Below are 72,089 nucleotides of genomic sequence, written 5' to 3'. Positions count from 1 at the left end.
TCCAAGTTTCCAAGGTAACTTTCAGTAGAGAAATCTTGAGTACTGTTGACACAGTAGGCTGGTTAGTTACTTTAAAAGCACTGCCCCCTGCTGTCCAGCAACTCTAATTACTGTAACGCACTTCAGGTTGAAAACTCTACAACTCCACATGCACATATCCACACAGATATTTTATATGAAGCCATTACTGTTAATTTTTAAAAACATTAGTGACTTTGTGAATATGTTTAAAAAGGTTTCATCTTTCAGAAATATACCATCTTGAAAAATTTGTGGATAAAATGTTAGCATGTCTGAGATTTGCTTCAAAATAATCCAGTTTTGGGAAGAAGGATTAGAAGAAACAAGCAGAGCCATGAGTTGATGATTGTAATAGCTACACGATAGGCACGTGGAAGGTCTTTGTTCTATTTTCTCTACCTCGAGGTATATATGTTTGAAATTTTCCAAAATTAAATTTCCAAAATCAGAAATTAAAAAAACCAAACTCTAATTTTAAGTTTGTTACTTTAAGCTTGAAATAAAGTTCACATCAATATTAACTTAATAAGTATTTAATCATAAGCTATTCTTCCATTCATCCCTTTCCCATTGGTTGACACATTAAATTTAAGTGTGATGGGAAGTCATGCTGAATTTTCTGATATGACTGCCTGGTCTAAGATGGCATTTACAAAGCTGAAATCATAACTGTTCAGCTAAATCTAAAGAGTATAGAAATATCACGGTCCCTAGTACGTAAGTTAGCATCATGATGATCTTTTATGAAACACTGATTCTTAAAGAAAGAACATAATAAACTAATTTTACTCTACAAAATTATTGGGATTTGTTTTATCTAAGTTACCTACAAAATATTAAAATGTATAACAGACTTCCTTAGTGGAATGAATGTCAGAATATTCAGAATATTCTTTCTCCACAGCCTGATAAAAGGTAGTAATTCTGATTAAAACATATTAAGTCTATACTGATTCTTGTTTTCAATCAAACAAATATGTACTTAAGGCCATTTAAATCTAATCAATAATATTCTACAATTCCTCAAGTATAAAATGAATCTCTGACATATGCTAATTTCAAAAGTTAATGTGTAAGGATTTCACTTTGAAGGAGCAATGCAGGCTAGTTCTTTTCCTAACCTTAATAAATATGATTGAAAATTCTCATAAGGTTTTTTTAAAGTTCTGATGGTCTAGTAACATAATAATGCTGGTTAATGATTACACTGTTACCAAATTTACCTTGTCTGCAATTTTACAGCAGCAGTCCATCCACAAGAAATCTTGAATTAAATCGTCATCTACAACAAAAGATAGCTATGACTTGTCTTGTAAGAACAGAATGTTTCCTTTTGAAGAATTAGCTTCTAGATAGAGGATTATAAATGATGCTTAGAAAGCAAACAAAAATGGCTGGACCAGTGTTGCTAAAATGTAGTTTGCATTTCTTTGGTTTTATCATTACAAGCACTGTAAAAAAGCTACTAAAAAAAAAAAAAAGTCAAATGAATGAATAAAATCTTTAAAAACAAAACAAAAAACAAAAACAGAAACAAACCAAAAAGCTACTGCTTTACTTTTGGGTTTTCCATCTGATTTGCTCAGACTGGAGGAGAAGTGTTAGAAATGTTTGGTTTCTTGACTATCCCAATAGCTCTTTGAGAAAGATGTCTTGGGTAACTCTAGATTAGCTCTTTATTCCTTTCCAAAATCAATCTTTACTGGTGGAAATGGAATCTGATAAAAGATAACTCAGTCTTTTGTAAATAACGACGTAATGAATATTACTTGTTTTCTAAATATGTTTTACTCTTTCTACTACTTTCTCCTGTTAGATCCCAGGGTATTTTTAGTTTTGAATTCTTCTTTTCATCTCCTATTTATCTCTGTCCAATTATCTATTATCCAAATGTCAATGAAAATGCCTATATAAAGAAGACTCATAATTTATTAGTTACTTATAATTAACATTTAACTTTGGAAAAACAGTACTGACACAAGATCAACAAAAATACTTTTAAAAATATGCAAAAAGTAGGTCAAAAACACTTATTCAATTTTAAAAGGCTAAAATATATAACCCCCAAATATATGAGTAGTCAGAATATAATCTGAGAAAATCTGCTTTTCCCCATTCCCCCCCTTCAAGTTAAACAACAAAACATAGTTCTTTATACTAATTTTTACATCCTAGAAATATCAATATAGTCGAATACACAGAAAGTTCCAAGAATAAGTACTAATTTTTTGTTGCTAATTAATTTCTGCCTTAATTCCATTTTTAAAAAATAAACTCTACACCCAGTATGGGCTCTAACTCATGACCCCAAGATCAAGAGTCCGTCGCATGTTCTACTGACTAAGGCAGCCAGGCAACCATTTCTTAAATTACATATGGTAGAGCCAGGTATTTTCTCTTAATTCTCATGATCAGTTATGAATAATAAAAATTTTGTGGGTAATAGTTTTGCACTTTAAAGAGAAAGGGAAACTTATATTAACAGCATTCTAGATCCTGACGGGGAACATCCTGGTAGTTCAATATTTTTCTACTTATACTACTTACATATTTCTTCTTTATCTCATCTTCTTTTTTGCTTTTCTTTAAATCTTAACCAGCTTGCCCTCTTTCCCTTCCCCTTCCTTTCTTTCTTTCTTTTCTACAGATTTTTGTCTTCTGAGTAAGGCAAACACTCTTGTCCCCAACTCTCTTATACACTTCTGCCTGTCACCTGGATCTAACAGACTATGGTATCTACTTGACTTGATTCATTCTTACAGATATTTATTAGATTCATCTATCCTACTCTTTAGTCTAATCTGTCTACCTTACTACCTTACCTTAAAAAAAAAAATCTTCCCTTTCTTGGCTAATAGAAGTAATATAAAGAAGTTTCTTTTTAAATAAATTTGTCAGCAAAGTAGCATCCTCTCATGATCTGAACAAATAAATTTAAACTCAATTTCATTATATGAGCATGATGACAAAGCATAATTAACAATATCCTCCCTATGTGGAATGCCTGCTGGCTCAGTCAGAAGAGCATGCAACTTTTTTTTTTTTTAAAGACTTTATTTATTTATTTGACAGAGAGAGACAGCCAGCGAGAGAGGGAACACAAGCAGGGGGAGTGGGAGAGGAAGAAGCAGGCTCATAGCGGAGGAGCCTGACGTGGGGCTCAATGCCATAATGCCGGGATCACGCCCTGAGCCAAAGGCAGACGCTTAACAACTGCGCCACCCAGGCGCCCCAGCATGCAACTCTTGATCTCAGGGTATGAGTTCGAGCCCCACACTGGGTGTACAGATTACTTAAATAAAAATAAAATATTAAAAACATTTATTCCCAATATGTAATACTGAAACTTCTCAAGGTTGACCAATCTTCCCACGTCGCTCAGTTTTAGCACTGAAAATCCTGGGAAACACCTCAGGCCTAGTCAAACTGGGTCAGTTGGCTCATCTGGGACTTTATGTAGTTATTTTACTTAGATCACACAAAACTCATGCTATGAACTTGAACTGCCCAGAATTCACATTTGACATTTGTATTTAAGTAGTCTAGAAGCTAGATGAGTCTGAATTTCTAAACCAAAAGCAATCCAAAATAACAAAAACCCAACATTAAAACAAAAACAACCTAAGTAAAGCAAAAACAAATTGGTTGGAGACAGAAAATCTGACATAGAAAATAACAACATCCTTTTTGATTATTATGAAAACAATAAAGTAGATCTTTAGATTCTCTCATTTTTTAAGTACTTTACAATTACCACTATTAAAATATTTTAAACCTACCAAATAATTTAAAGAAAGCAGTCATTTCCTGACGCTGTATAACTAGACAGGGTCCTTTGGGGCGTTTAGACTTGTTGCTATTATGCGCATTTTTTTCAGATGCTGGCCAACTATCTTTAAAAATAGGACGCTTCAGATTAATGTTTTTTTTAGGCTGATGTGATCTATTTGACCCCGATTTTACATGAACAGTGACAGTAGGTGGTGTCTCACAACACAGCTGATTATGTCTCATTTTGGTTTCCAAAAATTCCTGTAAAAATAAAACATATAATTATTTACCATGCTCTTGTTCATTTCTATATAAAAACAACTAATCAGATGACATTACCAGATGCATTCATATAAAGTGTTACTGAACTTGCTACTAAAATGTTATTTGTGATAGTGACCCACATAAGAAATTGCTTTTAGAATTCAGTGCTAAGAAATGCTATGCTTTCTTTGGGTAACTGATATATCTTCTCTTCCCAATAAGAAGATCCTGCATACCATTCTGCTTTGACGACTAGGTACCCCAAAACCAAATTTGAAAGTTAATTATAGGAACTATGCTGAGTCTATAATCCATTTGTGGTATTCTTTTTACCTAATATTTTAAAATTCTGTTTCTATTGACATAATTTTGTCACATGGTTATTATATACCACTTCAATTTTTTTTATAGAACAAGGCAAACTATTTCCGGAACTAAATTATTATCATATCAAGTCTTATATTGAAAGCTGTTCTGCACACATACAAAATATTTTCTGACTGGTTAATTCCTTGATATGTTACACAATTCATTTATTCAACAAGCATTTACTGGTATTTACTGAAAAGTTAAAAACATTTCTAGCAAAGAAATGTAGGGTATATGTGCTTTGAGGGAGTCTTATAAATTGACACACTAATTTTTAAAGTTGTGAGTGTATGACCGTATTATTTGAATGATTGATTATAAGTGTATATGAATGTACACTGTTATAATCCAATAAAATTAGAAACAGGGTTAATTCATCAATATTTAACAATATGCATAATCACTACCATATTTGGTGGTAATCAGTTCACATAATTACTGCAGTTAGTATTACTTTTGTGGTCAAAGTATTTATAGGATAGGAAATGGAGGTAAGCATAGGCAAAGCAGGAAACTACTCTAAGACCCTAATGAGAACCTCTGAATCCGTAACTCACAGTGACCCAGGCAGCCATGCCTCCCTTGGTGTTCAAGGAGTTAGGTACAGATTCTCCTTTCTGACCCTCAGAAACTTCCCTGCTGAAGGAAGGAATGGAAAGTAAGATTGGATATAGTAGGGCTAGATCAGCAATGTCCAATATAATATGAGCCACATATGTAATTTTATATTTTTAAAGCTGCATTACAGAAATACAAATAAGCAAATGACCTGAATTTTAGTAATATATTTTATATAATCTAGTCTATCTAAAATATCATTTTAAGGTGTAATCAATATAAAAATTAATGAGATATATTTCATACTTTATTTTTCATACTAAGTGTTTGAAACCTGGTGTGTATTTACACTTACAGGATATCTCAATTCAACTGCTAAATTTCCAACAGTTAGAGTGAAATGTAGTCCTACCAAAACAACAGTTAAGTAAAATTTATTCTATACTCCTTCAGTACTTAAAGTAAATAAAAGTAAAAATTCTTCAGTTGCACCATCCACATTTCAACTGCTCAACAGCCACATGTAGCTAGTAGCTACATAGTAGACAGCAGAGGGCTAGATAATGAAGAACTAGGCAGAGGAAATTACATTCAATTGATTCTAGAATTGCTTCTCCTCCCTGAGTTTCACCTTCCTTCCCTCACCTCATCTTTCTTCTTAGATCCTAAGGTCTAACCAAATTGAAGGCAATTATGGAGTTGGGGTTGGGGGTGCTACAAACTCCATAGAAAAAGGAGAACTTTATGCTCTTTCCTACCCACCTCATCTGGGAGACAGCTGGAGGTCTCATCTGCATCTTTTTTGAAGTAAGAGCAGCCTTACAACTAGATGGAAAAAATTAAAGTCAGGCTTCTCAAACTGGGGTGAAGGGGCTAGGCTTGGGGGTGGGATGTACCAGAATACAGAATAACTATGGCATATCTCCCAAGAGGTAAGTTTTACTCAATGTTAAGTAAATAACTTAAAATAGTGTTGTTGTATTAGGACAACCATGGATATATTGTGAAATAGAATGCAAATACTGCCTATCAAATAAATATGTTCACAGTATAGCTTTACACTATTCCACTAAACCCTTATGTATGTGTTGGGATACTGCATATAAAATTTGAGGAAAGAGAAAGAACTGTGCGAAATTCCCCAAATAGAGATTCATTGAAGTTAATCAGCAAACACTGACAGGAAAGTTATGAAGGAGCTTAAAGAGAGAAGCTATCAATGGACATTCTTGGTCAAATTCCACCTTGAGATAGTTTTAAATTTTGCTCTTTACTTAGCTATACTGAGAAAATAGAGTTCTCATGGCAAGCAAGAGGAAAAGAATGCAAGGCAAATAAAAATATGAGCCATTTCAGGGGGCACCTGGGTGGCTCAGTCAGTTAAGTGTCTGCCTTTGGCTCAGGTCATGATCCCGGTGTCCTGGGACCAGGGTGTATCAGGCTCCCTGCTCAGCGGGGAGCCTGCTTCTCCCTCTCCCTCTGCCACTCCCTCTGCTTGTGCTCTCTGTCATGTGCTCTCATAAATAAATAAATAAATAAATAAGATCTTAAAAAAAAATATGAGCCATTTCTGGAAAAGGTAAGAGACAGGGAAGAAGGGGTAACTAGGAGAAACTATGCTCATATGGCAAAATCCTTTAATGAGTTTTTATATAGACTCCACCAACATGAAAAAAATCATACCAGAATTCACACTTGAATAGGATGTCTGGGATTTTTTTAAAAAAATAGACCATAGCTAATCTATAAGCAACTGAAATAATTTCTTTTCTCTGGGGGTAATATAAAGTGTTAGGGGTGGTGGTTCACAGAATCATACAATAGAAGTAGTATTTGGGGACTTATGTGCCTATATGAAAAATCTAATAGCAATAACCAGTGGTAATTCAGGGCAGGCAGGGAAACCTTAACTTCCTTGTAATTAGTCTCAAACTAAGCACTTAATATGTGCCGGACAATGTGCTGAAAGTTTTACATGCATTTTCTCACTTAATCCTCAGAATGTTTCTATAAAATGGGCATTATTTTATCCTTATATTCTAGATGAGAAATTTGAGGCTTAGGGAAGAAGAAATTTGCCCATGGACACATAATTAGTGAGTGATAAAGCTAGGACTTGAATCTGGGACTGTTTGACACATAAGTCCCATATACTTTAACCATTAAAAAACTGTTTTAAAAATTAAATGAAATTATGTGTAAAACACTTGACACATGGTAAGCAGTCCAATATTACTCGCTGTCATTTTGCCAGGAAAACAAAGCTAGCTTATGAGCTTTCGCTTTATAAAAATTTAAGTCTAGCGTTTGCATTGTAAATGTGCACATTACATTGTGACTTAGTGGTTAAATAAGCCATTGCTTTAGGAAAGAAAGATGGGCTTATCACCTTCTTGCTAAAATAAAATAATTCTTTTTTCAAAAAGATTTTATTTATTTATTTGACAGAGAGAGAAACAGCCAGCGAGAGAGGGAACACAAGCAGGGGGAGTGGGAGAGGAAGAAGCAGGCTCCCAGCAGAGGAGCCCAATGCGGGGCTCGATCCCAGGACTCTGGGATCATGCCCTAAGCCACCCAGGCGCCCTTAAAATAAAATAATTCTTAAAAAAGAATCCTTATTGAAATGACTATAGCATTTTTCTCTACCATAACCACAAAATTTTTTAAATTGTTAAGAAACAATATAGCAAATTGAAGAAAAATATTCTGGCAAAATTGCTGGAAGCTTTGCTGGGGCTATTATCAAATCTCCACTATTTTGATGTTTTAAATATTTTTTCTAATTTAATTTATCATCTAATGGTTATAGAATACTTTTAGACTCGGCCAAGCGCTAGGTGCTATGGTACTAGTAAAATTATACAGCACAGCTGTTTCAATAAGAAGTTCTTATCTGATTAGAAATTCAGCCCATTAGTGAATGAACCAAGAAACTTCGATGAAGTGGTGGGAATAAATGGAAACTAGACTGAATAGGATTTTAGGAGGGATGTGTTACAAAAGGATGTGCAGGAGGTGGGAACACATGCCCCTCCCCTTTTCTAAATGTGGCAATCATTAGAAGGAAGAAAATGAACAGCAGCTAGAAGGGACAATAGTCAAAGGAGAATTTGTTTTTCTTTTAAAGACAGAATTCTTAAGTGGGCCTGCAGGCGTAAAGGAAGGAGGAGCCAGTTGAGAGTATATGTTAAAATACTGGAGAATAGACCTTTATTAAGACCTGAAGCTTAGGCTATTCAACTCCTGGGAACATCCATTTTCTCACTTATGATATAAAGATAATAGAAACCTGTTTTCTTAGAACCTGGTACATATTAGTATTCAATAAAAATGATTAGATATTGTTAATAATACATATTTAGTAGGGTTAATGAGCAAAGGAACTATATGGATTATGCCTAGCACAGTGCTGAATCCTTAGCAAAAACTCAAAATGCAGCAGCACTACTACTGTATCTTTTTTTACAGGTAAGGGTATCTTTCAAGGCAAGAAGAGTCAGAATATGACAGGCAGCCACATTTCATCTCCACTAACAAATATAATTTAAATGTTAAAATTTTATTGATAACAGAGATCATAGGTATTTTAAAATGTGCTTTTGTTAGAGAATAAAATTTGGTAACAGGCAGGATCTCAATTTTAACATAGCATGGGTTTTTTGGTCGTTAAGTGTTCAATTGCTTCACAAGTTCCTTTTCTAAAAATCGAAGCTAGCTGGCCTGCATGTAAGGACCGCTGGACGCGTAAGGAAAGGGCACAGGGAAATTGTGGGAGAAGGGCTCCGGGCAAAGCACTGAGATGCAGCAGCTCAGATCCCGCAACTCCGGTGCCGTCGCGCCTGGGGAAGAAGACGTGTTGAAGGGGACCCAAGTAGAACGGGCGGACTCACTCAAAATACCACTGGCCCACGCAGCGGATAACGGCGGGCCGCCCTGGCCCGTTCCCCCTACCCCCGTCCCCGGGGCCTCTCCTCCCGGCCCGCGCGCGAGGGGAGCCAGCCAGCGACAAGCCGTCCAGGCCCGCGGCAGGAGGCCACCGTCCGGCACGTGGGAGCGCGTCGTCCCTCCACGGTCCCCGGTCCGCAGCCGGCCCCGCGGGCTAAGGCGCGAGGGCACCGCGCCTTCGACGTCCCCACAGAGCGACGGAGTGGGCCGCGCCGGCTCGCCACCACCACCGCGCGTCGCCGCCTCCCCCGGCCGCCCGACTCCGACCTCGACGCCCCCCCGCCCCTCTCCCGAGCCCAGGCCCCGGACGCTAGGAGGGCGTGCTCTCGTCGCGGCGAGGGAGCCTGAGGGGACTCTGGGGCGGAAGCATGTGGGGAAAGGGCCGCCACGCCGCCCCATCCTCACACACGGTGGGCGGCGGGGCCGGCTCCGAGAGGGATGGAGGGCCCAGGCGCAGCAGCAACTGGAGGGTAGCCGGCGAGGCCCGAAGCCGGGGGACGCGAGCGGAAGATACCTGCGAAAACCTGGAGCCAGACAGCCTTCCCCGGACGCTTCGAGGTCTCAGGCGGTTGCTCGCCACTCGCTCCACAGCGGCACTACCGGCTCAGAGACCTCCCGCCAACCGGGAGCGAGGCCCGCGCGGGCCAATCAGCGCACAAAGCCGCCACCGGGGGGCGGGGCCCGCTCCAGGTTGCGCGCGCCGCGCCCTCTGCTCCCGCTCCCGCTCCAGCGCGCCGGCTGCGTGCGGAGACCCTGCTGCCAGCCGACCTACCTGGCCTTGCGGACCCTCCCGGCCGGGTCCTGGCAGAACGCCACCACCCTCCCAGATCCCTTCTGGCCTACTAATTTAGCCCCTTTTCCTTGGACGCTTATCAAAGCCAGGCTTGTATTCGAGCCATTTAGCTTCCCTCTAGTTAGTTGGAGAGGCCCTGCGGGGCTGGGACTTCAGGTCTTCCCTAACTCACTTCTACCTCACAGCACCAAGCAGGACGCCTTGCACACACATACTAGCAGATACTTGATCAAGAGAGACGTCAATAGTAGGATGACAAAGAATCAGAAGTGAACTTTGCAGCAGCAATTGTAATGCCCACGATTTCTGCTATGTTAAATAACTATACAGAGGAAGAGACCACTTAAACTAAAAAAGGAGTGAATACCATGGCAGAGGTGATGTTACACTATTCCGTTAAATCTGTTCTAAGCTGTAAATTCTTCTACAGGAACCTTTTCATTTTGGTCTCATCGTAGCCCTTGGCCAGGTGCCTGGGATGTAGTTGATGCTAAGTAAACGCTTGTTCTCATTCTATTTTGTTATCTCCCCGCTATTACCCACTGATTCTTTACTCCAGACTTACACACTTGCTTTTCTCAGAGCATGTCTTAAACTTTCGTCTTGGAGCTGGCATATAATGTGGTCTCTCTTTTTCACCTGCATTTAAATTTTCTGACATCCATTCTTGAAGACCCAACTTAAGTCATCAGCCCATCATCTGAGTACGACTCTGTGCCATTCTTGAATTCCTGCAGCACTTTCTAAAGTTCTGATTTTTTCACTTATTAACCAGCTTTTTAAATAAAAAATTATTTTATTATGTGTACATATACAATTTTACATTAATGGCGTTGCATACATACTTTAGAAAATGGAAATGTTTGATATGTACAAAAGAATATATATAGTAACATATATGCAGGCAGCAGAGCATAATAAACAAAAACGCAAGAAGCCACTACCCACCGAAAAAGGATGAACCGAACACCCAAGAAATAGAACATAAATAATACTGATGAAATCCTGTATGTTCCTCCTTCTCCCCTTACTTTCCTTGAAGAGATGACTTGTTTTTCCCATTCCCTTAAGATTTACTGTATATTTAGACACAGATTTTGTTTGTAAATTTCTTTGTATTCTACAGTTTTTTTAACATGCTAATGCAGAACATTGAAAATAATTTTTATTGTTGTATAGAATTCTATTCAATGAATATACTGTAATTATCGCCATGCTCCTGTCAATGTCAATGGTCATTTGGGTTGTTTTTTGCTACTGTGAACGCTATGAGCATTCTTGTACACAAACATGGTTTTCAGTGGCTGTGCTTCTGTAAGATCATATTAGTTAAGTTATAGCTGGCACAGTTTCTGACTAGTTGGGTGGTCTGATGGGTTGGTGCCCATGTATCAAATATTCAAATACTACTGCTTGTATATGCCCCATGGTGCATGCATGTAGTTTTCCTATGAATGCTTTAAAGTGAAAATGATGGGTTTTAGGGCATGCAATTTACAAGATTACGAATGCTAAATTCATTTCCCAGGTAGTTGTACAAATTTTATTATTTTACTTACAAGTAATCTATATGCCCAATGTAGGGCTCAAACTCACGACCCTGAGATCAAGAGTCACATGCTCTACCAACTGAGCCAGCCAGGAGCCCCTCGTTGTACCAATTTTAAGAGTTCCCATCAGTCTGCATCTTGCCAACTTTATATTTTCTGACTTTTTGTGCCTAGATTATCTTTTAAAGTATGTCATTGAGAACACCTTTGGATTTTCTTTTCAGCACCCCTTTTCTGGGAAATATTCTGCTCAACCTCCCAAACCACTTGGGTGCAAGAATAGCAGCTATATTCATACAATATCATCTCTCTTCTTCACTTGTTGGGAGTCATAAGGGCCTTTCATCCAAGCTGGGCCAAATTCTCTTCCTGGAATTTTGCATAGGACCCAGAATTCAGTGTGGCTGACTACTCTTTTATATTGAAAGCAACAGAAACTCTTGAGAAGTATCAGGATGGAACAATAATAAATCTAACAAGATAAAAGGACTGCATTAAATTTCTCTCTAGAATACTTTTCTCCACTGTACCTCATTTTTTGGTTCCTTACTGAAAATATTATATCTTTTCCCATACTTGCTTCTGCCTATGACATAATCCTTATTTGTTAAATTGAGGCAACAACTTCTCTACTTTCAAGTTTAGATTCCTAATTTTAAGTGTTCATAAATACTAGGTGACTTTTGAAAGACAAAATATTACACTAAACTACTTTTCTAAAAATGTTTGAAGTGGCTCACAACAAAGGTGACTTTGAGGTCAATTAAACAGGGAACCTAGACTACAGAAAGGGGGAAGGGCAAGAAAGAAACCATAAAGATCTTGGAAAGTTTGATTCTGAACAAGAGGCAACTTCCCCAATATGCCTGTCAGATGCTAGCTGGGAAATGTTTCTTCAAGTAACTGGACACAACTTCTCATACTTTTAAAATTAATTATTTTTTTTGAGAGAGAGAACACGTGAGTTGTGAGGAGGGGAAGGTGGAGAGGGAGAGAGAGAATCTTAAGTACGCTCCACGCTCAGTTTTGCCAAAGCCCCACATGGGGCTCCATCTCACAACCCTGAGATCATGACCTGAGCTGAAATCAAGTTGGACACCCAACCAACTGAACCACCCAGGTGCCCCACAACTTCTCATATTTACCAATATTTTACCAAACGAAGATTATAGTTTTGACAATAAGCTATTTGGGCCACATAGAGCCAGATCAATTTTCCCCCGACTCCAGCATTCTTGTAAGAGACATAAAGCAGTTAGATGAGGATGAATGAAATTGGAACTGTATTTTTTTTTTTGGCTATTTTCTCCAAAAGGTCAAGGTGTCAAAAGAGTAAGTTTTGAAACTCACTTGCATTCATTAAAAAAAACATGGGCATGCCTACTATGTGCCATGCACCACTGGAGAAGCTAGAGATACACCAGCAGGGAAAAAAAAAAAAAAAAGACAAAAATCTTTGCCTATACAAGCTTACATTCTAGTCACAAACAATTAAACTGATAGAGAAGCCCAAAGGTTTCTAAGGGTCAAATACAACAAAGTCTTAAAGAAATGCCCAACACATTAATCAATCTGTACAATGAATAACTGATTTTCTTTAAAAAATGGAATAGACCATAGTTTGTATTAATCTGTCAATAAGCACACCCAAAGAGTTTAGGGAACTCAGCTGATGAAAGATTAAGGTACCTCATTCAAAACAGGTGTTACAGTACAGTAATAGAAAGCTTTTAACTTAGATCTATGATATTATCAAATTAACCTCAATGGAGTTACCAGGCCCCAACTAGACACGGGCTACAAAACCTGAGGCAATTATTCTGGGAGATAGGGACTTGGATTTTTTTTTTTAATATTTTATTTACTTATTTGACAGAGAGATAGGAGAGCACAAGTAGCAGAGCGGCAGGCAGAGGGAGAGGGAGAAGCAAGCTCTCTGCTGAGCAGCAAGAGCCTGACCTGGGGCTCGATCCCCAGACCCTGGGATCATGACGTGAGCCAAAGGCAGACGCATAACCGACTGAGCCACCCAGGCGCCCCAGAACTTGTTTTTAAAACTTCTTTCTTTAGTTAGGTACTACACAACAGTTACATGTTGAAAGCTGGGTTCTGGGCTTCACACATTTTTCTGAGATAATGAAGTAGGTTATTAATTTTAATTTGGTAAGTTGAATAGTTTCATGAGTTCTACCAAAAAAGGATTTCTCAAGTGACTCCACCCCTCACACATGCCTGAGAGAGCTAGAGAGACCTGAATGAGAAAGTAAATTACAGTGACAAAGTTTATAAGTCAACCAATATAGGAGGTGGTGGCTGAGGAAGTTAAGTTTTGACTTTCATAATTTTCTAATTAGGGAACTTGTTTAGAAATTCTGGAATTCAAATGTATAGGTAAAATCCAATTTTAACAGATTAATATTATTCCACTGAATCTAAATTTCACTTTCATTGAAGAAACATTTTAAGCAGAATAAAGATAATAAAACTCTATGTGTATACTTATACAGAATGTTTATGTCTTATTTAACCCCTGTTCGTTTTGCAAGGTATGCTGTCACTTTAAAATCCCTCTAACCACTTCTTAGCTGTTTAAGGAAATTACAGAGCACTGAAAACTATTAGCAAAAAGGGACATAGTATTTCTAAGTGGATGCCACTGGTACAGTCAGGTTATTTAGGGTCTTCTCAGGCACAGCTTTGATTCAGGGACGGACTCATAAGGAAAACAGGAGGTGGATTAGGTCAATGCAGATAGAGCAGAGCAAACCTGACCACCTTTCTTCTCTAAACACATTTTTAGTATAAAGATGTGAAAGAAAATAATTGTTCTTTTCGTTCAAGAGTTACGGTTGCCAAGGAGACAAAGGAATGAACATATCTGAACTTACAAATGAAGATACTATTTCAGTTCCTTAGCTCAATGAATACACTTTTATACAATTCTTAAGGGACACATCTCAAGATGTTCCTGGCTTTCCCTCAGGTGAATATTTTTTTGAAAAGCATATGTATCTTCTAAACACTCTTAACACTTCCAATTAACTGACCACCATTTAAAGCTTTAAATTCTTCTTGCTTGTATTCTGACTTAACATTTTGCACAAACCAGTTTTGACGATTATGATTAAATTTGTTCCCAGGCAAAATTAAAACAATGAATGTTAAAGTTTCAAACACAAGGGGTAGCACACTGTAGTTGATTTTTTCCATTCACGAACTAACAAAATGTAACCTAATAATCTGTGATCCATCGCATTAGTATGTTTAATTTTATTTATTTATTTATTTATTTTAAAAAAGATTTTATTTATTCGACAGAGATAGAGACAGCCAGCGAGAGAGGGAACACAAGCAGGGGGAGTGGGAAAGGAAGAAGCAGGCTCATAGCGGAGGAGCCTGATGTGGGGCTCGATCCCATAATGCCGGGATCACGCCCTGAGCGGAAGGCAGACGCTTAACCGCTGTGCCACCCAGGCGCCCCAGCATGTTTAATTTTAAACGTCATGACATTTGGATTTAAAGACAAATCTGAATATAGAAATTAAAAATCAGAGAGGAAGAATGATATAAATTAGTGACACTAGAATCACAGGATATTTTTCTCCTAAGAAATGGAAGTTTTATTTATTTGAAGTAGCAGTGTTACCAACTAAGTAATATTTGTAACACATTATATAATAGAAACTTTTAAGGTGGTTTTAAGACTGCCTGAATAATTTTTACTTAATTTATTATTATTTTTTTAGTAATCTCTACACCCAACACAGGGCTCAAACTCAAGACCTCGAGGATCAAGAGTCATATGCTCCTTCCACTGAACCAGCCAGGAGCCCCACCACTTGAATAATTTTTAAACATATATTTCTATCCTTTAAATTTAGTGACCAATATTAATTTGCTTAGTGACTATTTTTTCATATTCAATACTGACCTGGATGAATTATTATAAAAACACAGTAAGTCAAATCCAAATTAATATGTTTTGACTAACACTGAGATTAATAAAAGATTGCCCTGTCTCCTGTCAAAGATTTATTTTTCTAGACCTGCTTCACTATGGCTACTAAAAGTATATCTAAAATTCTGTTAGAAATTGCTCAACTTACACTCCAATTAGGAAAATATTTAAATCACATTACATAAAAGCCTGTGTAACCTAACCTAATACATCACATGTAGTACATGAACACTTCCAGAAAAGAATCAACTCAATATATGTCAAAGACATTAAAATCTGTTTGAAAAGAATGTGCATTTAAATGTCTCACTCTAAAGGGAAAGGAAGAAAAAAGGAATAAAATGACCAGTCAGGCTTCATATCAATTAGACAACTTTTACTAAATGAGAAAACTACATTTAAAATGTGCTTTAAAACAAAATGGAATTAGAAAAAAAGACATAGGCATTTGAAAGAACTTTGCACTGTGCTGAAAATCAAATCTCTTGCAGTAATACAATACGCCAATTCATAAAATGTAAGTTAACAGAATTCTCAATTGAACATTTTCAAAGACAATATTAAGGTCAAGAATTTCACATCAATGGTAGCACATATAGAAGAAGGGCATTATAAATATGATGTCCATCCCTATGAAGCTTACAAATTTGACAATACTCAATAAAAGCTTTTAGAATCACATCCAAAAGGGTCACATCCAAAGAATCACAAATCTGTGTCCTGTAAGTTCTCCTTCTAAAATCTTTATGTTGACTTTTCTACTCCTTGTCATTTGTTAATACTAACCCTTTAAAAAAAGAGAAGAGGAAAAGAAATGCTGCAATAAACCCTTGATCATGTACAGAAATTATTGCTACTATAGTTCACTACAAAGCATGTCTATACAATATTGTATGAACTTTGATCATGAAAAATAATAAAAATCTTTAGTGACATAAGCCTTACAATCGTATACAACATTCACATGGCAATATTAGACAGTTAAGCACCCAATAACCATAGTTGACAAAATGTCCCACTGACCAGCATTCATTTAAATACATCCTTCGTACAGAGGGAGGAAAAAAGAGATAGTGTCACCTCTCCAAGGCTTGTCAAAAAAGGATTCTCATGTTCTGTGGATCTAAAAACAAATAGCAACAACAACAACAAAAAAACCCCAAAAAAAACCAAAACCAATGCAGGTGAGGGTGTTACCAGAAAGTTAAGCATGCCAAAAGGTGTTTCGTGCGAATTAAAACCTAAAGCCAAGGTACCACATAATCACATTACCAACTAGTTGGGTAATACTATATGAGCCTTATCTTAAAGTTAAATGAAATGCTACTGCACAATAGAGCATCAATAAGTTAAAAATTAGAGTGCACAAATCCAAATCAGTGGCAATTTCTGTATAAAGCAAAATATTCACTATCAGCTGTAAAGTTTGCCCAGTCAAACTGTTTGATTCAGTCACTGGATTGGATAGTTTGCCTATTTTTTAAAAATATCAATCTCTAAAATTCCTTTTTACTGTAATGAGGCATAAGTTTTCTTAGTAAAATCAAACAGGTACATAAGTAAATAAGCAAGGGAAAATAATAGTTGGTGAATGTCTTTAAAGCTCTTCCCACATTTCACTTGTAAAAATGTTCAGGGAAAAAAATTTAAAGTATTTGCCATTATTCTAGCAAAAACAAAACAAAACAAAACAAAACAAGCCCAAAATAATTAAACAACCAAGCAACACTAAAACCACATTACACAGATGGATCATCATGCTTTCATCTGGTTTAACTATCACATCTAGTTTAACTGGGATGCTTTTCAACTTTAAAAACTGTGATACGTGAAGATGTAACTTATTTAATGGGTAATTTTGAATTTGGATTTAATCTGCTGAATATTTTAACAGAGTATACTTATTACAATACAGTGTAGCACATCTTTCTATTAGAAAAAAATTTAAGATCCTTTACCCGTCTCCTTAAGTTAAAGGTGTGACATCATAAAGGGTGTCAAATGGCTGGATGGTTTTACAGTGCACACTTATATATATTATGAAGTATGTCCTTAACAAATCTGATGGTTTCTTTACAGAGTTCCTTTCTTCACCTTTTCTTCGGTGGATTAGCTGTTCGAGGTGGAGTGACAGGACGTCCTGAATTCAGTCCACCATACTGGTACTTAGCTTTCTTTTCAGATGGTTTCAATATCTTAAAGTAAATAATTTATTAACAGTGTTATTCTTTCAAGTGCAAGAAGTTTAAGAAAATTGTTATAAAAATGGACTTTTCAAGAAATAACAAATTGTAAATACAGTATTTACATAATTACACAAATTGTCATAAAAATATAGAAAAAAAAACAGAAAAGTTTCATGAACATTTCTCACATTTAAAGTATTCACAGATAACTAAATATCTGAATATTGCTATTACCTGTCATTCTGTTAATAATTTAATAACAAAACCTTAAGCAAACAAATCCTACCAACTACCCAAACCTTTAATTAAAAAAATTTTTTTAAATTAATTAATTTCTTTATTTTGAGAGAGAGAAACAGAAGGTGTGCACACAGAGCGGTCAGGGGTGGGTAAAGGGAGAGCGAGGATCTTAAGGAGGCTCCACTCCCACAGCTAATGCAGGGCTCAATCTCATGACCCTGAGATCATGACCTGAGCCAAAATCAAGAGCCAGACACTTAAACAATTGAGCAACCTAGGCGCCCCAAGTGGGAAAAAAAAAGAAAAAAAGAAAAGAAAAAAAGAATTTAATTACTGTATCTCTGTGGTGAGCGTATAACACTTAGTTTATGAGTCAAAAGATCAAGATGGCTACACATGTGAAAAGATGCTCAAAATCACTCATCATCAGGGAAACAAATCAAAACTATGCTATCACCTCACACGTGTAAGAACAATTAAATTTAACATAGGAAACAACATGTTGGCAAGGACATGGGGAATGGGGATCCCTCTTATACTGCTGGTGGGAATGCAAACTGGTGCAGTCACTCTGGAGACTCCTCAAAAAGTTAAAAATAGAACTACCCTACAACTCAGCAACTGCACTGTGAAGTATTTACCCAAAGGATACAAAATACTGATTCAAAGGGATACATGCACCCTGATATCTGCAGCAGCATTATCAATAAAAGCCAAATTATGGAAAGAGCCCAAATGTCCATCGACTGATGAATGGATAAAGATGTGATATAGATATACAATGGAGTATTACTCAGCCACAGAAAAGAATGAAATCTTGCTGTTTGCAACGACGTGGATGGAACTACAGTGTATTATTCTAAGCAAAATCAGTCGGTCTGAGAAGGACCAATACCATATGACGGAACAGAGGAACATAGGGGCAAGAAAAAAAAAAGGAGACAAGAAAACCATAAACCATAAAACAGACTCTTAACTATAGAGAACAAACTGAGGGTTGATTGGAGAAGGTGGGCAGGGGAATCAATTAAATGGGTGATGGGTATAAGGAGGGCACTTATTACGATGAGCACTGGGTGTTATATTTAAGTGATGAATCACTAAATTCTACTCCTGAAACTAATATTACACTATATGTTAATGGACCCTAGCACTATTTATTTAGAGGGTAGTCACAAACTCTTTAATCTTACTTTATGTGTAGATCTTAAAAAATATATATTTATATATTTTACATATCATAAAGTCCAACTGTTTAAAATGTACAAGTCGATGATTTTTAAAATACTTAAAATTGTACAACCACTGCTATAATCTAATTTTAGAGTTTTTGTTACCCCAAAAGAAATCTTGCTCCCATAAGCAACCACTCTGCATTTCCATTCTCTACTACTCTAACTCCCTTCAACTCCAAGGAAACACTAATCTTTCTCTATTGACTTGTCTTTTCTGGCTTTTCACATAAATGAAATCATACAATATGTGGTCTTTTGTGACTGGCTCCTCTCACTGAGATAATGTTTTTGAGGTTCATTCATGTTGTAGCATGTATCAGTATTTTATAACTTTTAATTGTCAAACAATATGTCATTTAACGGATATTCCACATTTTGTTTTCATTCTTTAGTTGATTGATATCTGGGTGGTTTCCATGTTTTTGCAATTATAATAATGCTCCTATGAATATGCATATACCTGTATCTGAGTACTTCCCCCCTTCAATTCTTTTGAATATACCTATGAGAGGAATTGCTGGGCCATACAGAAACTCTATGTTTAAATTTTGAGGATGTGTCACACAGTTTCCAAAAGCAGGTGCACCATTTTACATTTCCACCATCAATGTCTGAAGGTTCCAACTTTTCCACATCCTCACCAATACTTTTACTGTCTTGCTTTTTTTTTTTTTTTTTTTTTAAAGATTTTATTTATTTATTTGACAGAGATAGAGACAGCCAGCGAGAGAGGTAACACAAGCAGGGGGAGTGGGAGAGGAAGAAGCAGGCTCATAGCGGAGGAGCCTGATGTGGGGCTCGATCCCAGATCGCCGGGATCACGCCCTGAGCCGAAGGCAGACGCTTAACCGCTGTGCCACCCAGGCGCCCCTACTGTCTTGCTTTTTTATTGTATTTATTCTGGTGGGTGTAAATAGAGCTTTAACCTACAGTACAGACAGAAAATTTCAGTATTTATACAAAAATGTGTAGAAAAGATTTATAAAGCATATCTTAGAACTATTCAGAGCATCATAATGTCTCAGTGAAAAAGAAATTAATCCAATTCCACTATGCTAAATGTTGAAGGATAAAGTCTACTTCCTATGCTTAAATTATAAATGAGAAGTCACATATTTACCATTCAGTTGTACTAGCTGATACAAACAATACGATAAAGGGGAAAAAGGATAGGAAAGCCCCTCTGCATTTAGAGGAAAAGAAATATAGTACCATGCATGAGAGGGACATAAAGCCTTTTGCAAAAACAAAGCACTGAAGTTGTTTTAGTCTGTGAACAAGAATGACTTTAGCACACTAGAAAGCCAGAGTTGGTCTACTTCTTGCAAAAGGAAACAAAATCTAAGTTATGAATTGAATTCACATTCTTTTAGTAGGTTAAGCCCCTAGTCCAAGAAGTCATACAGGAATTTAACAATTTAAATATCTGCATCAAGAATGACTAACTTAGGTTCTCCAAAACTCTTAATATTTGATATATACCAAAAAGTCTGGAGCCTTTGTGAATGAAAACAGAAATCTCTAACAAATCTGTAAGTGATAATCACTTAAAAAAAACTTTATTTCTTTGATAGAGAAAGTAAGAGACAGAGCATGAGTGTGGCGGGGGGTAGAGGAAGAGGGAGAAGCAGACTCCCTACCAAGTAGGGAGCCCCACTCGAGGCTCAATCCTAGGACCCCAGAACCACGACCTGAGCTGAAGGCAGACGCCCAAGTGACTGAGCCACCCAGGCGCCCCAGATAATCACTTTCGAATAAAACTGATTTACATGTATTTATATCATACCTGAAATGAACACATCAAAGTTTCATCCACACTCATCATTCCACCAGCATTATCAAACTCGCCACAGTAATTTGGGGCTGAAAATAGGGTTACCAATTGTCGTTTAGCAAAAAATTCATATCCATCTTCTACCACCTGTCAAAGGAAAGATCAAAAGAAAAAACACTTATTTTTAGATAATTCTCAACTGTCTATATTATTAATTGAGATTAATGTGACAAAGACATAAAAATAAACACTATTTTGTTTTGGGAGCTTAATTTTTATTTTTAAACTTGTCTTAGAATATTAAAATTGGTATGCCTTTTCTATAATGGCAAGGATTTATTTAGCTTAAATGAAATAATAATACATTTGTGGTAACTAAAATGTTTAAAAACTATACCATTTCTAAGGCTCTCCATATGCTAATAAATATAGTATTTACAGGAACTTTGGACACCAAGTACTTCTTAGATGATGGCATTATATTGCAACTATGGAATCCTTAATTCCTTAATGATTTTAACATGATTTCTAGAATCTGTTGCCAATTTCTGAATGATTTAAACAGCTTATGTTTCTCAGCTCTACAAATCCGAGAGGTAGAGGCAATGACACATAAATATTTTGTATTTATTTATGGTAGGCAAGAATAATTTCTGAAGTCTTTTAGGCATCCTCTGATTAAGCATAATTACCCTACAATACTTACTATTAAGAAAGCACCTCCAATTTAATTTACATTTATTTTTTATTTATTTAAAGATTTTATTTACGGTGGGGGGAAGAGATATCAAGCGTGCGTGCACAGAGGGGAAGAAGCAGAGGGAAAGGAACATGCAGACTCTGAGCGCAGAGCCCAATATGGGGCTTGATCTCAGGACCCTGAGACCATGACCTGAGCTGAAACCAAGAGCCGGACATTTAACTGACTGAGCCACCCAGGCTCCCCCAAAATAATTTACATTTTAAAATAGTTCCTACCTTAGTATTAGGTACATGCTCCTACTATAATTACATCATGGTAGAACTTAGATATTAACTTTTTCTGTTAAGATCTTGGTCACCTTATCTACTCCAGCTCAGCCATACAGTGTTTGGCACTCAGTATATCCTTTTAGTTCTTAGTCTGCTTGTTCACTTATTCATTCACACATTTACTAAATGAACAGGTTTATTGTAAAACGATGTATTTGTAGTTTGTGGTGTTCCCCAGCACAGGTCTCTTAATTTTAGAGGTAGTATGTTTGAAAATATGCAGAACAGGATTTTGGAAGGGTCTGGAAAAAGACTGTTCAAACCAAAGTAGTTCAATAACATGACTTTAAAAAAAATCATTGTCCATTTTTGAAAAGATCAGTAAATGGAACTCTATTGCTGAAAAATTTGATTATCAGTGGGTATCTTATTAGGAAACTTAGCAACTCCGCACTGTTCCCTAGTGTCAATTTATACTAACTAGTTAAATCATAAACACAGTATTTACCAAAAGAAAACCGCCACAAGCAAAGGATTTGGGGATGTGACTTCATTTCAACGGAACTAGGAAATTTTGCTAGGAGAAAGGCATGTGACGTACAACATGCACAGAAAATGAAAAACCAGTCATCTTTGTTTATCCACAGGATCACACAAACAATAGTCAAGTGTCATGGGGAGTAAAGCCCCCCCACAAAAAGGGAAGCATTGTGGAATAGCATACACTTAATAAACTCTGCTTTAACAAAGAAAAAACAAGGAATCTTTGAAAGTATTATACTTAAAATTTCAAAAGTACTTTCAAAAGTAGCAAGAAAAAATTTATAAAAATACCTGTCAGTGAATGTATTTCATGCCAGTTGCATTATTAGAGAGCATGAAGACTTGATATATTAAATCATTAAAATAAGCTTTCGTTAATTCATTTATTCAAACACTAAATGTGCAGTATCTAAGTTTACAAGGCAATGGATTTTTAAAAGTCAACAAGTCACAGTTTCCTCTCTGAAGAATATACAATACAGAAGTGGGGGTAGACATTAAAAAAACCAACCAAACAAGTAAACCTAAACTGTATATATAAAGTAGTTCAATAAACTCTCATTTACTCACCACCCTCATTCAATAATTACCAGGATTCTGCTACCTTTGTTTCATTTATCCCCCTTTTCTTTCTGCTGATGTATTATTATTTTTTTTAAAGTAATCGCTACACCGAACACGGGGCTCGAGCTCACCAGGCTGATATCAAGAGTCACATGCTCTACTGACTGAGCCACCCAGGTGCCCCTCTGCTGATATGTTTTAAAGCAAATCCTAGACCTGTCATCTTACCTCTATATACTTGAGTATGCATTTCTAAAAGAATGGACATCCTTCTTATGTAATAATGCTATTATCACAAGGCTAAAACAATGACTCCTTAATATCTAAGACCCAGTCTATAACTGAATTTTCCCAACTTTCTCAAAAGTGTCCTTTAACACTACTATCACTGGATTCTTACCTAAAATACATAAACATCATATTAAAATGGGATCAAATGTTTCTAGAAAGCTTCAGACAAACACCACAAAAAAATTTGTCAGCATTGCAGTATACTGCAAAAATATATTGGTTTGAAACACTTCCTCCCAGAAGGTAAAAAAAGGTTAACAAATCATTAGATTGCTACTTGTGAGATCAAGGTATAGGCTTCACCTCTCCTACTACTTTCCTTGTATAATTAGCCTTCTTGGATCTCAGTTTCCTCAAAAATAAAAAAAAAAGCATATTTGGGTGAAGTTAATATTAAAATATTCAAAAGTTTTATATTTCATACCTGATGAGCTCGACAAATCAAGTCTAAATCATGACGATTCAGAAATTTACTGACTACATCAGCTCCAAAAGTGAAGGAAACACCACGATCATTTTCTCCCCAGCCTTGCACATCCTTATCTGGGTCAGACCACAGCAAATCACAGAGCAAACCTTTAAAGAATAAAAATATGGCAATGAAAAAACAAAACAAAGTTTATAAAATAAAGTATATCTGTATCACATTTCTTCTGGTGCTCTCGTACCCTTTAATAAATAGTATCAATTACTTGCTCCCTAGTATCCCAGCCTACCAAATTTAGCCACTCTTTGCTAGCCCAACCATATAAATATAATTTTGTGTGGCTGAAAGTAGCACTTTCCAACTCTTTCCACATATAGGAAATGTGTGTATGGCATACTCTAAGCACACAATATATGGAAAAGGCTGTTCATCTTCTGTACGTAGTTTCTCCATACGGATAAGCAATTGACCCAGCAGCACTTCCTGAATCGAGGCTATTTACACTATTTCTGGGTGCCAAACTATTCAATTAATCTATTTTATTTATTCCCAAGCCAATAACACACTAAAACTTTTAAATACATCTTTATATTTGGTAGGGGTAGTATCTCCACCTAATATTTTTCTTTAGCATTGTCTTGGTTACTTTCAATCCTTTGTTCTTTTACATGTATACTTCCGAATCAGTTTGTGTAGTTCCGTGAACCCAACTGAGATGTAACTGGAATTGTATTTGACCTAATGATCAATTTGAAGGAAGAAAACATTTTCTGTAAAAGTCTGGAGGATTTAAATGAAATATGGATGAATAAAATCAGAACAGATCCCTGGCTTTAGTTCTGGGCATATAAGAAAAGAGGTCAGAGCTAAAAATATTTATCTGAATATCTTCGTCATACTCATTATTGTATAAATCTTAGGAGGGACTCAGACTACCTTGGGAATGTCAAGTGAGAAGACCAGTAAATGAACCCTAAGGAAGCAAACATTTAATATGCAGGCAGAGGAAGGGGAATGAGCAAAAAATATTGAGAAGGAATAATCAGAACAAAAGGAAGAGATTAGAACAGTAGAGATCTCCTGAAAGGGGTTAAGAATTATCCAGAAGTAGGAAATGGTTAAGATTCAAATACAATGAAAAAGTGGAACAGGACAAAAACCAAAAAATGTGCCACTTACAATTATATCAGTAGACCTTAACAAAAACAGTTTCTTGATGAATGAGAAGAAAATGGTTAAAAGTCAAACTATAGTAAGATGAAGAGGGGGTGGATACTGAGATGGTGATATTAAATACTTTTGTAAGGGCAATAGTGCTAAGGGATGATTTGTTTTTCAAATGAGCCAGTTTCAATATTTTTTTAATAATTCATAAACTTCATAATACAGGTTCTATCAGGAAAGGAGAACTTCTTTTTGAGTCATGATATGGCTTGTCTTAATAGGGGAATTACCTAAAATACTTTGTAAGATTGGTGGCAATGTACTCTTAATTTCTATTACTATTTTCTAAGCTCCTGCTATGATACTTTAAGAAGTCCACCAGCATACAAAACCCACTGGGAGAGTCTCAATTTACAAGCTCTTTCTGATTTTTAAAGAATCACAACTGATTATTTAGAACACACACACACACACACACACACACACACACTAACCCCAACACACCACCAGTGCTCTATAATGATACTTTTTCTGGTTTGTTTCCACAGGTAGAGCAATGAGCAGGAGGCCAATTAATCTTTAATTTTAAAGGTTAATTAAAATTAAATTTAAATTATTTAATATTAAAATTTAATATTTTAAATATTAAATAATTATTATTAAAGAAATAATATTAAATAAATATTAAATATTTAATTAAATAATCAATTATATAAAATTATATAAAATAATTAAATATTAAATAATAAATAAATATTAAATAATAATTATTAAATAAATAATATTGAAATTAAATATAAAAATTTTAAATTAAAATTAAATCAATATTTAATTTTAAATAAAACTAGAATGCAGTTGCTTTCAGAATTATTTGGGATATAAAACAGGATCCATATAAAATCAAATAATGGTAACAACAATGTGGCATTTTTCAACCTTAATGGAATCAAGACAAGAATCTCGGAGTCAACGTTCAACATTTTATAATTCAATTCCTAATGAACAAGCATCATAATCATTTGGCTTTTTAAAAAAATGCATTAATTTATAAATTAAACTTCTGAAGATTATAGAGAATACCAAGCTTAGAATGTCCACTTTCAGCATTTCAAAAACTTGCTTCACCCTTGAAAGTGACTTGAAATACATATATGTCAAATACGAAATACCTTATTTAAAAAACAGATTTTAAATAAATAGCCCATTATTTATTTTTAAATTCCATTACAGTTAACTTACAGTGTTATATTAGTTTCAAGTGTACAATATAGTGATACAACATGCCCTATTATTTAAATAATAGTTTCTATTAGATTTAGTCAAATACATTCTATAATCATAATAAAAATCTGATTAAATGCATGCTTTTTCCCCTTCTGTACTCAACACAAATTGTTACTTGCACAAGCAAGTTATGAGGCAACTTACTACAATATGCAATATCAATGGCTTACTGACAAGAGGATCTATACACCTGTTAATAATGGTTGAAGTTTAACCATGAGTAGCATTTTGAGTGATATTATCAGGCTTTCAGTACACTGAGCAGAACAATCCAATCATACTTGAAATCAAACAGCCAAATGCATGTTCTTAACAGTTTAATTTAAAGGTTTAGCCAAGTTCTGCTTAGATATTGGTTCATGAATATTTTTTAATGACTACTTTTTTATAGACTCTTTGGATCTTATGGTAGAAACTGGAAAGAAAAAAAAAAAAGAGTAAGAAATGTACTTAGTAACCATCTAGTCCAGCCCTACTTATGAGTAATCAACTCCCCTTTACAAAATTACCAATAAACAATCCTCTTATCAGTAAGCTACAAGATCTATGGTTTTTCATTCACATGATCTTAATATATAAAGGATTTCTAGACCCTATGGCAGTCTAAGCGATCCTCATTTTGAAGATGTTCAAGTTTGTTGAGAACTGATGAGTACGATACACAAATGGTGAGTTTGATTACACATATAATAAGGGGACAATTAATCCAATAATGTAATTTATTTAAAAAAAAAGTCTGGTAGAAAACCGAGAGAAAGGACAGTTTTGCTTATGTTTATGTCTTTTTTTTTTTAAGTAGGCTCCATGCCCAGAGTGGAGCCCTACTCGAGGCTTGAACTCAAGAACTGGCTGCTTGGGGCGCCTGGGTGGCACAGCGGTTAAGCGTCTGCCTTCGGCTCAGGGCGTGATCCTGGCGTTATGGGATCGAGCCCCACATCAGGCTCTTCCGCTATGAGCCTGCTTCTTCCTCTCCCACTCCCCCTGCTTGTGTTCCCCCTCTCGCTGGTTGTCTCTCACTGTCAAATAAATAAATAAAATCTTAAAAAAAAAAAAAAAAAAGAACTGGCTGCTTAACTGACTGAGACATCCAGGTGCCCCTGTTAATGCTTTTAATAGTAAGACAGTGTGATACAATAAAAATACATTTGGTCTTTGTTCCCATTGCTGGCACAGAGCTCCTAAAACCTTTGGAATTTTCTGAGTGACAGGGATATCTTTTGTTATTTATAAGGAGCCCCTTTCCACCACACCTGAGTTTATGCTAATGAAGTGATTCAGGGGCCCCTAGAGCCCTTCAGGATGGGGCCAATCAACAGAAAGACCAAACACATGATTAGAGGGTTGGAACTTTCAGCTGCCCCCTCCCTCTAGAGAGGAGGGCTAGAAACTTGAGTTCTATGAAAACTCCTGAACAACTAGACTTGGGAAGCTTCCAGTTGTTGAACATACTGATGCCAAAGAGTGAGTGTGGAAACTATACACCAACCAATATCCCCTCCCCATACCTTGCCCTAAGAATCTCTTCCATTTGGCAGGTCCTGAGTTGTATCGCTTTATGATAAGCTGATAAATATAAGTAAAGCATCTGAGGAGGTAGTTGTGGGAATTCCAGAATTTTGGCTGGGCAGTAGTGTGGGTCTCCAGAGAACCCCACTTGAGGCTAACAACCTAAGTGGGGGCAGTCTTGTGGAATGGGGCCCTTCCCTGTGGAGTCCTGGCTAACTCCAGGAATTAGCGTCAGAACTGAATTAAATTGTTAGACACTAACTTAAGAGTTAAAGAATGGGGTGTGTTGTGGAAAAACCGCATACATTCAGTGTCAGAAAATGACACAAATAAAGGTAACCATATTTTCAGCAAAGGTGAAATGAAAAGCAGAACCACCTTACTGCATTCAATTCATAGGTTATCATAGCATTTTATGACAGGAATGCCATCATTAGTACACATCTTAGTACATACACTGGCACTCAACTGTGAATAATTACCATTTAAAAGCCAAAAGAAAAGTTAGGCAACTGTGCCCAGAATTTATTTATAAAATTAAATTAGGCTCATTTGTTAATCAGCACAGCAATTTATCCTCAACTGGAACTTAATTTGCTTTTGTTTTGACTTGCTTCACTTACCTAAGAGTTATTTTGAATGTCTGAAGAGTTAATTTTCATTATTCTTTCACAAATTTTTCACAAAACTCACCATGTATCTCTACAGCTTTCTGAACTCTACAAATTTGAAATATAGAAGTTGCAAAAAATAACTACTAGATAATTTTTAAAAAGGCAACGATATGTATCTTCAGCTAAGAAAGATTTTAAATTAAAAATAAAATCCTTAAAAAATATTCTGTTTAAGTAGGCTCCATACCCAACTTGGCATCTGAATTCATGACCCTGAGATCAAGAGTCACCGCATGCTCTAACAACTGAGCCAGCCAGGTGTCTTCCTTTTGACTAATTTTTAACAAGTCTTTGAAGGACATAACCAATGCTGATATGAATGAGGCCATGATAGGAAGGTAAGGGGAATCAATAACAAGATTTTTTGTGATAAGTAAGTTTAACAGAACCATACTATGATTATATATGAAATTTAAAAGTACTGCACCTTGGGAAATAATTAGTAGGAAGTGAAATGTATTACTGCAAGTAACCTCTAATTAGCTTAGTGATGATTAAAAAAGCTCTATTATTTATTGCATAAACCAATCCTACTTCCACTAAATATATAATTAAGTTCAAATATGTAAACATTTTACATAAAACTAATTAAAATTCTCTATATACTCAACCTGTATCAGGGACATCAGTGGGTCTCATAATTCTTCGAATCTGCTCCATAGATTGCAAGTCTGGTGATAGTCCTATAAATAAAAGATGAGTCATACTACAGACATCTAAACAATTTTCACTTTATTTGTCAGGGGGGGAGAGAGAGGGACAGAGCACAAGTGGGGGAGTGGCAGGCAGAGGGAGAAGCAGGCTCCCCGCTGAGCAGGGAGCCTCATGTGGGACTCGATCCCAGGATCCTGTGATCATGACCTGAAGGCAGACTCTTAACCAACTGAGCCACCCAGGCGTCCCATAAAGGGGCATTTAATAAAAGTAGATTCACTATGCGAAATTAAACATACTTAAGGTGTTCTTTTTAATGTTATCTTTAATATACTGAGTTACTGAACAGAATCCCACTTTGATGTAACAGAACATTATGATTAGGTACTCTCCACTTTTCCCTACCAGGGTAATGAAATTTCCTTTCATTTCAAGATTTCTCAAGGAAAGAAATCTTACCACTCTTCTTTCTTTCTAACCATTCCCTGCCCTTCTACAGGAACATATCCAATTCCAATACTTCCTACCACTTCTGTCACTTCTTACCACCCAATCTTAAACATGTTTACTTCCAAGTTTAAATGCCTCATTTCATCCCATAAGACCTTCCCATACCCCACTCCAGTATGCTCATTACTTCATAAAAGCATAACTGTTGATCAGAAGAGTAAGACAAAGCACATGAAAATACTCTGCAATCTTCAGAGTAGTACATAAGTATAAGCTAGTATTTCTCTTTTATAAATAAATCCAAGTGCCATCACATACTTCTATATTTCTATTTTTAGCTATACCCATGCATAAGAGCTACAATTTCCTACATGTTTAGTATCTACTATAAAATGTTTCAATTAGTATAGTGATTTATGTTCTATCAGAGAATAAATCATTTTTTACCTTAGGCCTAGACAAGTACATCTACCTTTTCAACATTTCTCCACTTAATTCTCCCTGGATATTGATAAAAAACTCATTTTCTTACAGTATTTTCATTAAATTATTTCCCTGTACAAAAACCCAATATGGTTATTAAACCATTCAACTCCTTTGCTCAGTATTCAAATCTCTATAATCTGATATGTATCATTCCCCCAGCATGTACTTGACATTCTAGTTAGGCCAGTCCTTACACATTCCTTGAACTAGACAACATAAAAAAGACTGTCTCAAATTCTCTTTGCCTCTCCAAAGTCTACTCATCCTCTAAAACCCACATGTCCATAAACATTTGCCCAACAATTCTCTCCCTTTCCAGACTTCATAAAAACTACTGCTCTACAAGTACCTTGACATAATTAAATCCCTTTCATTACACGGTATCTGTTTTGAAATACACTTTATCTTTTTCTTTTAAAGATTTATTTTATTTATTTCAGAGAGAGAGTGCATGGGTGGGGGGAGGGAGAGGGAGAGAAGCAAATTTCCTCCTGAGTGCAGTGCCCCACACAGGGCTGAATCCCATAACCCCGAGGTCACAACCCAAGCCGAGGTCACAACCCAAGCCGAAACCAAGTCAGATGCTCAACCAACTGAGCCACCCAGGTGTCCCTGAAATATACTTTTTCTTACTTTTCTGGAAATAATACATTTTATCAATAGGTTTTTAATTTCTCAAAACAGCCAGATCATACACAATCTATATCTTTTCATGGCACCTAACCAAGTGCGAGACACATGTTAGTTTTTCAAATGAACTTTCATATATGCTTATTTAACAAGTCATACAGAGTAACTTATTCTGGGGCAGCTGGTGGCTCCATCAGTTAAGCATCTGCCTTTGGCTCAGGTCATAATTCCAGGGTCCTGGGATCTAGCCCTGCGCTGGGCACCCTGCTCGGTGGGGAGCCTGCTTCTCCCTTTCCCTCTGCCCCTCCCACCTCCTCCTCCACCCGCGCTCTCTCTTGCTCTCTCGCTTGCTTGCTCTATCTCAAATAAAATATTAAAAAGAAATAAGTTATTCTGTCAAAAAATTATCATAAGGATGAAAGTAGACATATTATACAAAGCCCAGAACTCTTGGCATATGGGAAGAGTAAACCCAATTACATCTGGATTCTGACGAAAGGTATTTAATATAGGCAGGAAAATAATCACGATCCTCTCATTTTTACTGATAGTAGGGGTATCTTTCCGTCAAAACTGAGGCAAAGGGAAGACCTTTTTTCAAACCAAACTCTAGTAATCCTCCTTACATGTGAAAATCTTTAAAGACAAGTACTAAACTGAAGTTTCATTTTCATTATGTATAAATAATCATGAATTTCTGATTACTAAGAGATTTTAGCCATGTTTAGAACAGTTCTAATGACTTGAGTTTTCACACAAGCACTGCGTGTTTTCCCACAGCATGCATCTTAGTTACTATAGGTCTTTTCTAACAATGGAAGGACAGTAAGAAAAACCCATAAAGGAAATTTATTAGTTTACCTCCATGACAACAGAAGATCTTTTCATCCACAATGGCAGCTATAGGCAGACAATTAAAACAATCGGTGAAGGTCTTCCACAATTTAATATTAAACCTTCGTTTGCCTATAAAAAGAATAAGCAAATAGGATGAATAAATCTAAACCTATTTTCATGTTATCTCATAGCTACAGGATTATGAATAATTTCAATTTTACTCTTTACACAGCACTTTGTTTTTCCTGAAATGAATAAGTATTTCTTATACACTTTTAAAAACATAATAAATTTAATAAATACTCAGCACCTTCCCATAAAGTTAAAAAAAACCCTGAAAGATTGTGCTACGTATTTTATGGAACAAATATACCAAACACTTCGGTCTTTTAAGATCACTTTAATAAAGCAATTTTGAAACAGTCTAATGGACTATTAGTTTATCTTTCCATTCAACATGCACATTAGTTAAATACCTAGCCAAATAAGCAGAAGTGAAAAGGGGTGCCTCTAAAGACTGTCCATTTTGACTCTAATGCACTGAGTAACACAGCATAGATTTACTGCCAAGAAAGGACAACTTCCAAGTGCCTGACTGGTTACCCACTTCTGAGTGAATTACAACTTGGCACTACAGCAAGTATAAATAGAGACACAAAGGCTATAATTTTCCTGTAGTCTAGCATAAAGAGCTACAACAAAGACAATCTCAAGGCTATGTTCACCTTTTTAGAGTTACTTGATTTTCCTGAACTGGGCAGTAAGTTGCAACAACTAACCTGCAGAGGGAGGAAAGGCACAAGCACTAATTTCCTATGTTTTTATGCCATAACTTGCCTCCCAATGAACAAGTATAACTCAGAGCAGTGTTTAAAAGCTGTTCTCGCATACATTTAATTTGATGTCCTTTCTATCCTTGAGGATATTTAAATCCATATTTTATCCTTAAGAATGCACTTCTATTCCTGATATAGCTTCACAAAAGTGGTTATAGTTAGACATACTATAACCCACTTCCTGTCTACTGGTCTGATTCAAACAGATGAAACCATACACTACACCTTAGAAATAAAAATGCAATGTAAAATCAAATATGGCATCATTCCTATTAGAACATACTTCATGAGAACAGAGATTATCTGTCTTGTGCACTGTTACATTCCCAGTGTTTAAAGTAGTGCCTGGTATATAATACTTCCTCAAACATTTGTCAAATAAATGATTATAAACCAAGGAGATAGGAGTTTGAATAGGACTCTACCATATTTAGGGATGGAAAAAAGCAAAAATAGATTCTAATGGGAGAATTCAGCACCAAAAACCAATAAATTCAATTTGACAATCACTGTAATTGGTTTTAAATTATAATTAACCAAACATATATTCTTTCCCATGGTCTAACAAGAGCAAAAGACCAAATTCGAATGTAGTAATTTAGTAACAACACTTGGAAAACACTACTACAAAACACAAATCAGTGATTTCTTACTGATGAAAAAGAGTACAGTATGATACACCAGAGTACTCAGTATCCTTATCTCTGTAGGTTTATAGGCATAGATTAAAATTTTAATAAACTTCAAATTTTAAATAATTTCGTACTTTTCAATATTTCTTATGACATAGGGCCAATGAGAATTTCCGTTACATCATAAGAATACTGAGAACTAAAATCTTAATAGACACTAGAAAACTAGAGGCTACTATCTATAGTGACCTCGTTTCACGTGGATATTTTACTCTGTAAACTAATTACAAGAGGGCCTTTCAGCTGAGTAAGCTGCAGTCAACCTGAAATAACATGACCAAGGAGAGCTCAAGGAACCAGTTTAATTAATTAGTAACATGTTTCCAGTTTCAAGGCCCTCTTCCACGAAACACTCTTCTTGGTCCTATGCTTCATAAATTGTTTTTTTTTTTTAAAAAACTGAATCAAAGGAACTCCTTTGAACTGGAAAATTATGTTAGGGAATATTAAGGAATTTTCCCATTAATAAAAAATAAATATTTATTTTTACTTACATTCATCATAGAACCCATAAATGCGATTGATGCTAGCACACTCATGGTTTCCTCTTAACAGAAAGAAGTTCTCTGGATATTTGATTTTATAAGCCAATAGCAAACAAATGGTTTCCAAAGACTGCTTTCCTCTGTCCACATAATCTCCTAAGAAAAGATAGTTCGCTTCTGGTGGGAAACCTCCATATTCAAATAATCGCAGTAAATCTGTATACTGTCCGTGAATATCTCCTGAAAATAGAAAAAGCCGATTTTAGAATACTTGGTTACTGTGGGAAGCAGCTTCAAATGATTCCCAATGTTTATACCCTTGTGTAATCCTCTCCCCTTGAATGTGGGCTGGAGCTGGTGACTTGCTTCTAACAAATAGGATACAGCAAAAGAGGGATGGGCCGTCACTTCTGAGATTAGGTTACAAAAGATCATGATTTCCATTCTGCTTGTACTGTTTCGCCTTCTCTGATTCTTGACGCTGAAGTCAGCTGCCTTACGGAGAAGCACGCATGGCAAAGAACTGAAGGAGGCCTTTGGCCAACAGCGCATTAGCAACCAAGCCCTCAGTCCATCGGCGCATAAGGAATGGAATCCTTTCACCGTTGAGCCTTGAGATGAATGCAGTTCCAGATGACACCTAGATCACAGCCTCATGAGACACCCAGAACCAGAGGACACAGCTAAGCTGTGCCTGAATTCCTGATGCACAGAAACTGTAAGGGGATAAATTCATGCTATTTTAAGGCATAAAGTTGTGGAGTAATCTGTTATACATCAGATAGCTAATACAGTTACCCTTATTAGCTGGTAGTTTAACAAAGGTTACTTTGTTATGCCAAAAAGTGAGACAAAGTCAGAGTTTAGAAATATTTAGCATAACTTCTATTACCCTCAAATTATTTCTGTATCAAAGCATTTTAAAGAATACCTTAGAAAGAATTTGAATCATTTAAAAATGTTATAAATAACTACATTTGCTTCATTTAGATTCACAGAAGAGATTGATCATTCCCACAAAATTTCTTTTTTTAAAAAGATCTTATTTTTAAGTAATCTCTACACCCAACATGGGACTCAAACTCACAATACTGAGATCGAGAGTCGCGTGCTCTACCGACTTAGCCAGCCAGGCTCCTGTTCACAAAATTTCATGCCACCCCTTACTTAAAGATGATACACTAAGCTAATTAATGTATTCAACAAACATTTCCTTAGCTAATATCTTTTATTAGCTAGGTACTGTACTAAGGAACACCAAGCACATGACTTAATAAACACAAGAAGAAAGATTAAAAAAAAGTTACATGCAGGACAATGAAAACTTTTACATACAGAAATAATTCTTGACTGAGCAAAAGATGACGATTAAGTCCATAAAAGCTAGGTCATAAACACTGATAGGCACTACAAGTTATCAAACCAAAAGCCAGTATGATACATTACTTACCCACTTCCCACTGTTATGTGAACTATAGAAAAATACTTTCTGTACAACAATTTTGCTGGCTATAACAATGTGATCACTCAACGTCAGGTTGTAGTTTTTGTTTTTGGCCAGAAGCCATTATAAGACTTAAAAGAACAAATATAAACTGTAATGTTATATAATCTTCAAAATAAAATCACAACAAAGGTAGAACACATGGATACTGCCATACTGACCCTCAAAACTCTATTCTTGTTTTTTTTTTTTTTGTACTAGTGTATCAGAATGCCTATTTTTCCACATCCTTGACGACACTGGATTATCTGTTTTTGACATTTAAAAAAAAATTTGACTATAGTTTGGGATTTGTTTTTAAACTGCATTTCACTGATTACTAGTGAGGCTGAGGATCTTACGTTTACTGGCCAGTTGAATTTCTTCTAAAATCTGCCTTTAAAAAATCTTTCTCTTGTATGTCTTTCTTATTTGTTTCTCAGAAACAATTCTTGTCTGTAACTTATGATTTTATGAAAGTTTCAATTTTCATATCTTATGTAATCAAACCTATCAAACTCTCTTAAACATAAATTTTAAAATGTTCTCCCTAGGTCACCTTCAATGTAAATAGGGGAGAAAAACTGGTATTCAAAATAGACTGTTTCCAACTCTACCTATTTACATACCACAAATTTTCAGCGGTGCTTCCAACTCCAAAAGAATAGGCTGGCTAAGAAAGATCTCCCGAGACTTGATACATAAGCCCCGAACTTCTGCTTCAGTCATCTGCACGATCTTTCCTGGGCGACATCCTCGTACTGTTAATAAATAAAATGGTCAGTTTAAAAAAATTAATCTATAAAATAATAATCCTTAAAAAAAAGTCATGCCCATATTTTGAAGATCAGGGAAGTCACACAGGCAGCAAACTACCAGATACCCTGTTGTGTCCTATGGCTAATAGTAAGATTACTCCAGTGATCTTTGGCCTCCATCTCTATTGTCGCTGGTTCGTGAGGATGCTCAAGGCTGCTGCCACAGAAACGCAGTCCTCTGTGCTCTCCAGTGGCCAACCTCACAGCCCAAGAGACCTAAATGGTTGCAGGGACAGCACCTTTGGGGACAGCCCACTCTCTCAGAAAAGTCTTATTACATTTAGGAAAAGGCCAAAATACCATCACTAAGAACCAGTGGTTATGAAGAAAGGGAAATTAAAAAGTAGCTGTCGGCAGGTGATTTAGTTTCACACACTTCCTTGGAGTATTAGGAACAGTCCTAAGAATTAACCACCCCCACCTTCATTTTTCTGATCAAAATAAAACAAAATTTAAAAGGTACCAGAGTGTTACTAAATTTTAATGCATTATTATGTTCACAGTAGGGCATTATATAAAAAACTCTCAAAGCTATTCAGATGGAGGAAAGCCATTTTTCAAATGAATGAGCAATAAAATCCATGAACTGGTAAGTACCTTCTGGAATGGAGTGGGGAGGAATGGTACATGAGAAGTTCCTTATTTGCCCTATTGAACTGAACTTCTAATCATTTCCTCTCATCATTATCTTCTCCACTGGCTCTCTCTAAACAGACTGCTAGCTCCTATTTAATCTTAACTGAATAAGGCATTTAAAAAAAGGAAGCAGAGACTGTACCCCTATATAGCCCTACCACTTCCCACTTCCAATTAAGTCCACACTTTTCTTGTTAAAAATTGCTATGATTCTTTCGTCAGGTCAAGAGATTAAAAAAAAAAAAAAAAAGGCCCCCACATGCAAAAGCCATCCATTTATCTATTCCATTAATACAGTAATATCTAAGAAGAGACAGAGACATTGCTGAAATGTGCTTTAGCAAATATGACAGTAAGATCATCCCTGAAATTCAAAACATGACCAGCAAAACTGCTTTTATTATGGGAACTTTAGTATAGCTGCTGTATGAGTACCAGATGTCAAACATCAATTATCTACTTCCCATGGATATGTGGATTTTTCTAAGACCAAAATGGGCACCTTACTTTGTACTTTCCATTAAGTATCTACAATACTAGCTTAGATTCAATTCTCTGTAAAATTCTCAACCCTGGCAATAAGTTTTAAAAGCATGGGAAATGATGGTTACAAAATACAGTGCTACCATCAGTGCATCAAGTACCTATCTATTTTTTGGTATACTAAATAGTATTTTTCTGGAAGGATTAAAGATCTCTTATTAATTTCAGAGGACAAATATTCACCTAAAAATAATTATTTAAAGGTAAGAGCAACGGACAAGACAAACAAAATACTTTTGGCTCCTAGAAAAGTTTCCACAATTTCTGTTATGATTCTATGGTAATAAAACACTGTTTAGGGGTGCCTGGGTGGCTCAGGATTGACCCCCGCATAGGGCTCCTCTGTTGGGAGCCTGCTTCTTCCTCTCCTCCTCCCCCTCGTGTTCCCTCTCCCGCTGGTTGTCTCTCTGTCAAATAAATAAATAAAATCTTAAAAAAACCCAAAACAACAAGCCACTGTTTAGATTACCAACATTTAGTTGTAACTTGATGACAAGCATTATTAAAACTAGCGTGGGTCACTTTGATGCGTCAATTTAAAGTGTTTAAATTACAGTGGTGAATATTTTATCTCACATTTGTTTTATCTTCTCTGTAAATTGTGTGTTTAATTTTGACCTCCCAAGTAACTTACACTAAGGTGTACTTTGACTAACATCTTTACAGAGCTAAAAATGATTCAACTTATAAGTCATTCTAATCCATAGAAACTAAAAATTACCCAAACAAAATCAGACCCCATGAAATTTCATTGATTTTAAGATGCATGTTTTTCCCTAATTAAGATCTATGAAGTTAGGAGATGTTTTGCAATCAATAATTTCTTACAATTTTAATTGGCAGTCGCTTTTTGCCTCTCAGTGGCATATAAAATAGTAGTGCATTTCATAATCAAATCACTTCTAAGAGTTGATGAAATGCAGTTAGGGAAGCTAAGGGTTCTTCTAAAGGTTAGGCATTTGACAAATGACCAAATTTTAGGAATAAATTAGCTAAATTATTTGGGAAAAGATGGTAGCCAGCTAAGGGCAATCCCAGCCGTCTGTCAATTCAAAAGTCCTGTTCCCTTATGTACTCCCACCAGTAAGCATACCCAAATTTCCAAGAGCATTTCAAATTTCTCCTAGTCATCTGAAAAAAAGGAATAAATCAAGGCAACCTGTTAAAAAGGGGAACCAGATCACTACCGCAATATCCATGAGAGATTCCAGAATTTGGGTATATGAGCTTTTATACAAGTATCTAGCTGGATTATGAAGATACTATAAATCTGCATAATTCACTAGGTGCAAAGCAATTTCACATCAATCATCTCATTTAATCCTTTTGATATCCCAAGAATTAGAAAGGGAAGTCATTATTGACACTATACAACGACAGAGTTAAAAACCTTGCACAAGATCAGAGCGCCCAGGTTTTATAAAACTAGAGGGAGTAAAAAGCAGCAGAGAAAAATTTAGAACCAGTCTTCTAACTCAAAATTCTTTCTCCTCTACTACCACAAAAAAATTTTTAGTCAAAAGCTTCCAAGAAAAAAATTTCAGCGGGTAATAATTGCAAACCAGGTAAAAACACCATTAAAGCACACTGTTTAGAAAATATTTTGAGGTATCACACATATACAGTACACTAACATTATGGGCGTTTACTCAATAAATTTTAACTATATATACACTTAAGTAACCATCATCCAGGGATGCCTGGGTGGCACAGTTGGCTGAGCATCTGCCTCTGGCTCAGGTCATGATCCCAGGGTCCTGGGATTAAGTCCTACATAGGGCTCCTTGCTCGGCGGAGAGCCTGCGCTTCTCTCTCTGCCTGCTGCTTCCCGTTTGTGTCCGCTTTCTCTGACAAATAAATAAAACAAAATCTTTTTTTTTTTTTAAAGATTTTATTTATTTATTCGACAGAGATAGAGACAGCCAGCGAGAGAGGGAACACAAGCAGGGGGAGTGGGAGAGGAAGAAGCAGGCTCATAGCGGAGGAGCCTGATTTGGGGCTTGATCCCAGAACGCCGGGATCACGCCCTGAGCCAAAGGCAGACGCTTAACCGCTGTGCCACCCAGGCGCTCCTAAAACAAAATCTTTAAAAAACATATTAAAAAAAAAAAAAGTAACTACCATCCACAGGCAAAATACAGAATACTTCCAGGAGCCTTCAGGGCTTAACCATACAACAATAATGCCCAAGGTTAGTATTCTTACCTTCACAGTATTATTGATCCGACCCATTTTTGAATTTTGGATAAACAGAAATATACAGTATATATACTCTTTTGCTCACTGAAATCTATCCATTTATTGTGTTCAGCAGCCACCTGAAGTATTGCATTGTATCAAACACCACACTGAATTTATCCATTCTATTGGGTCACTTCTACTTCGGCGCTATTGCAAATGCTCATGAATATTTGCGTACATTTCTCTTGGCTATATATATAAAACATAGGAGAATTGCTGGGTCATAAGGAAGGCTCAGCTTAAACAAGAATTAAGAATTAACTGATACAGGCAGTTTCCCAAAGTGGTTATAGCAATTTATAACCCACCAACAATGTTGCTCTACGTCTTTACCAACAATGGGTATTATGAGTCTTAAATTTTAGCGTTTTGTTGGGTGTATGGTGGTATTTGAGATTTTAATTTGCTTTTCCCTGATAACTAATGTTGAATATCTTTTCATATGCTTAATAGGCCATTTGGAAATCCTTTTTTGTGAAGTTCATTTGGACTTTTAAAAAACTGATTTGTAAAAATTCTTTTTATATCCCCAATGAATCTTTTATTGGATCCATGTATTAAAAGTATTTTTTCTCAGTTTATGGCTTGCCCTTTCTCTCTCTACTTCTTTCTTTCGAAGAAAAGAAGTTCCTTAAAGATTTATTTTTTTGAGAGGGAGNNNGAAAGAGAATCTCCAGCAGACTCCCTGCTGGGCTCTATCTCATGACCCTGAGATCAGGACCCGAGCCAAAATCAAGAGTCCCGCTTAACAGACTGAGCCACCCAGGAACCCTAAGAAGTTCCTTATTTTAATGCATTTAAATCCAGCTTAAATAATTTTAATCAATCTTTTTTGGTCACTGTGTTTTACATCTTGTTCAACAAATTTTTGTTTCCTCTAAAGATATTTCCTTATGTTTCCTTCTAGATTCTTTACAGTTTTCACCTAATTTGATAATCCATCTTAATTTTGTATCTGGTTTGAGGTAAAGGCCAAGTTTCATTTTTATCCACACAGATATCCAACTGATTTAGCACCTTTTATTGTTAAGACCACCTTTTCTTCACAGAACTGCAGAGGTAGTGTTGTAGAAAAATCAGGTGACCATAAACGAATGGGTCTATTTCTGGAAATTCCATATAGTCCCATTAACCTGTTTATTTTTACATCAGTACTACACTCTCTTAATTACTGTAGGCTTTTATAAAGTCTTGGTATCTGGTAATACAAGCATCCCAACTTTGTTAAGATTGCCTTTGCTAATCTAGGTCCTTTTGCATTTTCAAATATTTTAAAATTGGCTTTTCTATTTCCCTACACCCCAACTTGTGGGATTTTTAATTGGGAATGGGTATAATCCAGGGAGAATTACCTTAACAATTTTGAGATTTCCAGTCCGTAAACATGGTATCTCTCCTTTTATTTAGGTTGTCATTTGTTTCTCTCACCAATGCTTTGTAGTGTTTATGTGGCAGTCTTGCACATTTTCATTAAATTGAGTTGAGGGGCACTGCTCTGTAAACGTGTTTTATTTAATTTTCCAATTATTTGATTTTAGTATAAAAAAACATCATTGATTATTGAATACTGACTTTGTTTCCTATTCTAACAGTTTGAAGATCCCTTTGGATTTTCCAAGTATACAGTCATATCATCTGTGAAGACAATTTTACTTCTTTTCCAATTTTTGTATCTTTTATTTTTCTTCTTCACTGAATTGGCTAGGACCTCCATGACAAAGTTGAAAAAACTGTGCTAATGGTCTTGTCTTGTTCCTGAACTTAGAGGAAAAAGTATTCAATAAAAAATATTTCACCATTACAACAGCTATAGTGTTGTACATACTCACCTAGTTTGCTAAGAATTTTTATCATGAAGGGTACTAAAATTTATCAAATACTATATATCTCATCTATTGAGATAATCATATAATCCCCCACCTTATTCTGTTAATATGATTTATATTGATTGAGTATTCAGCTTCCCTTGGATTCCAAGAATAAAACCCACCAAATTATGACATTATCTTTCTTATTGTAAGATTCAATTTGCTAATAATTTGCTGTGGCTATATTTATGAGAGACATTGGCTGGTAATTTCCTTTCCTTGATATCTGTCAGATTTGGGTATTAGGGTTGCGCTGGCTTCAAAAAAACAAGTTGGGAAGTGTTCTCTCTTTTTCTGTTTTCTGTGAGAGACTGTATAAAATTGGCCTAATTTCTTCTTTAAATGGTTAGGTCAGCAGTGAAACCAAAGGCGTGAAATTTTCTTTTTGAGAAGTATTTCAAGTATGAATTAATTTTAACATATATAAGACAATTCAGATTTTCTATTCCTTTGTCAGTTTTGCCAAAATGAGGTGTTCATCTAAACTATAAAATTTATTATTATTTACAAAATCTTATTGTTCCTTAAAATACGTATGTATAGCTTTTCTCTGAACTACTTGGAAATAGATTATATACATCATGCTCCTTTACCAGTATATTATTTCCTAAGAATATTCTCTTATATATTGCACAGTGTAAGTTCTCAGATTCAGGGAATTTAACACTGATATAAATCTTTAATGTGAAGAATATACTACAATTTTAGTAATTGTCTTAATCACATCCTTTATAGAATTTTCTTCCACTCTCGTACAGAATTCAAGCCAGGATTACATTATTGCTTTTATCTGTTCCATCTCTTTAGTCTCCAATACTAGTCATGTCTCCTGTATCTTTTTTGATATTGGTAATCCGTTTTCTATTTTGTACGTTATTAGTATTATTTTTTAAGATTTTATTTATTTACTTGACAGAGACAGCAAGAGAGGGAACACAAGCAAGGGGAGTGGGAGAGGGAGAAGCAGGCTTCCTGCCGAGCAGGGAGCCCAGTGCAGGGCTCAATCTCAGGACCCTGGGATCATGACCTGAGCCGAAGGCAGACGCTTAATGGCTGAGCCACCCAGGCGCCCCCATTATTAGTATTTCTAGGGGGCTTTTCATTTTATTAATCTTTTCAAAAATTATACATTTGTTTTTTATTTGATTTCTGCTCTTATCTTTATTATATCTTATATCTTTCCTTCTACTTTTTTGGGGGTTATAATTTATTTTTCTATTGTCCTGAAATAGAAGTTTAATGTACAGACTGCCCACTATATGTATTGAAAGCTATACCTATTCCTCTTCAGCATTGCTTTTTGCTGCAATTGCACAAATTTGACACATACTTTCATTATTATTCAGGTCAAAATACTTTATGATTTTTACTGCTATTTCTTCATTAGCCAATAAGATATGTAAAAATACACAGCTTATTTTTAAACTTGAGAATTTCCCAGTTACCTGCTACTGGTTTCTAGTTTATATTTACTGAAATCAGAGAATCTGAGACCTCGTATTTTTCAAATTTATTGAGATTTGCTTTATGGTACATTATATGGCATATTTTAGTAAATGTTCCATACATATTTGAAAAGCGTGTACATCCTGTAGTTGTTGGGTAAAGTGTTCTGTGTGTGTCAATTAGATCAAGTTTACTGTGTTGTTTAAATCTTCTAGACCCTTGCTGATTTTTTTCTTTGTTCTATTCGTTACTAAGAAAGGTGCATTTATTAATCTACATGATTGTGGTTTTGTCTATTTTAACCTTTTGGTTCTATCAACTTTTCCTTTTTTGTGTTTTAGATCTATTAATATTAAATACCTAAAAAATTTAAGATTGTTATTATCTTCCTGTTGAATTCATCCTTTTAACATTATGCAACACCCTTCTTTACCTCTAGTAATACTTCTTGCCTTACCTACTATTTCTGACATATATAGCCAGGCAGGTTTCTTTTGGTTAAAGTGTGTATGAAGTATTTTTCCCATTCTCGTACTTATTCATCTGTGCCCTTAAACTTAAAATATGTCCCTTGTAAACAGTATAGTTAGGTCTTCTGAGCTTTGTCTTGACTATTTACTTCTTTCTTATTTACTATAATCATGGATAAAGTTAAGGTCTACCATCCTGTCATTTGCTTTGTTATCACATGTTCTTCATTATTTTATTTCTCTTTTCTTGCATTTCTTTGGAAGAATCAATTATCTTTTATTATTCCATTTTTTCCTCTATTAGTTTTTTAGTTATGTGTTCTTTTTCTTTTGGCAGTTATTCTAGAGATAACAAATGTATTTTTGACTGAGTTATCACTCTCTAGCCTTCTGTTCTACAGTTGTCCTATATTGCTTCCACATATTTGAAACCCTACAAGCAATAATTATTTTAAGTAGTATTAATTTATATTTACACATATTTATTCTTATTGTTGTTCATTTATTTCTGCAGTTCTGTTCTGGAATCATTTTCTTTCAACATGAACTTCAATATTTTCTAGTACCAGTTGAAATCAATAAATTTTCTCAGCTTTTGTGTCTTTATTTTGCCTTCACTTTTGAAGGACATGCTCACTGGATTTAGAATTCTAGGTTAGCATTATTTCTTTTCTTTCAACAGATTAAGAGGCTTTTCTATTGTTTTCTGGTGTCTATAGTTCCAGGTGTTTTATCAACCATCACTGTTCTCCCACAGGTAATGACTTATTTCCTCTGGTAGCTTTTAAGATTTTCTTTTTTTTTAAATTTTTAGCGGTTAAGTATATGATGGGTCTCAATATGGTTGTATTTGTATTTTTACTGCCTGGAATCCACTTAGCTTCTTTAATCTATGTTTTCGTATCCTTCTCAGAAGTTTTGGAAAATCTTTGGTCAATATTTCCTCTAACCTGTATCTCCTTTCCTTCTGAGACTCTCATTATGCATGTTAAACTTTTCGACTGTCTCCTGCTTATTCCCCCTCCATTTTTTCTCAGCACTGCATTATTTCTACACAACTTTTTTTTTCTAGCTTACTACTCTTTTAATGTGCTAATAAGCCCAACTCTCAAATTCTCATTTTTAGTTAATGTATTTTTTTAGTAGTAAAGTTTCCAGGTCTCTGATAAAATTTTCCATCACTTCTTATCTTGAGCATATTTAATCAGTTACAGTCTCTTTGTGATAATTCTAATATCTGAATTATCTATGGGTTTGTTCCCCTTTTTTCCTCTTGATTTGGTCAGTTAAGCCTGTTAGCATGTCCTGCAGCATTTCCCTGAATTAAATATCGGATTATAAATGAAAATTGTGTAAGTTCTAGATGACATCCTTCCTTTTAGCAGTAGTAGGTAGAGTGACAATGACTTACATTTTCTTGAGGGCTGTGGTCTACTTCAGTTTTGCTCTCAATCATAGGGAGTGGCTATGATGGGGTATCAACGGAAAACTCAAGAATGTAATACAGCCCCTGTAACTTGGCAGTCTTCAACTTCTGCCTCTCTGGCACTAGGGTGATGCTGGAATCTCTGCTCGGAATTTTAGCTTTCTAGCTACTGTTTTCTTCTGGGTTTCTTAGAATCTTCTCTCATGTACCTTAAAATTTAGTCAACGACTTTAAGGGGACCTGACTACAGATTTTGGGGTTAGAGGCCATGTGGTTCTCTCTTCTTTTCGATTTAAGTTTCAAGCGTTTTAAGGGCCTCAGATGTCCATCTCTCCTCTAGTCCAGAAAAACTGCCACTTTTTGTTTGGGATCTATTCCCCTATACCTCCATGAAAAAAGCCAGAGTGCCTGGTGAGCTTACTGGTGCTTCCCTTTTCTCAAAGATCAAAACCCTCAAACATTTCCTGTGTTGGCTGCTCAATACAGAAAAGGACACAAAATATGATTATTGGCCACACATTAGATTCAGATGATTACATATAAAGAAATCTGAGGGGCGCCTGGGTGGCACAGCGGTTAAGCGTCTGCCTTCGGCTCAGGGCGTGATCCCGGCGTTATGGGATCGAGTCCCACATCAGGCTCCTCCGCTGGGAGCCTGCTTCTTCCCCTCCCACTCCCCCCTTGTGTTCCCTCTCTCACTGGCTGTCTCTATCTCTGTCAAATAAATAAATAAAATCTTTAAAAAAAAAAATCTGAAGAATACCTTGCAAAGGCCTAGACACTATGGGCCCTAACCCCATATTTTACCAGTCCTGACTGATCAGTCACACAATTTTGGTGGGAGCATCAAAGTCTCCTCCTGATAGGTAATCTTTCCGTACAATCATGTCTACATCAGGCAAGGAGGAAAACATGAAGATCTGAGGATCAAATACGGCCCAATGCTTGGTGCTGTGAATTGCTATTTTTTTAAAAAATGGGGGGAAAAGGACACATAAAAATTACGTAACGTTTCAGTGTTCATACATAGTGTTTTACTGGAACACAACTACTCTTGTTATTTTTCTTTTCTTCCTCCCACCCCTGTTACATATTATCTATGGGCACTTTCACAATATGATGGCAGAGTATATTAGCTGCAATGGAGACACGGGCGGCACTCCCCTCACTTCACACTGCTTATGGTACTACAAATTGCAGAGATACAGTTATAACTCAACAGTATCTTGAGTGTCATGCCTGTAGCTGTACTGCAACATTTTACTTTTATTACGATGCATACTCATCATGTCAAAGCAGAAAAACAGAATGCAAATGTTGCACTTCTAAAAGCACAGTGGAGTGTGGATTATTTTGTTATTGAATGAGATGGCTAGGCATTGTATTTATAACATTACAGCTGTGCCAAATATATATATACATATATATTTTTTTCACATTACCAGACTAAGCACTCATCACAACATTCCCATTTCACCAGAAAGCAACAGTCAGAAAAATTTAAAAAATTTTAAATGGAACATCATCACAGCAGAATTTCTTCACAAAAATAAAAATGAGACTGCAGCCAAAGTTAAGTTTCTAACTGGCTCATGTGTTAGCAAGAGAGAAAAGTCATTTACTAATGGTGAGTTAATGAAATCATGTTTGATTAGAAAAGCCAAAGAAATATGTGCGGAGACAATAAACTTGTTTAAGACTATTAACCTTTTTGTAAAAACAGTTCTTGAAGTGTTGAGGACAATGGGAGCAACATCAGTCAAAAAAACCGAAACAAATGATTTTGAGTGGTTTTCCTCGGCGCTTGTTGAGTTCACAGATATTACCGATACTCAGCTGTTGCTTATTTGGGGAGCCAATACTGAACTAAGTGACTGAAGAGTTAGCCTCTATGCATTGTCTGTGTGTAACTACAGGCAAAAATATTTTCAAGAGGGACGCCTGGGTGGCTCAGTCAGTTAAGTGTCTGCCTTTGGCTCAGGTCATGATCCCAGAGTCCTGGGACTGAGTCCCTCGTCAGGCTCAATGCTCAGTGGAGAGCCTGTTTCTTCCACTGTCTGTTGTTCCCCTCTGCTTGTGCTCTCTCTTGCTCTCTCTCTGACAAATAAATAAAGTCTTCAAAAAAAAAAAAAGTCAAAAAAAGTTTTCAGGAAGCTGAGGAAAACAAAACAAAAAGTGATGGTGGCAAAAATACACACGGAACACAAAAGAACCTAGTTGGACAACTGTACAAAGTTTATAAAAATTTAAGGTGTTTATAGTCTATGAAGCAATTACTCAGCAGAAGGGTCTTTTATTTTTTTGTTTTTTTTAGAGCGGGGGAGGAGCAGAGAGCAAAGGAGAGAAAATCTTAAGCAGGCTCCTAGCCCAGCGCAGGGCTCAGATCTCATGACCCTGACTGAGATCGTTACCTGAGCAGAAATCAACTTAATTGACTGAGCCACCCAAGCACCCCAACAGAAAGATATTCTAATCTATCATGTATTGTTGAACCAGTGGTATCACTAGTGAATGTCATCAGTGTTCATGAACTTAACCATTGTCAGTTCCATGAATATTTGTCAGAAATAAAAGGTGAGTATCTTGAATTGCCCTGCCACACCCAGTATGAATGGCCTAGTAATGAGAGGTCTATTGTGATTTTTTTTGAGCTCAGGGCCAATACGGAAATTTTTCTGAATGGCAATAATCACTATTACTACTATGGGGAGTTTTATAAATTAAGATTTTGCTGCAAACTTGATAGTGTTTCCTAAAGGTTCAATCTAAAATTGTACGGCAAAAAATACTTACACACGAAACGTATACTGTGGTAAGTCATTTTGATAACTAATGCTGCCTGAATCACAAGCAAATGTCAAAGCTGCTACACTCCCAGTGCTGTCAAAAGTTAAAACAAGATCTTCATTTCCTCACAGATTTGCACTGGATATATTTTCTAAGCTCAAACCACAGTTCCAACACATTCTTTAGATCTCAATGCTAGTGAAAAATATATCAAAATCTATTTAACTGTGCAGTTGAGGAGCTTCCACTTAGCCCTCTACTGGAATTGATTAGTGTACCATGTGATGACATGTTAAAAAGCAAATATCAGGAGAGGAGTAATAGAATTCTATAAACGCTTTCCAAATGATGACTAAAATCATTAACTAAAATCATACGCCTGTGGATTGATATTAGTATCTGGCAGTACCTATCTGTGATAAAAGATATCTTCCAAGATATACAATGAAATACAGAAGATCTCATTACAGATCATCGTTAACAGATGAACACTTGGAATCCCCGAACAAAGTGTTATCTTCTCCCAAAAGAAATCCCCTCTTCTCCTGATTACACAAATTGTACTCACTTGCTATATTTTGAATTTCATATTCACGTAAAAACTTTTTCAATGCAGTTTCGTCTTTTAAGTTACGAACGGTATGCGAAATATAGGTGTTATGTGTATTGTGTGTATACTAAATTCTGTGTTTCAATAACCATCTGCTATTTTCTCCAGCAAGTTCTTACTAATAGAGTAATAGAAAATAGAAAGGACGCCAAGAAAAAAGAAGAAACCCCACTACTATCTATCATGTTTGCCCCATGATATCTTAGTAATCCTCATTAACCTTTAATATTTTAATTCACACTTACTCTATTCCATCCTCCACCCCCCCCTGAAAATTCATTCAAGGTTATATATAAATCAATAGCAAAGTTAACTTAAACCTAGGCTTCCTAAATTCCCTAATTTTTTTCTGTAGGATGAAATGGCAATTTCTCCATATTTAGCGCGTAAGTCTCCCTTTAAGCCACAAAAAAGTAAAAAAAAAAAAAAAAAGTAAAATTTTTACAAGTGGCTAAAACATGGAAATTTGGTTTTAAGTGAACGAATTAGGCGGCTGTCATAATTTCAATTTATCTTAAGTCTGCGGATAGGAATAATTAATGTGGCCTTCAGGAGCTCTGTGTGATACCTCAAACTGTAATATCGTGTATATACATGAACATATTTTTCTGAGAAGGCCTATGGCTTTCATGAATTCTCAATGGGGCCTGTGAATAATCATAAGTTAAAAAGTGATTCCAGATACACTGGTAACAAATAATGAAAAAAGAGTGAAGAAGAAAAGTAACAGATATAGGTGAGAGCCAGATGTTTCAGGAACAGAGGAAGAGTGCTCTAGCTCTATGGCATCAAAGTGTGATCCCCTTTTCCACTATGTTGACATCTGCCTGATACAAAAGCAATGGTGGGCAAAACCACCAGCAGTTTAGCACAAACCAAAGCAAAGGCGCCAAACTGTACTGGCAGTCACTGATGGCGTTCACTGCCATGCACTTACAGTGAAACACAAAAAAGTCCAGTTTCACTTAAGAATGTCGAGTAGTAAAAATTATCAATTTTATTAAGTCTCCACAGCTGAGTATATGTCTTTTTAATATTCTGTATAACGAAACGGAAAGTATCCATGAAGCACTTTTGCTGCATACCAAAGCGCAACGCCTGTCTTCAAGCAAAGCACTCGTGTGACTGTTTTAGCTCCAAGACGATCTAGCCACATTTTTCATAGAACATCTTTTTTACTGTAAAGCACAACTGACGAACTATAGTTATCTACATTTAGGTATTTAATAGATACTCTTAAAAATGAACTAAGCGAGTCTGTCATTTCAAGGAAAACAAGTGACAGCATTTGTGCTAATGATAAAACCCAAGCTTTTAAGTGAAAAAGTTTTGGAAACCTTGTTTCTAACATCATGAATTTGACAGCTTCTCCATACTTAAAGACTCTTCGGATATCTTGTAGTATTAACAAATATGATTTTTTAATATTGTGTAAGATGTGTCAACATTTGAACACCTGCATAACTCGGTTTAGCTGATATCTTCCAAATGATCAATGCATGTTACAAAGAATGTGTAAGATACATATAAAGTGCAAGATCAATGGATTTTCATATAAAGGAACAAAAAAACCTCATTGATATTTCAGATTCCACATTACAACTAAGCTTTAAGAAATTACCACTTGTTGATTCTTGGTATAACATTAAAAAATATCCAGAATTACCAAAAAAACTATTAAAATACTACTTCATTTTCCAACTACATATCTGTACGATTAACTTCTATAAAATCAGATATCAGAGAGATTTACTTATCACTATTTTTGTTGTTTAGAAAGCATTATTTATGCTAACATGTAATGGGTTATTATTTTTAAATGAACTAAAAATATTTTAAAATTGTTTTCTTTCTTTCTTTTTTTTTTTTTTTAAAGATTTTATTTATTTATTCGACAGAGATAGAGACAGCCAGCGAGAGAGGGAACACAAGCAGGGGGAGTGGGAGAGGAAGAAGCAGGCTCATAGCGGAGGAGCCTGATGTGGGGCTCGATCCCATAACGCAGGGATCACGCCCTGAGCCAAAGGCAGACGCTTAACCGCTGTGCCACCCAGGCGCCCCTAAAATTGTTTTATTTCTAACACAGTACTAATAACATAAATAAAAGCTCTTGTCCTCCATTCTTTTTAGTAGTATAAAGTGATACCAGGACTAAAAAAGTTTGAAACCCACTGCTCTAGTCCCTAGCCAAAAGAAGGCATACAACAAATCTCTTTAAATTACCTTGCACCATGTTCTGCCTAGAAATATATCTGTCCCTCAACACCAACACTAGTATGCCGAACCAGATTACAAACTCTGGAAGATGGAAATAGGAAAATGTTTTACACATACATATACATATATGAGAAAAGTGGTTGTATGCAGAGGACACAATATATTAGACGGCCTTCTCGAAAATTACTATGGGGAGTGTTCAGGGCTCAGCAGCATAAAAAGTCCTCTATGACCTATTTCTCGGTTCAGGTTTATACTAAACAGTAACAACAGCTAACATTTTCTGAGCTTTTATTATGTATCAGAATTGTTCAAAGTGTTTTATCTGTTTAATCTCTACAGATACATTATGAAGTAGGTACTTAGTATCATCCCCAATATGAAGAAGAAACTAGGCCAGCGCTGATATTAAAATACATGCAGAACCTGTACCCTAAACCAGTATAAATATGGCCTCCCCCTGTATCAATACATAACTTGAGCAAATACATAACTGAGTAAACATGTGATTATCATTCAGGATTAGATACTGCAGTTAAGGTCTAATATTCATAAAATACATTCCTTACTGTCAATTTAGATCTTTCTCTCACTCAGAAGCCTGGTCATTTTCTCTGATTACTTTGGCTCAATTATTTGATAAATATTCAAATAACACAGATAAAACCTACGAATACCAATGAAGTTTCTTTCTCAATTTACTAAGTGAAATAAAAAGTCATTAAAACTGTGAAATATAACATTAAAGAAAGCTATGTAATAGATGTCCTTAAACTTCTTTTATTATGAAAATTAACTTTTATTTCTCTCAATCTTGAAAATAGGAGGTAAAACTAGGGGAAAAGCTGAAGTGGTATTAGACAAATACTCAAAGCAAGAAAATGCTCTGGTCAACCTCTGACTACTAGATAGGAATTTAGGGATATTCTGATGAACATTCTGGGGATGAAATTCCTTTACAGTGAAATCAACTGTGTCAAAACCTCCAAATTACACAGTGTCGGCACATATCAGGATCCAAAGGCAATGTTCCCACTATTACATAAAGACCTCTTACTTGTTCTTGCACAGACGCAGGTAAATTTGGGAAGGCAGAAAGAGCCTTGAGGCCAGGGATTTTCAGGAAAGATACATATACCCTCATAAATCACTCTGCTACACATGTGAAGAGTGGAGGCAGAATAAAGGACAACTGCCACTGTCCTTTTGCTACTTTTTCTACTGCATTACAAGTACCCACCTACACCAGGGACAGAATTCCTCCATCACTAGGAAAAGACTGGCTACTGGTTATTTATTCTTGCTTACCTTCAGAATGAGTTCCTGCATTTTTAGTCTTCTACCTCTAATTGAAGAATAAAGACTATTTCCACTAAAACATCTTCAATTTTATCTAACAGATGGAAAGTCCCTGTTGTATGGTGTATTTCAAAGAATGTGGTGTAAAAAAAAAAAAGAAGTGCATTCCATCTACTAATAACCAAGACTTCAAAGGTAATCCAATTCAATCCTGGGGAAAGGATGAGGTTGTACAAGAAAAGAGATGTGACCCTGATCACTTCCTCCTCCCTATATTCACGGATCCTCTATTTTTCCAGGAAAAATAACCTTGAAATGGCTACTTACAGCTGCTAGAAGAACAGTAACTGCTGTGTGAGGGTATAAATTTGTATCCACTCCAAATTAAGTTCTAGAAGATTCAACTGGGAATTATCATCATCTACCACCACACCACTGCTAAACCTACTGCATTTACAGACCATTTCTCCTCTCTGCATCCCTATATCCCAAGTCTTCCAGGATAACCTTTGTTTCAGAAATACTTAATGATTTCAGTTATTATTTCTAGATATCTGGACATTCTTATATACCAATATTATTTTACCTCTGTTAGAGTTGAGAACACATGCCCTTGGAATGAACACTGTTAAACAGTAAACATGGAAAATAAGATAATAGAGGGGGGAAAAGCCAACTAGATACAATTTGCTATCTTCCCCATTAATCCTAAATCTTAATATATAATCTTGTCTCTAGATTCAGATGTAAACAGATTTCTAAATCCCAATGAATTCTAATTGGATTTAAATATTTACCAGAAAAGCTCTAGCTCTGCATTCAAATAACAGAACAAAAACACTTCTGGACTACTTCAAACTTTCCTTTCACTTACTGTAAAAAATTAACAGGAAAACAAACCTGATTTCTGAATCTGTTAAAAAAATGTACCACCTTTACATATCCCCTAGCTTCTCATCCAGGAAGAAGCAAGAGAAGAAAGAAAGTATCCCTCAGATGATCTTCCCTACTCCCCAACCTGTTCTTTTCTAACAGACCTAGCCCTGGGATCTATATACATGTTCCCTGCGGAAGCTGAGGATGCCAGGAAGACCTAGACTAGGACTTCCTTCAAGCCGCCTAAACTTTAGACTTCTGGGTCATAATTAAACAATTTAAATTGGGGGGAAAAAGGGCTTTAAACAGTCTGGCAGGTCCTCAAAAGGTAAAACATAGACTTACTCTATGACCCAACAATTCCATTCCTAGGTGTATACCCAAGAGAAGTGCCACACAAAAACTCGTACAAGAATGTTTACAATGGTATTATTCACAGTAGTCGAAAAGGGTAAACAACTTCAATATCTACTAAGTGATGAATTAATAAAATGTGGCATAGTCATACAGTGGAATATCACTCATCCACAAAAGGAATGAAACACTGAGACATGAAAAATATGGATGAATTTTTAAAACATCAAAAGAAGCCAATCACAAGAGACCACATATTACATGTTTTCGTTTATATGAAATGTACAGAACAAGCAAAATCCATAGAGACACAAAGTACAGTGGTTGCCTAGTGCTGGGAGAGGGTTGAAAGGAAAAAAGGAGTGTTGGCTAATGGCAACAGGGCTGTGTTTGAGGGTGGTGGTGGTGAAAATGTTCTAAAATTGATTGTGGTTATGGCTGCACAACTGTGACTATACTAAAAACCATTGAATTATACACTTCAAATAGGTGAATTACACAAGATATGAATTATATCTCAATAAAATGTTTATTTAAAAAAAGAGAGCTTTAATGTGGTTGTATTAATTTATTTCATTTTTCAAATCTGTTCCTTTTTTTAACCTTCAAAAAGACATATAAGAAAGCTTCCTATTTGCTTAGTCTCTGCCTAACTGAATTTTTAGAGTACCTGATCCACAAGAAAGGAAATGATCACAGAAGTTCCACAAATTCAGATATATATACACACACAGTATATATACACATATCATATACATAATAAAATATATGATACATGTAATAGGCATGTGTTAATTATCAACTGGCACAGCCCAGTTTTTAAACACCTGGATCAAGTTTGGTTGGGAACAGAGCTAGTGGGAAGCAGTTTCTCATCCTACCCTCTTCCCAAACACACCAATCTACTCATTCCATTTCACCTCCTCCCAAAATAAACGCAACATTTATAATCTGAATAAAGTTTGCAAAGTGATTATGCTATACTCCCACTGCCACCCTAACTCTTTTTGGAACTAATGATCAAAGTAAAAAGCTTTCATTGAGTTTTCCAGGACACCCAAAGGAACCAGATTTAATTTAAACAATCAGTCAAGAGCACTACTATAAGCCACAAGAATGTGGTAACAGGGTCACTACAGGGGATTGCGTGGCAGGCATCTTTGGCTTTTAGTTCCAAGTAAAACTTAACCCAATATACTAGTGAAATATGCACTACTCACACAGTAAATTAATAGTGTTTTGCACTAAATAACAAAAATTTTTAAATGTTCTAAAGGCACTTTGAAAATATTATCAATCATATGCCCATTCAAAAAAAGAAAAAACACAAAGCAACTCATAAAATGTAGTTACTAAAAGTGTTACAGCTGATTGGCAATTTGATATAATAAAAAGAATAAAATCAAGAGCATGTTTTGGAATTACAATCAACATTTTAGAATGAGATGGAGTCCTGCTGATGCTTTCCCCTAATGTGGAGACATTCTAATCAAATTTTAATTTATATGTTCATTTAATACTTAAAAAAAACCAAAACACTAATTGTAGCTCTTGTGCTAGGCAGCTTTACAAAATACCACCATTTGAATCTGAGTTAAATTTAATGAGCAAATAAAATCACTGAAAACCAAGGCAGACAAAAAATTTTTTATTTGAATAATTACTTTTTAGAAAATCCAAGTCCGTTCTGGATGTCTTGAATAGGTCTAGATTTTGGAAGGGGAAAAGAAAAGGAGGAGTCTGAAGAATTTAAGAATTCCAAGGAGGCACTGTCAAACTAAATATACTTCCTGGGATTAAGAAGCAAGTAATGAAACTACTGATGGGAGTATGTTCAATATATGAACCGAGAGGAGGTTGGAAAAGCCCAGAAATCACTTTAGACTGGGGAGCTTCTTGTGTTTTCTCTTTGGATTCCCCGTGACTAGCCAGTCAATAAATGTTCGCTAATTTAAAAGGGGAAAATGTCTAGACTAGATTTCTAACCAAAAAAAGGGGCAGGGGGTTAGGGGGAGAAACATCATCCAAAGACAGAACCAAACATTTGATTTGATTTCACAAAACTACTGAAATCACTCAGCCTATCTTTTTCCCTCCATATCTTCCTTCCAATAAACTTAACAAGCCACTAATAAAGTTTACAGTATCATTAAAAAAAAAAGGTCTGACTTAAAAGGTTCAAGATCAAACATTTAAAAACACATAAATCAGTTTTATGCCTATAAAGCATACAAATATGTAAGTGTATTAAAAATAGGGAAGAAGCTGAGATACAAACATCAGGTTTTTAAAATACTTAAATTTACAAACCAAGTCTGGACTTCCCCCAAAAGTTAACGAGGCTTTAAAATTTTTAAGTAGCTTTATTTCCCTCTTGGAACAATGCACAATTACAAGATACATTTTTTTTCAAAGTAAAGATCTCATAGACCCTGCAAGATGTTCACATCTGTTAAAGTCCACCAAGTCTTAAGCAGTGAACACTGACTACAGGCACCAGGGGGCCTCCCAGGAATAACTTGATAGTAAAGGAAAAGGTAAGTAAGAGTTCCTGGTAAAACTTTGCTTCTTATAGTCTTAAGCCTGCTGGAAGGCTTTCACATCTGGAGCAAATAAACTAGTGTGTTACACAATGGGCACACACAGAAATGAGATATGAATACATCGACTGAAAAAAGGAACTAGCCCGCCCCCTCCGCCCCCCAAAATATAATCTTCTTTGATGATTTTCCAAATATAAATATATACTGCGCTTCACTGTTGTGAAGTTACCTTCAGGTAATCTGAAAGCAAATAATAAATTAGTTCATTTGCACTCCGACGTTTCCAACAGAGAAGACTAAATTTTCTTAAAGGTTTATTTTCTTTTCTACACACTCACAAAGCAATTAATGGTGACGCAAATTTTAGGGTAAAGGGATTCACCGGCAGAAGACTACGATTAACTCTGAATATTATCCTGGCCTCTCTTCTCTTTCCCTCAATCCCCCACCTCAGCATAAAACTGTTCAATAAAAACAGAAGAACCCGGAAACTTCAAAAGCCGCAAAGACTTGTAAATGCCTTTTAAACACAACCGAGGCTTCACAATAGATCTTTTCTAAGTGTGTGCAGAAATTAAATCCTGCTCAAACCTGTTAAATTCTCAATCCCGAAAGCTAATCCCGTCAGCAAACGAGTCTACATATTTCTTCTTTCTTGAGTGCATCTTCAGCTCGATCAGACTTATTTTACTTTTTTTTTTCACGTCAAATAATAAATAGGAGGTTCTCAACTCCTGCTAATGTTAACCTCTCCTTAAATAGAGTTCGTCCCATAGCATCACGTAAAAATGCAGAAGAGATCCAACAACTGTCTCAACGAGAAGGTTTTTATAAAATTCACTCCTGGAACAAGAATCGGAGGCAGCCAAGGGCAATGCACAAAGAGAAGAGAAGAAATACACGTTCCACGGACATACAATGCACAGAAGCTCGCATCCTCGCACCCTCCTTGGAAGGGTCACCCAGCACCCTTAGACTCCTCGCACACCCCGGCCGGCGCGACGCCGTGACGGTCCCCGAAGGTCCGTGGGGCCGCTGCCCGCGCGGCCCAGCCGGGATGCCCGCGGGGACGGCCCCTCTCGCCTTGCCTCCCACCGACCGGGTTCCCGGAGGCCGCTTCCCCCCCGCTAAGGAACCCCTTCGCCCCCTCCTCCGCGGCCGCCGCGGGGCGGGAACGGGGGTCCCCTCGCGTTTCGGCGGCGGAGGGGGAATGAGGGCTGAAGGGGGCGCCCCCTCCCCGCGGCCGGACCGACCCCGCACTTACCCTCCAGCAGTCGGGTGATGAGACTGTCCACGTTCAGCTCCCCGTCCGCCATCTTGTCGGCACCAGACGCTCCTTCCCGGCAGCGGGAACAAGGGCTTCACGGCGGCGGAGGCTGCGGCGACGGCTCGGCGCTCCCTCACCTACAAGTCACGCGGCGTTTCGACCCCGGTTCCAACTCCCCCTTTTCCCCCGGGCCCTCCCCCCACCCCCTCCCCACTAAGTAGTGGAGCGCGCGTACACTCGGAGGCACACACGATAAATAAATAAATAAATAAACAAGTGGGGCCCCCACGAACCGGGCCGCGTCAGACCCAGCCGCCACCTCCTCCTCCTCGGCACCGCCCAACTCCGCAAAGCTCACCAGCGCCGCCGACGGCCCCACCCGCAGCGCCACTCACTGCACACCGCCCTTCCCCGCCACCGCGCCACGCAGCCCTCCGCGCAGGCGCACAGCGCACGCCTCCGCGGGCCCCCCCCACAGTCCTGGCCTTCGCGCAATCGCACTGGACTCGGTTCTCCCGCCGCTGCCGCCGCTGCTGCCTTCGCGCAGGTGCGTCGCCCTCCCTCGCCACTTCCACTGCGCCGAATCGCCGCGGCGCGCAGGCGCCCCGAGGCAGGCGGGCTACGCTGGGCTGGGGAAGCTCCCATTAGGCGGAGCGCGCGTAGGCAGTGGTGACCTTCCCGCTTCCCAGCTGCTCCGGGCGGGGTGTTCCGCAGGCAGCGTTGTCGGGCCCTGCCCGCCTCGTTTTTCTTTTCTTGGCTTCCTTCCCTAGTTTTGCAAATAATTCTTCACGTTTCCGTTAACCGGGAAACGTGGACTACAGTACCCATGTTGGGAACCCAAGTTTACGTGTTTGGGAATCCAGAAGGGGTTACTATGCTGGAAAAGTTTGACATTGCAAGTAAGGGGTTTTATACCCTATCGTTCCACAAGACTAGTTGCCCAAGTGTCCCTGGATGAAATACGTTAAAGTGGGTTCTGGAATGGTCAGCATTCTCTTGCGTGGGTACTGGTCTCTACCTTCTGTATCCTGCTTCCACACATCTTACATCTTTGTCCACTCTGTGCATACTGTTTTCCCTCAGTGCTTTTTTTGTTCATATCTCCATTATATTGCTTAATCATCCTGCCTTATAATTGTTTATGCATTTATCTCCTACACTGGACTGTAAGCTTCTTCAAGGTAGACCCACCAATTATCTGGCACACGAAGAGAAGGACAAAGAAACATGGAGGTTCAGAAAGGTTGGTTGCCCAGCCGTTCTTTCCACCACATAATTCTGCCTCTAGAAAGGCAGGAGGAAGAGTAGCCACGCGAACGATCTAGGTAAGCCGGAGTTTTTGGCCTGTTCTAAGAAAGTGGTCAGTTCAAAGGTCTGTACTCATTCCTCAGGTGTTTGTCCAGAAACTCCGACAAGGTGCTATCCCAAACTCAAGGCATTGCTTTTCCCACTCACGAAGCACGAATGCTAGGTAACGTTGAGATTCCTGTATGTGCTCTGGCCCTGTTTTAAGTGTTTAAACATTATCTTTTTAATCCTTAAACCAGCTGTATGAGGTAGGTACCATTCTCTTTACTTTGCAGATGGAATTAATTGAGGTATAGAATGATTAGATACGCAGCCCCAAATCACACAAGCAACTAACAGATCTGGGATTCAAACCCAGGCATCTAGTGCCAGAGTTTGCACTAACAATTGTGATATACTCCCTCTCAGTATATGTAAGCTGAGATGCTTAAATATGCATGTGCTATCTCACAAACTTGGAAAGTAGAAACCATAGGGGTTTTGTTTTTGTTTTTGTTTTTTGGAGGGTCAGGGAGGAAGCGTTGTCCAATCAAGTGCTTTATAATGGCCCAGGTGACTTACAGAGCTAGGATTTCCTTACGCCTTTTTTTTCCCCTTCTAACTTTTTCTCCATTTTGGGATTTAACTTGTACATTGATGGTGAGCATAGAACAGGTGACAGTTATAATGGTGATCCTGTCTGGAGTAGTTTTCACAGACTCTTATTGTCAGTTCATCTTGGGGCTTTTAGGGGTGAAGAAATGGCTCATCACATTCTTGTTCTATTAAAGTATATTTTTTATACCCTGTTTTATTCCAAAAGAAGGGATTTAGGGTAGCTTATGAAAATACATACAGTAGGATAAATTAAAAAATAAGTACAGAGAAACATAGGACAAAAGAAAACAAAGTGGGAAAGATAAAATAATGCCAGCAGTTTTGTATGCAAAGTGCATGGTGTAAGGTACTATTGGTTTGCTAGGGATAAGCCACAAATATAATTCTAAGCTTTTTAGCAACCAGGGAAAAGATCAGTTGCAAGTGGAGTCAGTATTCTAGCTGAGCTGTAACTGCGACTTGAATACACCAGCTGTGGAGTCGGATGCCACTTTGCCAGATCTGTTCCATGAACCTCTTAAAGAGTAACAGGATCCTTGGGAACAATTAAATAAGTGACTGCTTATCTTCCAATTTTCATGGGGCTTATGAATCCCATGAAAAAGAACTTTGAACCCTGTCCACAATTAGGGTTTAAATATGTACAGATATATTTAATGGACATAGGACACCCAAAGGAAACTGTTGCACAAAGAGAAAGTAAGCATCTGAAGAGAAATCACAAATGGGGCAGAGAGAGGCCAGTCTCAGCAGAGTTGTGGAGGTCAGAAGGGATTGAAGAGTGGTCCTGAGTACTGCTTGCAGACATCCCCTTCTCCAGGTTTTCTGGTGCTTTGGAATCCTGGGAAAGAAAGGACGAGTATAAAAAATGAAAGAGCTATATCCTTAGAGGCCCAGCCAACTTTTCTGTGGGATCTCCTTCCAAAAGAATTATATAAGAATTCAGATTCAGAATTCCTCAGATTTTGAAGTTTAACTGGTGCATATACTATATATTACTTAACACCCCAGCAGCTTCTGGGGCAGCTCACTATAATCTGAAACATTTTTTTTTTTTAAAGAAAATCATATGAATATTCACATCATGTAAGATAAATAAAACTACATTATGTCTCGTATCAGTACAGGTCAGATTTACCATTAAAGCCCCCCCCCCGCCAAATAAAATGTATTTATTGAAGGAAATTTGGAAAGCAAAGATAAAATATATAAAAATCACATATAATTTCACCAGCTAGAGATAACCACTTTCCTGTCTTATACCTGAATATAATCCTATGTTATAAAATTGGAAAAATAAAATAAAATTGGGGTCATGCCTCACTTCCATTTTATCCTACTTTGTTAAATGAGTTTTGGTGCCACATTTGTGTGAAATTCAGGTTTTGAAGTCTATTTGGATTTTCAAATGTGGATAAGAGGGACTTCTAGGTGATTTGGTTGATTAAGCATCTGACTCTTGATTTCGGCCCTGGTCATGATCTTGGGGTCATGGGATGGAGCCCCACATAGGACTTCGTGCTCAGTGGGGAGTCTGTTTGAGATTCTTTCTCTCTCTCCCTCTGCCCCTCCCCCCATTTGCTCCCTCCCTCTCTCTCTCTCTTTCAAATAAATAAATCTTTAAAAAATGTGGATAAGAGATTGAGGACAGAGGAAGAGGTAAGAAGTAGAGATTTGGAGGCTGGAGTAGCAACAGAGGCAGTTGGAGCCACCATGAGGTTCAAGGGTAGGTGGGTACCAAGTAGAGAGAAACCCCACGTGGCAGATATTGACACAAGGGAGACTCTTGGCCTGAATGTGAGCAGTGTCCTGTTGGCAGAATGGGCATGATTGGTTAGGGAAGCCAGCAGCTTGGAAGCAGACGCATGAGAAGGCTGCCAGTGGTGTAACAGACATTGGTTGGACCAGGCACTGTGGTGGGCAGCAGCCATTTGAGCACCCACACCTGGAAACCAGAAGACTTTAGAACAGGGAACGGACAGGTAATGGTTCTGATTGCATGTAGGAAATCGCCTCTTGGTCTTTTTGAACATGTGGCAACACTCAGGAGAGGGATCACGGTAATTGTTAGATCAGGATTGTTAATCTCACAGACCAAAGGGCAAACTGTTAGCTGGGACTCCCAACCCAGTGGGGCTTTAGATAGTGGTGTGCTGGAGCCTGCTTACACTCGCTCATGAGAGTCAGTTGTTAGACTTTCAGTGATTCTGCAAGCCAGTTGTTAAACAGAGCCATTATTTAAAAATTGAATTATATAGACTTACAAATAAGTTATGCTAAAAACAAAGGTAATGATTACTCAAAACTCATAATGTCCCATTTATTTTGCTATGTTTAACTATTATGTATATTCTAGTGGTTGTTTAAATTTTATTGTATCTGTATGGGGGAAATAATAAACAATGATATGCTACTATGTATCTCTTTTCCAACTCCATGTTCAGCGACATCGCGTTGGTCATGGTAGGAATATTTACACCAAGGAAATTATCAAATGCTGGGAATCTATAGGTATTTCTGTCACATAGCTTTTTGTTAAACATTTACCAGTACACCACTGGGCTTAGGGAGACATTTGGGTTATACATGCCAAAATCCTTGGGTAATTCCAGGAATGTCTATGGAGGGAAATGAGACTTCGTGAAACAAGGGATTGGGAAATCATAATTTGGGGTATTAATAACATTATGATCGTATATGTACTTACTAACAGAAAATGCCTGGGACCCATCAGGGCCCATTAGACAAAGGCAGACCAGTGCTCAGAGAACCCCAACCATCATTATGCTGAGACCAGAGAGATGTCCCTACGAATTGTCCTCAAAGAAGGACATAGTGAACAGCAGCCTCATTATTCCTTTTAGTAAACACAGCACAGACTTTCATAAGGATGTTTTATATGCCTTTCAAAATTGGCCAATAGCCAATAAGGTGTGAAAGTAAGTAGGTTTCAGGAGCAAAATGTGGAGCCTATGATAGTGATGTATGGCTCTTTGCTGCCCTGACGAATCCACAACAGCTTTATAAATGAATGAATTGACAGTCATTGGACTTCCTTCCATAAATACGATTCTTCTTAATCAGGTCCTTAATAAGTCTAAAGTGGCAGCAAGTTCTAAATTTTACTGGATATGGCTTGAGGGCAACCATTCTGTATATCAAATATTATAGGCTTTTGTAGTCAGCTCAATCCAAGGATATTGAGAAACCATACAAGGACACATGCATCAGGAGAGGAGCCACCCCTTGCAATATGGAGCCAGGCTGAGGTGGTACACCAGGTCAGGGCCGAGATTTTTTCTTAAGATTTAGTTTTGGTTTCATTTCAATACACATATGAGAGAATAACCAAGTACCAAAGTTATCAGCCAAGTCATAAGGCGTGTCCTCAGTCATTTTAGCCCCCCAAATTATAAAGCCAGATATAACCAAGTGGTTCTTCCTCTGCCCTTAGCCAATAACTGCTCTCCCTCCCAACTCTGACCCCTCAACACACACATACAAACTCTCGGTGGAGCATTGTCTCTTAAGCTAAGTTTCTGGTATAACATTCATGATAAAATGATTGAAAATAAATCCCTAGTAATTGAAGGAGTTAACTGGCTATACAGAACCGTTAACTATAAGACAATGAGAGTTGGATTGTCAGCTACCACAAGCAAAGACTATTTAATTTTTGAAGAATTGATCTGTGGTCCTTATTTTTCTCTTGTAATTAGATTACAGGGCCAGCTGTCTATTTAGGTCACTCCTACTTTGTTACAATAAAACCATGTCATCTGCCCATATGAAACTGTTTCTCTTTAGGTGTTCTCCCCTCCTGCTCACTCAAGATACCAGGAAATAACTAAATGTGTTTGTAGGTGAAGAAAAATATACAAAACATGTGAAAGTTTGTTTCAAGTAAAACAATTTAAATGTGTTTTTTGTTTGTTTGTTTTTTGTTTTAGATTTTATTTATTTGACAGAGAGAGAGAGAGAGAGAGAGACAGCCAGCGAGAGAGGGAACACAAGCAGGGGGAGAAGGAGACGCAGGCTTCCCGCTGAGCAGGGAGCCTGATCCGATGCGGTGCTCGATCCCAGGGTCCTGGGATCCTGGGATCATGACCCAGGCCGAAGGCAGATGCCTATCGACTGGGCCATCCAGGCGCCCCCAATTTAAATGTTTTATTTCTAGTGATGGCTGCTCTCCTCATACAGCAAATCCAAGTTATGTATGAGTCACCTTTTCAGTCGGAGAAAGTTTACTTCTGAATGGTTTCACAAGTCTGTTTCAGTTGGTTTTGGTAAATAAAACAAAGCATTATTAAGTTTTCTAATGTAGGTATAAAATGAGTAGCTCTCTCCTAAAACTATGTTAAAATTAATGGCATGTATCTCTTAAAACTAAACCCAGATGTGTCTGTGAGCTGTAAAAAATATTTATTGATCCAACACTAACAGGTCCTGTTACACAGGAAACGCTGGTTAAATAGAATATTTATGAATTATTCAAATCTTGATTGAAACCAAATCTGATCTCTTATAAATACTGTAAATTCTTAATTGAAATGTCCTGATGGTACTTGTTATTTAAGGAAATCTTATAGTGAGTGGATCTCTAAAGCAAAGTGAATAATGAACCAATTAAGTATTTATGAATCATTTAGTATATTTGATTCTCTGCTGAAGACATGATCTTCCCAACTATGAAGTAGTTTACTGACTATGTGGGGAAATGACCACAAAATGATTTGGATAGTGGGAAAAGCATTGGCTGGGAGGTGGGAGACCAAAGTAGCTGAATAACCTGAGACAAATCTTTCTCTTTCTGAATCTTGGCTTTATTACCTACAAAATTAGTTCATTAACAAATGATCAGCAACATTTCTTCTAGCTCTAACAAGTCTTTGATTCTAAGACACACAAATGAAACGGAAAATGTAACATAATATTGTACAGGCCGTCCCCAACTTAGGAACTGGATCAACTCCAAAAGGTCAATTGTTTGGAACACAGAATATATTTTCCCACAGAGACTGTGGTACAAATGGTGGTTAAATTCCCAGATCAGTCTGCAAAATCAATTTAATCCTTAATGTAACTGTAGGAAAGTATCCATGGTAATACAGACTCTAACCACCAATTATAACAAAGATTATGGGGAAAAGCCATTGAGGATTCTAATTTGGCATGGCAGAAAACATCTATCAGTGTTTTCCACCACCCTGTGCAATAGGCACAAAGAGAGTTCCTGTGTAATTCACAGACAGACCTGGGCCCTAAATGTGAGATTGACAGCGTGGAGAGTGAAGGAGCCTCAGATACCTGTGATCCCATAGTGGGGGGTGGTCTGAGGACAGTTCATGGTGTCTAGGGGTTTGGTTGCCAGGAAGGATTTGTTTCCAAACCAAAGGACAGGGAATGTAAGGGGAAAAGGGAGTGAACGTATGTGCTGGGAACTTTTTAAAAAAGAATATTACTTTTGATCTCACTCACTTTGTGGTTGAGGAAGTTGAGCTCTGGGAAGGTTAAATTGCATTGTCTTAATAATGAAACTAAAACTCGAATCTGAAACTTATGATTCTTAGCCCAGATAGCTATCTACCTCTCTCTCCCTCCCTCCCTCCCTCCCTTTCTCCCTCTCCCCATCTCTTTCCTTCTCTCTCTTTCTCTCTACCTCCCTCTCTCTACCTCTCTCTCTCTCTCTCTGATTTTTACTTGAAAACAGTGGCATTGTGCAAGGACCTGCTCTTTTCATCCCCTCTTTCCTGTGCAGGAATTGCCTAGAACCCTGCACCTTCGTGCCCATTCTCATTTAAGTGTTCATCCTCTGGTCTTCCAGGGCACCCTGGCCAACAATCAGCACAGCAGTTTTCGGTTTTGCCCCAATGTGTGTGTTTTTTTTTTAAGATTTTATTTATTCATTCGACAGAGAGAGACAGCCAGAGAGAGAGGGAACACAAGCAGGGGGAGTGGGAGAGGAAGAAGCAGGCTCCCAGAGGAAGAGCCTGACGTGGGGCTTGATCCCAGAATGCCGGGACCATGCCCTGAGCCGAAGGCAGACGCTTAACAACTGAGCCACCCAGGCACCCCTGCCCCTATGTGTTTTAAATAGTGCCACCAGCTCAAAGAATGACTTTCTAGTTGCTAAACAAAACAAAACAAAACAAATTGTTGCTCTGACCCCTAATATTCCAGTCCAAGAATGTGATTGTGTAAACCTAAATCCTAAATTCCAGTAACATTAGGATACTTCTAATAGTGCTACTTCTGCTAAGACAGAACCCAGACTGGCTGGGAGAGCCAGGGTCCCAATGCTTAGGTGACAGGCATGGCTCCTTTGTCAGAAAGAAGGCTTCTGGCCAGCAGTTCCTAAGTGTACCATGTGCTGGGAATTTTTACTGGCGTTATCGTATTTAGTCTCTCTGAAAATCCTGTGAAGTAAGTATTTTCCTTTAGAGATGTGGGGATGATGTCTCAGAGGCTTTGAACAACCAGGCAGCGGGACTTAGAGGTTGGGGCTAATTAGGGACCAGCTCCGGGACACTTGTGACAGGAAGTGGGAAGACATGAATGGAGGGGTGGGCTTGCTCAGTGGCTGCCATCTGCTCTGACGGCAGGGTGAGTTAGCTCACGGCAGACTAGGAGTGAGCAGAAGGTGGGTGATTTCACAATGGGTGGTAGTCTTCACGGATGAGAAGAAAGGTGGGGTCATTCTCAGCCAGGGGAAGGCTGGAGTGCCTGTCCTGCACACCTGAGAGTGCCCCCATAAGCGACCCTAATGTGTCCATATTCTTATGGTAGGCCTGCAGGCCTAGGGCTCAGGAGAGTGGTCCAGATCCTAAGCCTTCTGGAATTCCAAAGAGGGAGAGCAATGAGGTCAGGTAAGATCTTTATAGAGGTGATGCAACCAAGGGACATGAACCGGGTGTGAAGTATTATGGGGTTAACTTCAGTGTCTTTCAAACAAAGTGGCTATGTGCTTATTGTCAGGATCATCTGGGAAGCTTTTTCAAAACACCACTGCTGTTTGATCCCCCTCCTCCTACCAAGGAAGTCCTATTTCATTCTCAGCATTGGGAGTGGAGGGGTACGTATTTTGAAATGATGCCCCGGGGGTATTCTGATAGGAACCCATGTGTAACTCCTCCATTTGTATTGATCTCAAAAAATTAAAACAAAACATATCAAAGAGACTGACTCAGTTAGAAGAACCAAGGGAGGGCTCTTCAGGCAAAGGAATGATTTCTACTGAAGCTTGTGGAAGTATAGGGAGACTGGCGTGCCCAGAGCAGAGGGGTTGTAGTAGTAGGAAAGGTAGTAGTGGGAAACAGCATGGGGTAATTAAGATGGGCCAGCAGGAAGGAACTGGAATGCTGGGCCAGAGAGTTTAAACCTGAAGCTGTTTGAAAAAGGAAATGATTTATGTATTCACTTGTATAATAAATATCTATTTAGCACCTTCTCTGTACCAGGCACTATGTTATATAGGCTGGCTGTACAGCAGAGAACAAAATAGTCTTTTCCTCATCAAGTTTATATTCTGGTAGGAGAGCTCTAGGGTGATCGATCCATCCTAGTTTTCCTGGAACTTTCTGGATTTTAGCACTGAGAGTCCCTTGGCCCAGGAATCCCCTGGGCAAACCAGGATGGTTGGTTCCCTAGGAGATGGACTGTGTGTGCATGTGGTGACAAGGGTCAGAATGAAAAACAAAGCAGGGAAAGAGACTGGGGATAAAGGAGAATATACTTTAGATAAGGCGGCCAGGGAGGATCTCTCTGTAGATGTGACAAATAAGCAGTGATCTGAACAGAATGAGAGAGAGAACCATGTGCCCATCTCAGGGTGGGTTGTAGAGGGGTGATTATTTCTCGCAGAAAGAAGCACCATGTAAGGGCCCTGCGGTGGAGATGTGCTGAGCATAGATGAAGAACAGCAATTTTGGCAGAGGGGTTGAGAAGAGTCAGAAGCAGAGAAGGGCCAGATAGAGTGAGCCATGTGTAGGACCTAAGATTATATTCCGAATGTATTGGGAGCCACTGGAGAGTTGAGAGCAGAGGCATGACCTAATCACTCAGAAGGTGGGGATACAAGAGTGGAAACAGGAGGAGCATTTAGGAAGCAACTTCATTCCGAAGTCTTGAAGAGTTCCTTCTCAAAATGTTTGATCAGACAAGGAGCAGGATATGGTGCCATTCAAGTAAATGAGCCTGCTTTCATAAGACCAGCCTGGGCAGGATTGGGCTGACCCTGGCTATACTACAGTGATGGCACCGGGAGTGAAGAGGAGGAAGCATCTAGAGTTACTTTGGAGGTGGGATTAGCAGAAGTTGGTGGTGCAGGATTTACAGGGGGATGAAGGAGAGTGGTGGATCAAAGATGATTCCTAGCCAATCATTCCCATGCTAGTTTTCCAGGTTTGAATTTCTCCCTCAGTTGTCCAGATCCAAACTTCATGGAAGAATGTGTTATACTCTTTTCTTCCAGAATGAGGAAGGCTCTATGATAGAGTAGCAAGAGTGGGAACTTGGGATCATACAGACCAGGGCTCACAACCCAGCTCCACCACACACAAGTCTCACCCCTCAGGCAGCTCATCTAAGTTCTGGGGACCTCAGTGTCCCTGCCAGTAAAATAGGAATAATGATGCCTGCCTGGCAGAGCTAGTTAGGAGCACTGAATGATGTCACACTCATAAAGAACCTAGTTCAGGACATGGCGAGCCCTCAATCTGGGTTCATTCTCTCCCCTTGTTTGCACCCTTGGAGTTGAGTATGTACGCCCACCCACTTTCAGAGGTGATCAATATTTTATAAGCCATTTTGTGCTCTTTGCCCCCTTGCCTCTCCCCAGCCCACTTATTCCATAAACACATTTCTGTGTATTGGCAGGGCCCAGCCCGTCATCATTTGGTCTCCCTTCTTCATCCTCACTGATACTGTCTCTGTGCAAATTTGCCTCTCTTTTCACTTGGGCAGCTGCAGAAACCTCCCTGGTCTCACCCTCCCATCCACACCCTCCCATCCTTCAGGCCCTGCACAGCATCTTCAGGGTAAAAACTAAACACTGAGCAGCACCTTGCACAATCCACTTGCCTCTGCCCACTTTGCCATATTCTGTCCTCCCTGATTCGCCCCCGCCTTTGGCCTGCCCTCCATCCTCCATCCCTGCCAAGTGCAGATGTTCATTCTCAGTGCTCCCGTGGTACTTTGCACCTACTGCTACTTATCTCTCCATTATTTCTATATAAAAGGGTGGAGATATTTTGTGCAGGGGTTCAGCGTTCGTGCTCTGCAGCCATCCAATCTCCATTTCATTCCCAGTCCTGTTACTTATCAGCTGCCCCTAAGGAGTAGGGATTAATTTAAAAGATGATGATATTTCCCTATACTGGAATACTTGAGCAAGTTATTTCATCACTGTGCTTCAGGGATAATGATAATACCCACCTCACAGGTTGTTGTGAATAGTAAGAGTTAATACATCTAAAGCACTTAAATAGTACCTCCTACATAGTAAGCCCTCAAGACACGTTGCCTATAATTATTACATCTATCTCCCTGAATTTGAGTTCCATGAAGGATGAGACTAGATATATCTCTCCTTAAAAAATCCTCTGTCTCCTCTTAATAGTCATTCCAATGTTTGTTGAGCAAAGACCTAAGCAAATCTTTTTTGAAAGACTTTGTTCCCCCTTTACTTAGCTGTTTCTTGACTGCAACATTTGGGCTATGTCCAAACTTTTGTTAATAAAAATGAAGTTATTAATAATTGTAAACTTTTATTTTTCATTTCTATTATTTCCCTGTAGTATGTTTCCCAAAGTGGAATTTTCCTTTAATGAAAGGAACAATTTTATATCTCTTACATGTATTTACAGAGTGTTCTTTGGTAAGACTTGTTCAGTGACAACTTAAACAGGAAACTATTGAAACAATGGTTTTATTTTTCTGTACAGAATATTATGCAGCCATCAAACAACATGTTTCTCCACAATTTAACCTCACTGGTTAAATCCATTTCCATTTCCATTTATTCTTTGCTAGTTAAATAGGTAGTGATACATTAATGTCATTTTAATTTGCATTTTTAATGAGCCTCTTCATTTTTCCAGATGGTGACTTATTACAACTATAATCAAATGTGCAAACTTTTGATTCATTCCCCTAGATTTCTTATGGAATATAATTAGATACTGGTCATACATATTTGAATCTATATATTTGCATTAATTACTATCAATATCTTTTGGATGGTCAGATCCTATTGTTTATATTTAGCATAGGTATTTTTCTTCATTCATACTTTAAATATATATTTTATGTTCTGATGTATTTTGTTTGTTTAACTTCATCTATTTTGTCTCTATCAATGGCATCCATTAAGTAAAACAGTAGAATGTTAGGGCTTGGAGGAGCTTTACTGTCATGGTTCTTTTTCTTTATATGGATGAGGGTTCTGAGGGCCCAAGAATCTGACTTTCTTATGCCACAAAATTGTCACTTTTTTAGTAGATGAAACCTAATTTTCTTCAGTAGCTGGGGTCAATAGAATGTTTTCTAGTTTTAAATAAAATCCCAGATACTCCTGTGTAGAAGGGGATTTGCTTGAGCCATGAGAAATGTAAATGTAATGTTTAAACTACTCAGAGCATGAGAAGAAACATTTGTTTAACACCTTCAGTCAACTATGTATTGTAATGTGTGTGTGTGTGTGTGTGCACGTGCACGCAAGCGTGCATACCCCGCATGTGTTGATGGATATCTGCAAGTGGTAAGGAAAAAAGCAAAAGAGAGAGAGAGAGAGAAGAAAACCTTTGACTCTTCTCCTCAAAGGTCTTCCTAAACAGTGATCCATTTGTTCTGATAGGTGTCTACAATGATGATTATCACAGGTTTTTTCATACAGTAAAAAATTAGAAATAACTTAATGCCTAATGATTAAGAGTTAGTTTAACTATGGTGCTTTCATAGCGTGGAGTACTATGGAGCATTACAAATCACATTGTAAAAGAATATTTAGTGACAGTCTTAGATATACATAATCAATTGTTAAATTTTTAGAAAGTGAACAATAATTAAAGAAGTAAATGAAGTTATATATCATGTTCATGAATTGGAAAATTCTGTATTAAGATATCGATCTTCTCCAAATTAACCTATAGATTCAATGGGCTCCTAATAAAGATCTCAACTACTTTTTGCTTGGTGGGGGGCATTATGGTGGTCAAAGTTGACAAGCTGTCCCTAAAATGTATATGGAAATGCGAAGAATTCAAAATAGACAAGAAAATCTTGAAGAGAAAGAACAAATTTGGTGGGTTTTACTGTCAGATTAAAAGATGTAACATAAAATTACAGTAATTAAGATATTGTGATACTGGTGCAAAAATGGACAAACTAGTAGAAGAGGGTACAGAGCCCAGGAACAGACTCACACATATGTGGTGGAAGAAAATTGTCTTTTCAATAAATGATTATGGAGCAATTAGATATTTTAATGAAAAAATAATAAGCTTTGACCTCTACTTCATGCTGTGCCCAAAGGGTTAACTGGAGATGGATCACAGACCTAAATGGTAAGACAATAAAGCTTCTGGAGAAAGCAATAGGAGACTATTTTCATGACCTTAGGGCAGTCAAAGACTTCTTAAACAGGATACAAAAAAATAAAGGAAAGATCGATTAAGTTGGACTTCATTAAAATTAAAAAGTTTTGTGAAAGGGTAAATCACAGACTGAGAGAAGATATACATTTATAGATATTATATATATGTATGTGTGTATATAATATACAAATATATATGTATCCAACAAAGAACTTGAATTCTATAGACCACTAAGAAAAAGACAAACAAGCCAATTTAAAGATGGGCAAAAGACTTGAACAGGCATTTCATGGAAGAGGATGTCCCATAACGTCTGAAAAATTGTTCAACATATTAGTCACCAGAGAAATGCAAGTGAAAACCACAATAAGCTATCAACTCATACTCTTCAGAATGGCTAAAATTAAAAAGACTAAGAATGTCAGTTGTTGGGAAGGGTATATACTGGAACTCTCACACGTTGCTGATTGGGACTGTAAAATGGTACAGCCAGTTTGGAAAACTGGCCCATCTACAAAAGCCAGATCTGACTACCCTATGACTTAGCAATTCCACCCCTAGGTGTATACCCAACAGAAGTGAGTGCACAGGATCATTAAAAAACATGGACAAAATGCTCACAGCAGTCTTATTTTTAATAATCAAAAATTGGAAACAAGCTAAATATCCTTCAACAAGGGAACTGATCGATAAATTGTAGAGTATTAACTTTGTGGAATTTTAGACAGCAAAAACAAACAAAAGCCAGTCCACTGCTACATGTAACAATATGGATCAACCTCACAGACATCATAATGAGTGAAAAGAGGAAGACATGAAAAGTGTTTACTGTATGATTCCATTTCTATGAAATTCAAAAACAGATAAAACTAATTAAAAGTAATACAAGTCAATATAGAATTTACCTGTGGGGTACAGGGATACTGACCAGGAAGTGGCAAGTAAGAATTTTCTGGAGTGCTGAAGTGTCCTTTATGACATCTAGGTGGTGGTTAAACAAGAATATACTTAAATAAAAATGTATCGGTATGTATAATAAGATTAGTACGCCTCATTCCCTCTCTCTATATATTATGCTTCAATAAAGAGTATTACAGGACGTTGAAACTTTCTTCTTTTTGCTCTGTGTTCTAAATGCTCTCACCTTTTTGTCAGCTATATTTTCCAAAAAATCAAAAGTGAAGACACGATAAATTGTAACGAGAAAAATAGAAGTTATTTTTAAAAGCTAGAACTGAATCTCAGCTACCTATCCAGATTTGGTGCCTTGAGCCCTGAACCCAGCTAAAAATAGCTCAGGGCCTTGCCAGCCTGTGACCCGACAGCCGGGCAATGTTTAGCAGACCCAGCAGGGCAGTAAAATGGGGTGCGGCCAGGCGGAGCCTTGTGTGTCTGGTAGGTGTGGTTCTCAGCAGGGCGTTTAGGTCACACCTGCCATCAGTAACTGGCTGTTTCTTCCACTGCAGACCAAGAGCGTGGGCTCCCAGGTTACTGCAAAGAGGAAATGAGAGGGAGGAACAAGAATCCATGCTGATTAGAAGGGGAGAGGTCCAGCGCTGTAAGCAGATTGGACATGAAGGAAGTCAGAGTAGCTAACCCAGGGTATACCTTCCTTTGCTCTTTGCCAGGTTACACTTTTAATTTTTATTTTTGCAAATATGCGTTCATTTTTCTAAGTTCTAAGTATTTCTCAGTTCTAAATATTATGCTTGAGTTTGAGGAAATGAGTTGCAGAACTATTTAGATTGCAATGATGAGAGAAGCTCCCTGAGTGGTTTTGCTGCTGAAGCAACTTACCCTGGAGAATTTACATCATTTAACCTCTTCCTTTAATGTGCCCATTTCAAATGCAGGAACGACTAGTAATTATCCGTGTCACAGGGTTGTTTTGAGGTTTAATTAATGTTTATAACCTGCTCTAAAGTATTCAGATGAAGAGAGAGTTGATAGGAATGGTGCTGTTCTAAGTTCCATTTATAAACTCTGACAAGTGGCAAAAATGGTGTGTGGTGCTGTGCTTCCAAGTGAGCCAGCGTGGTGGCTCCAAGATTCCACCTTGTTTAGTAAGAATCACTATCACTCGGCCCATATGACTCAGGAGGACTCTGTTTCTATATTTTGTTCATTTGTTAAAGGAAAGTGTAAATATGAGGGTAATTCATAACAAGTGACAACATTTAGGGAGATGACTTTAAACAAGTTAGTATGTTGCTATTGTCAGTAGGCAGAGAAATTTTAGCCCCAAAGTAAGAAGTAAGATGCAATCTTTCTTTCTTTCTTTCTTTCTTTCTTTCTTTCTTTCTTTCTTTCTTTCTTTCTTTCTTTTTCTTTCTTTTCTTTCTTTCTTTCTTTCTTTCTTTCTTTCTTTCTTTCTTTCTTTCTTTCTTTCACAATCAATCACATAAAAGCTTTAAGTCAAACACTGTAGGTGCCATTGGAAGCCTTTCCCAAAATAAATCCATCCTGCTGCATGATTTGAAATGGCTTAGGATACTACCTTTTTCATCCTTAAGAGGCAGACACCCTGAAATCTCATCTATGAAAAACAAT

The 72,089-nt window shown here is 37.4% G+C and overlaps 2 protein-coding genes across 2 annotated transcripts in view; both read right to left on the bottom strand.

The window, feature by feature from the left end:
• The window catches only part of SPDYA (speedy/RINGO cell cycle regulator family member A), a 27,433-nt gene extending 23,015 nt beyond the window's left edge, over positions 1–4,418 (bottom strand). Inside the window, exons 1-2 of the mRNA XM_008700272.2 lie at positions 3,801–4,418; positions 1,245–1,303 (exon numbers count right to left, since the gene is read on the bottom strand). Coding sequence (XP_008698494.1) covers positions 1,245–1,303; positions 3,801–4,035 — 294 coding nt within the window. The 5' untranslated portion in view covers positions 4,036–4,418. The remainder of the gene's footprint in view (positions 1–1,244; positions 1,304–3,800) is intronic.
• Positions 4,419–15,584: 11,166 nt separating this feature from the next.
• Positions 15,585–56,504, bottom strand: PPP1CB (protein phosphatase 1 catalytic subunit beta). Its single transcript, XM_040623046.1, has 9 exons — positions 56,402–56,504; positions 56,041–56,180; positions 35,272–35,403; positions 33,169–33,399; positions 31,171–31,275; positions 28,701–28,772; positions 23,459–23,610; positions 20,677–20,811; positions 15,585–17,424 (listed from the first exon to the last, which is right to left on the bottom strand). Exons 2-9 carry the CDS (start codon positions 56,090–56,092, stop codon positions 17,320–17,322), a joined length of 984 nt encoding a protein of 327 aa, XP_040478980.1. The 5' UTR covers positions 56,093–56,180; positions 56,402–56,504; the 3' UTR covers positions 15,585–17,319.
• Between the last annotated feature and the right edge of the window lie 15,585 nt (positions 56,505–72,089).

The sequence above is a fragment of the Ursus maritimus genome, unplaced genomic scaffold, assembly GCF_017311325.1.
Source record: "Ursus maritimus isolate PB19 unplaced genomic scaffold, ASM1731132v1 scaffold_6, whole genome shotgun sequence".
Lineage (NCBI taxonomy): Eukaryota > Metazoa > Chordata > Mammalia > Carnivora > Ursidae > Ursus > Ursus maritimus.
This window is presented reverse-complemented; position numbering and strand designations above follow the sequence as displayed.

What these genes read in the sequence shown, in the direction of transcription:
- PPP1CB (XM_040623046.1), bottom strand. Translation starts at nt 56,092, where the DNA reads ATGGCGGACGGGGAGCTGAACGTGGACAGTCTCATCACCCGACTGCTG. An exon ending in AGCACCGCTGAAAATTTGTG is followed by an intron (nt 33,400 to 35,271) that starts GTATGTAAATAG and finishes TTCTATTTTCAG; the next exon opens with GAGATATTCACGGACAGTAT. An exon ending in CACTGATGTCCCTGATACAG is followed by an intron (nt 23,611 to 28,700) that starts GTTGAGTATATA and finishes TATTCTTTAAAG; the next exon opens with GTTTGCTCTGTGATTTGCTG.